The 70,859-nt window shown below is 43.6% G+C and overlaps 5 protein-coding genes across 11 annotated transcripts in view; 3 read left to right on the forward strand and 2 right to left on the reverse strand.

Moving 5' to 3' along the window:
* Window positions 1-2,905: 2,905 nt before the first annotated feature.
* LOC110527339 (ubiquitin carboxyl-terminal hydrolase 9X) lies at window positions 2,906-27,305 on the reverse strand. Of its 2 annotated transcripts, none has more exons than XM_021608551.3 (42): window positions 26,719-27,305; window positions 23,136-23,393; window positions 22,354-22,591; window positions 22,133-22,245; window positions 21,829-22,047; window positions 21,584-21,699; window positions 21,251-21,502; window positions 20,727-20,865; window positions 20,381-20,533; window positions 19,852-20,163; window positions 19,524-19,660; window positions 19,168-19,392; window positions 18,897-19,010; window positions 18,499-18,727; window positions 17,987-18,294; window positions 17,620-17,860; window positions 17,279-17,428; window positions 17,071-17,191; window positions 16,774-16,904; window positions 16,388-16,666; window positions 16,034-16,159; window positions 15,768-15,926; window positions 15,468-15,634; window positions 15,077-15,185; window positions 14,711-14,857; window positions 14,423-14,569; window positions 14,088-14,295; window positions 13,606-13,826; window positions 13,157-13,353; window positions 12,835-13,008; window positions 10,789-10,930; window positions 10,445-10,648; window positions 9,812-10,258; window positions 9,396-9,664; window positions 9,024-9,249; window positions 6,226-6,355; window positions 5,947-6,132; window positions 5,498-5,718; window positions 5,172-5,417; window positions 4,763-4,975; window positions 4,546-4,647; window positions 2,906-4,449 (listed from the first exon to the last, which is right to left on the reverse strand). In XM_021608551.3, exons 2-42 carry the CDS (start codon window positions 23,232-23,234, stop codon window positions 4,288-4,290), a joined length of 7,779 nt encoding a protein of 2,592 aa, XP_021464226.2. In that variant the 5' UTR covers window positions 23,235-23,393; window positions 26,719-27,305; the 3' UTR covers window positions 2,906-4,287. The 2 variants fall into 2 exon arrangements, with proteins under 2 accessions (XP_021464226.2, XP_021464225.2); XM_021608550.3 differs by having other exon boundaries at window positions 4,754-4,975.
* Window positions 27,306-36,680: 9,375 nt separating this feature from the next.
* Window positions 36,681-40,094, forward strand: LOC110528759 (guanylate cyclase soluble subunit beta-2-like). Its single transcript, XM_090242189.1, is given in 12 exon segments — window positions 36,681-36,747; window positions 37,170-37,330; window positions 37,448-37,533; window positions 37,995-38,089; window positions 38,187-38,383; window positions 38,466-38,589; window positions 38,761-38,909; window positions 39,054-39,200; window positions 39,308-39,462; window positions 39,556-39,599; window positions 39,602-39,742; window positions 39,922-40,094. Coding segments are annotated over 12 exon segments (1,539 nt in total).
* An 804-nt stretch (window positions 40,095-40,898) lies between these two features.
* On the forward strand, window positions 40,899-43,881 carry dleu7 (deleted in lymphocytic leukemia 7). Its single transcript, XM_021608257.3, has 3 exons — window positions 40,899-41,250; window positions 43,196-43,321; window positions 43,420-43,881. The coding sequence occupies exons 1-3, from the start codon at window positions 40,960-40,962 to the stop codon at window positions 43,624-43,626; spliced, it is 624 nt and encodes a 207-aa protein (XP_021463932.3). The 5' UTR covers window positions 40,899-40,959; the 3' UTR covers window positions 43,627-43,881.
* Window positions 43,882-64,273: 20,392 nt separating this feature from the next.
* Window positions 64,274-70,859, forward strand: part of LOC110527340 (importin subunit alpha-4) — a 19,042-nt gene continuing 12,456 nt past the window's right edge. For 4 of the 6 annotated variants that reach the window (XR_016497066.1, XR_016497067.1, XM_021608552.3 and 1 more), the window contains exon 1: window positions 69,249-69,685. Coding sequence is in view for 2 of the 6 variants with exons in the window: in XM_021608552.3 (XP_021464227.1) it covers window positions 69,617-69,685 (69 nt within the window). In the remaining 4 variants the exon portion in view is untranslated. Of the gene's footprint in view, window positions 64,493-69,248; window positions 69,686-70,859 lie in introns of those variants that run through there. The other 2 variants (XM_090240147.1, XM_090240146.1) reach the window with 2 other exon arrangements.
* On the reverse strand, window positions 66,673-69,255 carry LOC110527341 (putative potassium channel regulatory protein). Its single transcript, XM_021608554.3, has 2 exons — window positions 67,754-69,255; window positions 66,673-67,259 (listed from the first exon to the last, which is right to left on the reverse strand). Exons 1-2 carry the CDS (start codon window positions 68,329-68,331, stop codon window positions 67,004-67,006), a joined length of 834 nt encoding a protein of 277 aa, XP_021464229.3. The 5' UTR covers window positions 68,332-69,255; the 3' UTR covers window positions 66,673-67,003.

Raw genomic sequence — 70,859 nt, forward strand, 5'->3', positions numbered from 1 at the left:
TGTTGGCTGCTTTTCCTTCACTCTGCAGTCCAACTCATGCTAAACCATCTCAATTGGGTTGAGGTCAGGTGATTGTGGAGGCCAGGTCATCTGATGCAGCACTCCATCACTCTCCTTCTTGGTCAAATAGCTCTTACATAGCCTGGAGGTGTGTTGGGTCATTGTCCTGTTGAAAAACAAATGATAGTCCCACGAAGCGCAAACCAGATCAGATGGCATATCGCTGCAGAATGCTGTGGTAGCCATGCTGGTTAAGTGTGCCTTGAATTCTAAATCACTGACAGTGTCACCAGTAAAGCACCCCCACACCTCCTGCTCCATGCTTCATGGTGGGAACTACACACGCAGAACAAAGGACAGATTTCCACCGGTCTAATGTCCATTGCTCATGTTTCTTGAACCAAGCAAGTCTCTTCTTCTTATTGGTGTCCTTTAGTAGTAGTTTCTTGGCAGCAATCAGACCATGAAGGCCTGATCCACGCAGTCTCCTCTGAACAGTTGATGTTGAGATGTGTCTGTAACTTGAACTCTGTGAAGCATTTATTTGGGCTGTAATTTCTGAGGCTGGTAACTCTAATGAACTTATCCTCTGCAGCAGAGGTAACTCTGGGTCTTCCTTTCCTGTGGCGGTCCTCAGACTGCACTTGAAGAAACTTTAAAAGTTCTTGAAATGTTCCATATTGACTGACTTTCATGTCTTAAAGTAATGATGGACTGTCATTTCTCGTGGCTAATTTGAGCTGTTCTTGCCATAATATGGACTTGATAATTTACCAAATAGGGCTATCTTCTGTATACCCCCCTACCTTGTCACAACACAACTGATTGGCTCAAACGCATTAAGAAGGAAAGAAATTCCACAAATGAACTTTTAACAAAAGTTTATCTTCAGGCTGTATCACATCCGGCCGTGATTGGGAGTCCCATAAGGCGGCACACAATTGGTCCAGCGTCGTCCGGGTTTGGCCGGGGTAGGCCGTCTTTGTAACTAAGAATTTGTTCATAACTGACTTGCCTAGTTAAATAAAGGTTATATATAATTTTTTTTAACAAGGCACACCAGTTAATTGAAATGCATTCCAAGTGACTACCTCGTGAAGCTGGTTGAGAGAGTGTACAAAGCTGTCATCAAGGCAAAGGTTGGCTATTTAAAGAATCTCAAATATAAAATGTATTTTGATTTGTTTAACACTTTTACTACATGATTCTATGTGTTATTTCATAGTTTTGATGTCTTCACTATTATTCTAAAATGTAGAAAATAATCAAAATAAAAACCCTGAAATGAGTAGGTGTGTTATATTTGTTAATACATTTTTTTTTAAGGAAGCCTTTTAATCAATCACCAACCTACTCTTTTTGTAGTATTCCCCTGCTGTTTCAAATTGTGACATAACAGGTAGCCTAACAGGTAGCCTAGAGGCTACTGTACTGACACTCCTTGTTATGTGAATGCAGGGTCCCAAAATGTAGGTGTCCTGAAGTCTCTGCCAGGAGTTCTGGACTTCTATGGCACAGGAGGTAGAGTGCATGGTGGATGCATCAAAACATTAAGGTCACTGGCTCGATGTTTTCCTGGCTGCTTTGGTTTTAGTCAGATAGGCCTGGACACTGGTGCTGATAATTCTACATTCATGACTTTGACTGGGGAAGGAACCTTGACTTTGTCATATTAGGTAGAGATCGAGGAATGGATGACAGCTGTAAAGTCTCATTATGTCAACACCACATCCCCTTTGCCTTTCTAATAGTCCTTGGGAGAATCTCAATTGCAATTTCTCACCTCCTCAAAACCCATTGGAGGTCAGAGGGGAGGAACTTCTGGCTTTCTCGTCCAATGACATTTGAGGAGGCGGTGAGGAGAAAGGAAGCGAGGTGTACGCAATTGAGATTCTCCCCTTGACATTCCTCCTGCGGGTGAGAATGAGCTAGAATAAACAGTGCCTGCTGAGAGAATAGATGCCAGACATTGTTGCTTCAAAAGCAGATCTAGTGTCAGTTTTCACCTACTGAAGGAGGATAGGGATGGGGTAAAGTTGGCTGTCTGTGGATCAGTGGCTGGAAACCTGCTGTGGCAGACCGGCTCATCCCTTCAGAGCGTCTGCTCAAAGTTGGGTTTATAAACTGTGTTGTAAAGCTTGTCTGTTTGGTTCATTAGATTGACAAGCACAAGGTTATATGGGGGCAAAAGAAAGGTTACTCAATAATAACTCCCCTTTATCCATGCTAATCTAAAAACAAATGACAGGTGAAAGTTTTTTTTCTTTTTACAGTGTGGTGTGTTTGTCGAGTGCGCCAAGGCAGATGGGGGGGGGGGGGGGGGGGGGGAATAACCATCCATGCATGTTTCACAAAAAAAAAAAACTTGAATTATTCAAACAAAATAAGGCAGATCTGATCCTGAAATAACACTTTACACAAAGAAAATGCCTACATAAACAAAAAAAACAATCTGTTAGACCTTGCAGTCTAAAAAAATGATGGAATAAGTGAGAGGAGAGATGACCTGTAGTGCTTTAGGGCAGGGCCTGGAAGGATGACATCAGTCCATACAGCATTCTAACCACACCACCTCATTAGGTCCTAATCTAGAACCATCCATAGTCTTGTCCTCTCAGGAGGTTCCCGGGTTGCCCCTTTTTTCTCCCCAGTATGCTTTTTGTTTGGGGGATGGGGGGGACGGGGAGACTGTTTCCCTCCTCACCTTGCGCTTCCACAGCTTGTCTGTATAGGCCACAGTTTTAGCAGACATCTTGTGTCTAATCCCTTGGGGCAATGCCATTTACTGTTGGCAAATTCCCTCAACTAGATATTGTTGTCACTTGTATGTCAGTTGTATGTCCTTTTTTTGCGTGCATTAGGTATTTACAATGTATCATAGATGAAATATGAAACCACTACAATGTAAAGATTGCATTTTCCATGTATTCTTGGTAGTGGGCACACTGCTGTACAGACAAAAACAACAACTTCGAAGTGTGAACTGTAGCTCCAGAATTCACAATCACACCCTGGCCAAAACTATTGTTAGCAAAATCAGTTCAGGGCAGATGGAACTCAAAACAGTTATTAACAAAGTGTTTGTTTTTTTAAAGAAATGGACCAAAAAGTTCCTCTTCAATTACTTCCTACTTCCTTTCAAATCAGCAAAAACAACATCTAGGAAATTCAAATAAAATAGTCTACGATTCTTCATATCAAGGGCTTCTTTTTTTTGCAGGGATTTTGCTTGTTTCAGACAATTCTCCTAGTAAAACAAAAAACAATTTACAACAAACCACGCATTCATGTTACCAACTGAAACACAGCCATCTACTTTCGTTGCAGATAGAATCCTAGAAGAACAATCAGAAACGCTGGGCGAGTCAGTTAGCTTGTTTACCAGCAGTTACTGTAGATCATGACCCTGCTTTAGAATGCTTCATCTGTTATTCTCAACGGACAGACATTTGTAAGACTGTAGCTGTGTTCAAGTAGGACAAAATGTGGAAGGGAAAAAAGTAAGAAAACCAAGAAGCAGAGTTATTTTCACTTCAAGTGAGCAGAGATTAAACAAGCCTTCACCCACCCCTGCCATTGTCAACTGGTGCACACAGGGTGATACTGGTTTAAATTCTTTATTTCAACATGTCCTCACTGCGAGAGAGGCGTTTGAAACCTACTATAGTATAGTGTTGGAACAGATGACTGCATCAACCAAGACCCGGTCAGCCAGTCACATATTAGGGGCCAATCCAGGACAGCCTTGCCTCATCATTGCAGTTGGTTGGGAGGGAGGTCGAGGGAAGGAAGGTTTTAACGATTCCAAAACATTAACATGTACCCCTTCCCTTCACCATTTTGTTTCAGTTCCTGTACACACATTATTGTTTTCATCTCAAAAGTTTCTCAAAAACACTGTACACACAACCCTGCAGAGGTATGTTTTCTTCTCTGTCAGCAGTGACGTGTCTCCATGGGGCAGAGAGAAAGAGAAGGTCGAGACTCTTCCAACTCAAAGTTCTAGAAATCATAGAATTCCAATTCTACGATAGAAACAGAGACACTTGAAGAGCTTAATTGGCCCGATCCAGAGGGCAGGAGTCAAGGGTCAGAGGTGACAAAGAGGACGCTGTTCCTCCTGGAGAGAAGAGAGCGCTCCGGCCTGGGTCTAGTCTTAAATCGACTGTTCGATCAACCAATCAATAAACTGGGTGTCTTGAAGGTATTGAGTGATATTAGTGTTCAAAGAGATTTGGTGAGGTGAGTTGCAGGTTAAGGGGGTTTGGTTGCCCTCGTGTCGTGTTGTTACTCTTTTGTCGTCTGTACAGCGGGCGGGGGCGCCACGGGCCCCACCTCCTCTGTGGTGCTCTCCCAGCTCTCCTGTGCTCTCTGTGGGGGCCGCTGGGGCGTGTTCATGTGCTGGGCAGCCGGACCCGTATAGGGCTGGGCGTGGGGGTGGTTGTTCTGCTGCAGAGAGACATGGAAACAGGGAGAAAGAGGTGTCAGCATTCAATATGAGCATTCTGTAAATTCTGGAGCAGTGCCATAAAGTGTGTGTGTTACCTGCTGAAACTGCGTGGCAGGAGCAGGGTTATGGGGGTACAGCGCTGTGTCCTCGGGAGGGGAGGAGTCGTGATCTTCTGTTGCCTCCTGATCATCTGGCTCCTGAAAGAAAATACAGACAATGGAATCAGCCAAGGAGAGCTCTGTTACATTACCACACACACACACACCGACAAAACATGCAAACACCCATCCCACGCGCACACACCTTCCGTACCTCCTCGGGGCAAAGTTCACAGGCCTTGGCCAGGGTCATGCGTGCGGAATGTGAGCGCTCCAGGAAGTACCCGTTGGAGGTCTCGTTGCTCTGGACGGGGGGAGACCAGTTGTTGTAGGTGTACTGGGGGTTCCCTGTGTAGGGCCTCCTCTCCAGCTCGTCCCCCAGCCACTCCACCGCCCACGTCCACTTACGCTTCAGGTCCCCGTTACTCTGGGAGCACAACAGAGAGAGACGAATAGAACTGTGTTAACATTAGAACTATTCCTGATACACACCATTCAAGATATCCAGACACAAACATATTGCACATATCTGAAACACCATTCTAAAATGACTGATCTGGTAGGCAGAGAGGAGAGAGAGGTGACTACCATATCATATCTAGTCTACTACTGTCATGGTTTACCTGTAGTATCTGGTAGGCCACAGTACAGTTGCTGAACAGAGCCACCATGCACTTGATACACTGGTAGGCCCGTTTCTGGTAGTGGTTCTTAGAGCGCTGAATGGTGTCAAACAGGCCGTCCCTGTCGTCTGGTATACCCTTCAGCACGTTGTGGATCCTGTGGGTCTGCCAGGAGTCCTCTATCAGCAGTATCTGCAGCAGCAGGTCCAGGTAAGGCCTCAGCTCATACGTGTAGGAGTACGCCACCTAGGGGTTGAGACAGGTAGGTGGGTGAGGGAAACAAAAACGCCGTGTGTGAGTGAGAGTCATCCGTGTTAACCCCTTACCTGCCAGAGCAGCTCAGACAGCACGGTAGAGGAGAACTGGGGGTTTTCCCAGCAGCTGAAGCGCAGCAGCTTGACCGTCTCCTCAGAGTTGCTGCAGTCCTCGATGATCTTCTTCACATAGCTGGTCCTAACGAAGAGGATCTCTGACACCAGCTGTTGCAGGGGCATGATGGGGGTGGTCAGGTTGGCGTCTCCGTACGGGTTGGCCAGGGACGGGTTACCTAGAGGATAGTGAGATACATTTATATCTATTTGGACACTTCGCTTCATTCTAAGAACGCAAATAAGAGTAAAGAAACAGGAGAGAGAGAATGACAGACAGTGAACCCGAGAGAGAGAATGGAACCATTAGAGAATGAATGAAACAGAGATAGAGAGAATGAGAGAGAAAGAAAGGAGAGCAGAAGAGACAGCAACCACAAGGCGGTGACAGAGAGAGTGAAACATACCATTGATGGAGGACTGCATGCGTGTGGAGACGTCACAGCAGCGCAGTAGCTGGGAGACCACAGCGTAGAGCTTGGTCAGTTCTGCATACTGGTACTTTATGGGAGGGCCAGGCCCCTCGTCTAGAGCCACCAGCATGAAGGTAGCAGGGACACTCAGCTTCAACAACTGGGTCTTCTCTGCCAGACCTGGGGAGAGAGGGAGGGAGGAAGAGAAACCATGTTTTATTCCAGCAAGAAACAAACCAACAGTGTTTCTCCTGCACACGCACGTCGTCTTACCCAGGTTGGCGTACATGACGAAGAGGTTGAAGAACTGCTGCAGGTGTCGGCCGTGCTCTGACACCTCTCTCCTGAGCAGGTTCAACACAGCCCTCAACAGGTGATCACTCAGACTCAGGTTATCACAGCCCTGATGCAGGAGGTCAAAGGTTACAGGTCATTTTTTTAAATTTACCCATGCACCCCCCCCCCCAGTCGGCCAAATATATTTTTGTATTTTTTACAGCTTTTCTGCTACATGTATGTACATACATTTAGCATCAATGGGACTTTTATATAAAGCAGTCACCTAACAATAATATATTACCAACCATAAACTCTTTAATCCCGCCCCTCAGCCACTCTCAGCCCATCCCACCTATCACCATAGACCTCAGCTCTTTAATCCTGCCCCTCAGCTACTCTCAGCCCATCCCACCTATCACCATAGACCTCAGCTCTTTAATCCTGCCCCTCAGCTACTCTCAGCCCATTCCACCTATCACCATAGACCTCAGCTCTTTAATCCCGCCCCTCAGCCACTCTCAGCCCATTCCACCTATCACCATAGACCTCAGCTCTTTAATCCTGCCCCTCAGCTACTCTCAGCCCATTCCACCTATCACCATAGACCTCAGGTCTTTAATCCTGCCCCTCAGCCACTCTCAGCCCATCCCACCTACCACCATAGACCTCAGCTCTTTAATCCTGCCCCTCAGCCACTCTCAGCCCATCCCACCTATCACCATAGACCTCAGCTCTTTAATCCTGCCCCTCAGCTACTCTCAGCCCATCCCACCTATCACCATAGACCTCAGCTCTTTAATCCCGCCCCTCAGCCACTCTCAGCCCATCCCACCTATCACCATAGACCCCCCTCGTTTGGTTTCCATGTGCCATATATTTTTGAATTGTGCTCTTTTACATAATTTAACCTTTCTAAAAACGAATAGTATCTACAGATTGTGAGCTAAAGATGAAAACCTTTCCCACAAGTTTTATAATATTTAGTGACTACGGCTTTCCAAATCGCCAAACACTGCGATTTGTAAGGTTCATTTTAATTGCACGTTATGATTTTTTTAACCATTCCGTGAACCTGTGACCAGAAACAAGCTACATTGAGGCAATACCAGAATAAATTATCTATTGATTTTGTCTCTTTGCAGCAAAATCTACAGAGCTGGGATTGTTGTACACCCCTTATATATAGCATTCTGTTGGTGCAAAGAATTTTATATAATTTTAATTGAAAAACAATAAGTGTTGAATCAAGTGATGTTTTTTGTACCAGTTCATAAACCATGTGCCATGGAATCGGTACATCGAAAATCTCTTCCCATTTATTTACATCCTGTATGGCGCAACATTTTTGTCCTGAAATGAAACTGGTATATTTTTCTATTTATGCCAGTTCCTTTCAGACAATTTGTATCTTTAATATCTGGCAGGCAAACAAGTTCCCTACCTTCTCCCTTTTCTACTTGCCTCCTCCATTTTTGTGGTAGTGCTGCAATCAGTTGGTTGTAAATTTGGATTGAGCAGATACTCCCATATATTTTCGATAGCTGCATATGTGACATAACTCTTCCGTTTCTAATCGTAATATCATTAATAAATACGATTTTAAAAAAATGTTTCCGTAAAGAATGTATTGTTTTTTTAAATAATCAGCATATTTGTGTTTAACCGCAACATTTGTTCTATCATTTCTGGAGGATAAAACTGAAATTGTAACCAGCTTTGTATGGCTTGTTTAACAAAGGGAAATACTTTAAACAAAATGTAATTTTCAATTCATCAAAAATTAGAATTTGTAATCTGTATGAAGGCAAAAAGTACATTTTTTAACAACGGATGAACCTTAATCTACTGGAGAACCATTTTGGGTTTAAGTATAATTTATAGATAGTGCCTTGCGAAAGTATTCGGCCCCCTTGAACTTTGCGACCTTTTGCCACATTTCAGGCTTCAAACATAAAGATATAAAACTGTATTTTTTTGTGAAGAATCAACAACAAGTGGGACACAATCATGAAGTGGAACGACATTTATTGGATATTTCAAACTTTTTTAACAAATCAAAAACTGAAAAATTGGGCGTGCAAAATTACTGAAAACTGTTGTTCACAAATGCTCTCCATCCAACCTCACTGAGCTCGAGCTGTTTTGCAAGGAGGAATGGGAAAAAATGTCAGTCTCTCGATGTGCAAAACTGACAGAGACATACCCCAAGCGACTTACAGCTGTAATCGCAGCAAAAGGTGGTGCTACAAAGTATTAATTTAAGGGGGCGGAATAATTTTGCACGCCCAATTTTTCAGTTTTTGATTTGTTAAAAAAGTTTGAAATATCCAATAAATGTCGTTCCACTTCATGATTGTGTCCCACTTGTTGTTGATTCTTCACAAAAAAATACAGTTTTATATCTTTATGTTTGAAGCCTGAAATGTGGCAAAAGGTTGCAAAGTTCAAGGGGGCCGAATACTTTCGCAAGGCACTGTAAATGAAGCTGTATTATTTGCTCATATGATTTTTAAAAACGAGTCATCTGGAGTAGGCAGTGCCATTAGTAAGTAAGTAAATTGTGATAGGACCAAAGAGTAAATCAATATGATTTTTCCATAAATAGACAAGTATTTACTTCTCCATAGTTGCAGAATCTTATCTATTTTTGCTAACTTTCTATTGAAATTGATTGTGGTAAGTTCATTCATATTTTTTGAGATGTGAATACCAAGTATGGTCATTAGTATTACATCACACACTTTCTCTACTCTTTCCCTCCATCTCTCACTCCCCCTTTTCTCCCTCCGTACCTGTGTGGACCCCTCAGGGGAGCTGGTGGGGACGGGGCATGGCCCGTCCGCCAGGGAGAAGTGGGCGATGAAGACGATGAGTTTGGCGAAGGCCCCCCGGACCTCGGCACTGGGACACTCCAGCAGGTACTCAGAGAAGCGCGTGGGGTACGCAAACAGAACGTTGTGGGCAAACCAGCAGCGGACGTTCTTACTGTGGCGCAGCAGGATGCACAGGGCGTCATACCTGAGAGAGAGGGAGAGAAGGTGAGGGAGGGAGGAGAGTAGACAGAAAGAGGGAAAAGGAGAGAGGCGAGGGAAAGAGAGTTACAAGGCTGTCTTGCAATATAAAGAAAGCACACACTTTCTCCCTCTCACAGACAACCCACTCACCAGTCACCGGCGGGCCCCCGGACTATTTTCTTGGTGTGGAACCCGGTGCTGAAGAGGAACCTAGCTGCTAGCTGGATGCTGATCATGGCTATCTCCTCTGCCTCTGGCAGCAGGTGGTCCTGACCCGGGGGAGGGTTGAGGTAGACGCTGTTGCAGGTCAGCAGCTTCTTGACGAACTGGAAGTACTCCAAGCTGTACTGCATGCGGCTGTGCATGAACTGGACATTCTGCTTCCTCACACTGCATTCAATGGCCCCCGGCATCGTCACCTGGGAGGGGAGGGGGAATTCATTAGTACGGTTATGAGCATTACGTCATTATACATACAAACAGACTCATTCACACCCACAGGTTCTCGCCTCTGCACTTTATCACACACAAATACACACTATCACACACACAGTCCTGATCCCCACCTGTCGTGGTGTAGTGGGAGACACAGTCAGCTCTGAGATGCACCTGGCCAGCTCTCCGTCTGCCTCCACTGCGGCCCCTCCCCCTGCCGCGTCCATCCTCTCATAGAACAGGATGTAGGCATTCCACCATCTCTTCTGCCTCCTGTAGGACATCTTCTTCATCATGTGGTCAAACACCTCTCCCATGTACTCCCCCCCGAAGCACTGGCTCTTCATCTCCTCGTCGTCGTCCATCTTGCACTCCGTCACGTCACCGTCGTCAAACTTGTACCAGCGCTCCTTCTGCCCGCTGTCGGCGGAACCGCCGGTGACACCGTCTCGCTGGCTGATATAAGAGTAGTAGTGGCCGCCGCTGGCCTGGCCCGAATGCACCAGCACCCCCACCAGGCGGTACTTAGAACTGCAGCCTGGCGGGTCGGGTTCCGATGGTTCGTTCTGCATGATCATCTGAGAGGAAAAGGAGGAGGGAGGAGTGACTGACTAGAGACAATGTTTGGACTAATGATGAGTTTCCTTGCCAATGCTGCTTCTGTTTACTCTTTTGGGGTTCAGGCCATGGTTTCTGTTTAGAACTTTGTGAAACATTTATAGAGCTCTAATACACAAATCAAATTTGATATAAAAGTAATCTACCTGGCTCTCCGGGTTGCCGTCATCACCCTCCAGCTTTGCCACCCCGGCTACAGTGTAGGGCTCCATGTCCAGCTCCCTGGGGAACTCAAAGTAGTCGTTGAACTTGATGGCACACTCCCTCTCCCAGTCGTAGTCAAACCTTTTCAGCTGGATGGCCAGCACTGGAGGAAGCTTCTTTATCAGCAGACGCTTCACTGTATCCACCTGTAGTGGATAAAACAAAACAGTAAGAAATGTCATCCTAAAGTATCTATCCATATCAACACTGCTATTTTGCAATGGAATGAAAACAAAGGACTGAGTACTCAACAGGAATGATGAAGGACAGGAGAAGAGTGAGGTACCTTCTTGTTACACTTCTCACAGTGGTATGCGTTGGCTCCCTCCAGCAGGTCTCCTTTGACGTACTGCTCCATAGAGTCCAGCAGGTTCTGGTGGTTCCTGATGTCCACGTTCAACGTGGTGAAGGACTCCTCACATTCATACCTGGGAACAAGATGGTGGAACAGTTTCACTTATTAGATTTCATGCCTGTGATAACTGAGAACTATGTGGTGCCATTTTGTGTCACTAACCACGTTTCCATCCACATTTCTGAGAGTAGTCATACCGTATATATACACACACTTAAAAACATTTGTTTTGATCACGACAGCTAGTTTTAGTACAATTGTATAAATGGCACCATAGATAATTTGTTCGTTCAACATGGTGGGATCTTTGTTAAAAATGTATTTTGCGAGAAATGCGCAAACATTTATATAATAATCATCATATGGAAGTAAACTTGGAGTCATGCGATGACACGGTGTGGGTCCTCCCACTACGGTTCAGGAAACCATGCAGTTTATTAAGCTACAGATTAAAGGTGATGAGCTTGACGCTCCTTTCCAATAAATATCATGGGTCTTATTCTGGTGACAAGATGGTAAATACATGACTGCTGTTTAACAAATTTGTAAAAATTCTCTCTTCTCCAGAATAATGTCATCATGTAGACTAGCCGACCCACACTGACTCAGAGCTGTTAGCTGGAGCGCACATGTCAAGACCAGAGTAGGCATATTGTCTATTTACCACAACAGTTTGTGACAAAACTAATGGTCGAGTGGAAAATCCAATGGAAACATTGCACTTCAGATTTGTATTCGATACATGAGAAGTTCTCTTTAGGGATAGGGGGCAGCATTTTCACTTTTGGATAAATAGCACGCCCAGAGTGAACTGCCTCCTACTCTGTCCCAGATGCTAATATATGCATATTATTATTAGTATTGGATAGAAAACACTCTGAAGTTTCTAAAACTGTTTGAATGGTGTCTATGACTATAACAGAACTCATATGGCAGGCGAAAACCTGAGAAAAATCCAACCAGGAAGTGGGATATCTGAGGTTTGTAGTTTTTCAAAGCTTGGCCTACCGAATACACAGTATCGGTAGGCCAAGTTGCACTTCCTACAGCTTCCACTAGATGTCAACCGTCTTTATAAAGGAGGGGCTCATGAGACCTGTTTGAGTCAGTGGTCTGGCAGAGTGTCTCAGGCGCGTGACACGCGCTCCCGACAGAGTTAGCTCTCTTTCCATGGCTTTTCTTCAGACATAGGAATTCTCCGGTTGGAACATTATTGATGTTTTATGTTAAAAACATCCTAAAGATTGATTCCATACATCGTTTGACTTGTTTCTAACTTCTGTTGACTCCAAAATGGCGGATATTTCTCTGGCTGGACTGGGTTCTGAGCGTCATTCTCAGATTATGCTTTTTCCGTAAAGTTTTTTTGAAATCTGACACAGAGGTTGCATTAAGGAGAAGTCTCTTTAATTCTGTGAATAACACTTGTATCTTTCATCAATGTTTATTATGAGTATTTCTGCAAAATCACCAGATGTTTTGGAATCAAAACATTACTGCACGTAACGCACCAATGTAAACAGATTTTTGGATATAAATATGCACATTATCGAACAAAACATACATGTATTGTGTAACATGATGTCCTATGAGTGTCATCTGATGAAGATCATCAAAGGTTAGTGATTAATTGTATCTGTATTTCTGCTTTTTGTGACTCCTATCTTTGGCTGGAAAAATGGCTGTGTTTTTTTGACTTGGAGGTGATCTAACATATGTTGTGCTTTCGTTGTAAAGCATTTTTGAAATCGGATACGATGGGTAGATTAAGCGAAAAAGTACATTTTGTGTGCACTACGTCATCACGCACTGATTTTATATCTAAAACAAGTCCATTTGGTGGGAATACCACACTGGTGGGAAAATGCACATATTTTCTTTATGCAGGTTTTAGAATATTTGCATAATAAAATCTGGAGGATGAGTGGTCGTTCATTCGGTTCCACCAGTGTTAGTAAGTGGATGAAAATCACTCACCTGTGTGGGCAGTCACGGCAGATTTTCTGGTCGGCAAAGGAGCCTCCCAGCACCTTGCTCAGCATGGAGGAGTGGCCCATGGCCTTCAGAGCCTCATCCAGACTGTCCACTAAAGAGTTGAAGAACTCCAGGGCATCGTGCTGCTCTCGCAGATTCACCGGCTCACCCCATAACCTACAGGAAAGAGATCGATAGAGATAGCTCTTAGTCTTCCAAGACCATTTGTGTGAAATTGGTTTCAAAATAAACAGCTTGTAATCGGTACACCACTACATTCCTTGACATTTCCTTGTTTTACCTCAGCCTGCTATCGTTAGCTCACCTGAACTGTTTCCAGAAGCCTCGGGGTACGTAGTACTGCAGTCGGGAGGAGGCCAGGTGACCAAAGATGACCTGTAGGTGGCGTAGCACCCCAATGTTGTACTCCTTCCTGTCTTCCGACTTACTCAGCGAGGGCTTGTCGTCAAACTGGTGTTGGTAGGGGAACACCTCGTCCCGCACCGTTCCGTCGGCATTAGTCTGAGGAGGGAAAGTAACAATACACCGGATGGATTATTTAAGTTCAAAATGTACATCTTGGTTCCTCTACACAACATCCATAAACACTCGGTAATATGAACTTCAGAGGGATTTCATTTCCCTAGTCCCTTAGCTCTATACCAAGGGTTGGGGCTGCCATAAAAAGCATCTCAGATTGTAGCTTTAAGCAAGTCATTATGCAATTATTCAATCTGAAGAGTGAATACAGTTGATTGATTCCCAGTCAGTCACCTCGTTCTCCTGCTTCTCGTCCCCGGACAGTTCATCGTCCACGTCGGTGCCGGTGCCCTCCACGGCCAGGACACCGTTACGGATGGGCGGGATCATGTAGAGCTGCTGGATGACCGAGTTCATGTAGCAGGTGGCCCCCGCGTTCTTCAGCCCCACAAAGCCTTTGGTGGGCCGCGGCCCCACTGGGGGGAGATATTCCCACTCTGTCAGAGCCTCACAACCTGAGAGACAGGGAGAGAAGGAGAGAGAGCTGTTCAACGTTTATCCATTCCACATATATGATCAACACAACAATGAATATCAGAAAAACATTTATAATTCATTGAGGAGAGGTATAATTTACCAGTATAGATAGAGGAATATGTGAGAAAAATAATTAGGAATTAAGATCACAGATTAAGTGACTATGTAGTACATGTCTGTGAGTGTATAGTTGGTGTATCTAGGTAGTATATATCATTGAATGTGTATAGTTGGTGTACCTAGGTAGTACATATCTGTGAGTGTATCAACGATCTGCCTGAGATTCCGGACACAGCCGACCGGCAGAGCCACCAGCAACTCGAAGCCGGCGTTGATGGAGGCGGGGCTGCTACAGACAGGGATGGCCTGCTCTGTAGGGAACTCCCCACTCTTCACGTACTGCAGGTATACGATAGACGCCGGGAAGATGAAGTCATCTATCAACTCCTGGAGAAAGAGTGGGGTGAATTAACAGAATGGACAAAGCATCATCTTATGGTGGCTTGTCCTGTGACTATATTGAGTGAACTATTTGGCAACCATATTGGATTTCATAAACAACACAATGACCCACCTTTATGAGGTTGGCCCCACCCTTCTCACAGCCAATGTAGTACTTCTTCTCTGGTGTCTGGAAGGCCAGCAGCTCCTTGGTGACCCCCAGGTGACCTTCTAGAATGGTCTCCTCCACCCCCGTCTCTCCTGTCCGCTTCACCTCATCCTAGTGGAAAAAACACCAAACTGCCATTTAGCGGTAATATTTATGAGAGATATGAAAGCCCATCTTAGGTCTTCTCTAAACTACATCATATTAAACTGCATTTAATTTTCTAACAATGAAAAGACTTCTCTTGTCCAATACCCTGATCTTCTTGAGCCAGTCGATCTCGTTATTGAGCAGCGCCTCAGCGTTGGGCAGGTTGATGTTGCTGTTGTAGGCGTAGTTCAGCAGGTGCCTCAGCAGCGTAAAGTAGTCCCCTGCGTGCTTCGCCCTCTCCTTTGCCGTGCTCTGGAGGAGAGAGGAAGGATACGTGTTACAACAACAAGGGGTCCCAATGGAGTGGGGTGAAGAGTTTCAGTGTGTTACATTTCCTCCTCTAATGATGAAGGCTGGGATTGAGAGCTGGTAAACTGATCCGAGGTCTGTCCTTAAGGGCAACTTCTACCCAGAGCCAAAGAATGACTATTGTGTCAGTAGGGGAGAGTGAAGAGATGGAAGGATACTCACCCCTAAAACGGTGAAGAGGAGGGTGATGAAGAATAGGAGGGGTCTGTGTCCCATACAGCACCTAGTGGCCATGAGGAAGAACTGCTCCTGAGCCATCTGACGAACTGACCTGGGGACAGACAGGGAGATGACAACAGGTTCCTTTCACCGTCAAAAGGTGCTTTTGACATCGTCAGATGACAGTTTTATATGGGCTTGTTTTTGTGAGATTAAGTTTGAACACCAAGGGGCGGTTTCCCCGACACAGATTATGCCTACTCCTATTATAAACTCAATGGAGAATCCATCATTGAAAATGCTTTTCAGTCCAGGATTAGTCTGTGTCCAGGAAATGCCCCAAATGAACAGATCCACAACACAGACATAGATTAACAGCCAGATGCAGACATACTTGCTGTGGCAGTGCAGTAGCAGGTCTATGATGTAAGTCTGCCAGGCCTTCTCCTTACTGAGTGTGTCCAGAGCGGTGGGCAGCAGGGCAAAACACAGGGTCATGATCTCCAGTGCCTCACAGCACACCATCTCATCCTCCCCGTCCGGCTCATTACCCGCGTTCGTCTGTAGAGGTGATTAACACACACCGCTGTGAGTTTATAAAAGATACAGAAACTCTCCATACAAACCCCTAGAAGTATGCAATACACACCGTAAAAACCAAGCACACACCATCTCAGTTTAGAAAGGGTTTTACCTTCTCATAGATCTGACTGATCTCTTCATTAGAGCTGAAGACCAGCTGTACCGTGCCACAGCCTGAAGCCCACACGATCTTCTGCACCGCCCGGATCACACAGAGGTCTGGGATGTACTTGGATGCTTGGAAGAAGTTCTGGGAGTTCGGGGGCAGAGACTGCCAAAAAAAGTGAGCAGACGTTTAGTCTTACTCTTTTTGACTAGCTGTTGTTACCCGGTTGAACACATGTGTAAGCACTCGTCTCAATAGACGGGCCGTCTCACCTCGTCAGAGATCTGTTGGGCCAGTCGTATGGCCACGTTACGGAGCATGCACTCAGAGGCGGGGTTCGGGATATTCTGTAGAGCACTCTGGAGGACTAGGGCCTGGTCGTGGGTCACCTGGTTGATCTGGAGAGGAACAAAAACAGAAGACAGTGGATTAAGAACACCAGTCATATTCAAGCTCATTCAAATACACAGTGAAGTTATGTTTGAGGTGATCATGGTCTGTCCATTCGGGGTCTGGTAACAAGGGTCCTGCTACTCTCATTGTTCTGCACTCGTCTAAGCTGTAGTAACAAGGTTTTCCCCGTATTTACAGAGGTAATATAACGGCAATACAATAGCGTTATTTACTGGTGATGCGGGGCTGGTCCCCTCCACTACGGGCTGGCAGGCCTCGGCCACAGCTTTGACGTGTCCGAACCCCACGGCGGTCAGCAGCAGCTTGGCGATCTTCAGGGCATTGAGGTACGCCCCCCGCCGCGTCTCCATGTCGGCCGATGGCAGGAAGTTGTTCCTGGTGAGCATGCTCAATACGAGCGGGAGGCCGCCGCTCTTCAGGAAGTTGTACTGGAAGTCGCTGGCGTCCTCCCCGAGGGTGCCGCTGGCCGGCATCAGCAACGCATACACCACCTGGGGAATCAATCCAATCAATCAAACGTGGCAGGAGGATGTGAAGAGTGTAAGGGGTAATGAATCGATCACGTAAACCACCACACACAGTGGTGTGTGTTACCAACCTCAGTGAGGTAGAGGACTTGTGAGGGCGAGGGGCCAAAGAAGCGGGAGTCCAGTGTGGGGCTCAGGCTGTTCTCTCCCAGTTTGGCATGATCCAGACAGATAGCGCGCAGGTTCTCCACGGTACCGTTGTCTACACACAGCTCAAACAGAACATCAGTCAGTCAGGACAAATCATTTCAAACCACAGTAAGAGAGAGAGACGCAGAGGAAGGATGAGAGATGCTGTTTTGGGGCCACAGAAGGACAGCAAGCTATAATGAGAAAGAATGAGAGCGTGAGAAAGAAAGACAGTGTACCTGGAGGCATAAGCTTCATGAGAAGCCTGGCTCCATCTCGCAGCAGAGGCATGTTGAGGGTACAACCCAGGTCTGCTACCTGCCACAGGAACGAGATGTAGCGCAGGTGGAGAGACATGATCTAGAGAGGAAGACGATACTCAGGAGAAGACGACACATTTGACATTTCTCACGTGAGGAAAGGTGTGTGTGTGTGTGTGTGTCTTACCACTCCAGGCAGGCAGCCCTCCACCTCTGGGTTGGGTCCTTCGCTGAAGTGGTTGCCGTGGTTACTGGGCGAGGCAGTGGAGGAGTCTGAGGAGCTGTCAGGACTGGAGGGCACGGTGGCACTCACCTGGGTCAGCTTGGCTGTGATCAACTATATACACACACACACAAACACAATATACCAATTTGAACCAAACGCTAACAGATACACTGTGCTTTCATCATCTAATCCCAGTAGATTAGTGATTCCAGGAGGGAGTAAAATTGTATTTAAACACATCGGAACTAAGCCCTAATTCAAAACCAGTGCTTGGGCCATTGATTACGAAATGACTAGCTCACTGCTTTGTCCTTGAGGTTGAGCTGTCCAATCAGCTTCCTGTCATCCGCCGGGTCGACAACCTCCCCGCCAATGAAGAGCTCTATCTTGGTGTGCGTGGCGTTGGCCTTAATGCGTGTGAGGATGCCGCGGCGCACCGAGCCGATGGTGTCATTGGTGTGAGACCAGATGTCCAGGTCATCCACCTGACGACCCTGGTTAGGGAAACGCACGATCAACGTGATGTGCTTCCCCCGGAACGCCCTGAGAGAAAGAAAGAGGGATCGGTCTGTCAAAATGTTGGCACGGAGTCTCTGACAACCTAAGTTAGACCTCGCTTTCACAAGTGTGTGTTGTGTGAGTCTGTGTGTGTGTGAGTCTCTCTCCTACCTGGACATGGGCAGTATGGACCTCTCCTCGTGGTAGTCGCTGTCACACTCATTGATGTACTCTTTGAGCACGGTGAGCACGCGAACCATGCGGATGGCCTCCTGCCGGGCACAGTTGATGCTGTCCTTGTCCCCGTCCAGGACACACAGCGTGTCATACGACGCCTTCAGACGGTCAAAACACAACTGGATGAAGTCCTCGTGGATCTCCACCTGGTTGACCTGCAGCTTGGGCCCCAGGTTGGTGTAGATCTCCTTCAGCAGGTCGATGGCTCGGCTGGCGATGTCATCAGTACCCTGGATCACCACCTGGTAGAACAATGCAAAGCTGTTTTGTGCACGATCCTCCTCCAGGGTTAATCCAGGAACCAGACTGTTGTCTATAAAAGCTTATAACAGCGATAAGAGGAGTTTTAACTCAAATGCCTCCCAAGGTAGTCCAGTCCTATGAGCTCCAGGTTATACAGTGTGTTCAGAAAGCTTTCGAACACTGATAAGCTGTTTAACACTCACCCTCCAGAGGTAGTCCAGTCCTATGAGCTCCAGGTCATCCATCATGTAGGCCCTGCGTTTGGCCACCAGTTTGCCCTCGCGGCAGTTGACAGCCTTGAAGAACCTCTCGAAGCACTTCATGCCGTTCTCCGTGAGCAGGGACGGGTCCAGCTGCAGAACATTGTTCTCAAAGAAGTCCTTGTTGATGTCCGGGTCCAGGTCTGGCTCATCTCCCATTAACTTAGAGTACCTAGAGTTGGAAAAGACAGTATAAAGACATTATAAAGGCTCATACTTGCTTATAACAAATGAAGTGAAGTGCTACCAATAACATTTGAGTTGAACTAACCTGGAATAATTAAAAAGGGAAATCATATTTAATATACATCAAAGGCTGGTCTCAACAAATGTGTACGTACCATTTGAAGCACGCCTCCCGGTCACACAGGAAGACAGCGCTCTCAGCCAGACACCTCCAGATCTGCTTGGCCTGAGGAGCACATAGCCACAACTGTCCGTCCTTCAACAGGAACCTGGAGAACAAGATGGTTCAAAGCAGTTAGACACTAACAGACGACTCAGAACGGCCACTATCATTCCCACAGACTGAGAAATGCCTCGCCGCCCAGAAAAGCAGTCAAGGGTCATTGTTTTCATCCAGAGATGCCTGGAGGCAGCCGCCTGCCTTACCTCAGGAAGTTGAGCCTCTCCTGGACCTCCTGAACATGACTGTAGCGACTTCCCACTCTGACCGTCTGAGGGTCAAAGTCTGCGTGTTCAGCTTTGGAGAACGGTCTCATGGTCTCCATGTAGGCAGACAGGTTCTCAGCCACCAGAGTGACCAGGGCATGGTTGTGCTGCAGCTGGTTGATCAGGTCATGACGATAGAACACATGAGGACTCCTCTGGGTCTGACTGTATGGGGAAGAGGAAAGGGAAGGAGAGAAATGTAATATTTCATCACAAGCTATGACTCAATAGGAAAAAGAGATGAGAGAGCGAGAGAGAAAGGGAGAGAGACAGGGAGGTGGAGAGTCTTTCGTTACCTGAGGTTCTGAGGAGCTTCCCCAAACAGGCTGCAGATCTCTCTGATCTGCTTCAGGGCTGGTATGACCCACTTGTCGTTGGTGCGCAGCTCCTCGATGAAGCGGTCTATCCACTGGATCTTCTGGGTGTCTCTGTCCTGTTGGAACACAGAAGCACAGAGCAGGGTCCTAGTCATTAGGGACCATCGTAGCAAAACATTTTGCAACAGAAAACAAAAAACAAGAGATTCTCATTTGACAAGCTTAGGTAGAGTGTCCCAGTTTCAGTCTGTTTTCTTCCATTTGGTGCCTAATGAATACAACCCAGTAGCAGTAACAGTAGTTTTACCTGAGAGCAGCTGTAGTCCAGTATCTTGATGTGTGCGCTGAGGGCCTGGTCCATGATGTCCACGGGGACGTCGTCACTGTGAGCCAGGTTCCACAGCAGGTTGAGCACCTTGTGGGCCATCACTCCATCCTTATCGTCCTCCGCCAGACGACGGATCAGCTCCAGCAGCTTCTCACGCTGCTTCTTACTCGCATTCGTCCAACTCTCCTTGAAGCAATCAAAGAGATGGTCGAGCTGCTCTGGAGAGAAGTCCCAGGCCAGTTTGGCCAGAAGGTCATGGACATTCTTCACTATGGCTTCGTGCTTACCAGCCTGACATAGAAAACAGACACAGAAGACACTTAGGCATGGTTCTAAAAACAACCCCTTCTCTCCCATAAAGGAAAAGGTCTCTCTAGCAAAATATATATTTTTCACAAATGAGAATAACCTGTATAGGTTCAATGAATAGGAAGTACATTAAAATTCAAGATGGAGCCATCCCCATATTGCTGAGACCCATTTTCCCATGACACGTTTAACTCAGTACCTGCGCTGCCCAGATGTTGTCCAGGTCCTGCATGGTGAGGGCTTTCTCCTTGATGACGAAGCGGAGTATCTTCTCTAGTTTCTCTACGTACTGAGGCTGGTGGAGGCTGTCCCTCAGCACGATGGACAGGATGTGGTTCTGCTGGATCCACTCCTGAGAGAAAGGGAGAGAAAGACAAACGTCAGGCATAGATTTGCATTCCCGTGGAGAAATTCCATGTCCAATTTGACTGACGGGAATTGAACTGGAATTGACTATTAAACTCTGATGAGCAATTTAAAAGCGCTATACAAATCCAGTCCATTACCATTCATAAGGAGTAACTGTTAGGGGCTAGGTGACTCACCGCCATGCGTTCTGCCGTCAGCCACTCCTCCTCCTCCGGGTTGCCATGCCGATGCGTGTAGTAGGCCACACTGGCGATTACCTTGTTGACCTCGTTCAGGGCATTCATCTTGCCGTTGAATGAGGAAATCTGCAATAACCTGGGGACCAATCAACAAATTAAAAGCCTAACCATCTTATCGAAAAGGAAAATTCCACCCAAAAGCTATCTTTTGGTATTTGTTTCGTTAGTCCATTGTTGGCAGAGTCCCAAAATGTTTTGCATGTCAGAAAAATACCAGCTGTATTTTGAAAGTTCTGCATCTTGAAAAAAAAATTGCATGTTAGCAAACAAGTTTGGGACTATGTCAACAATGGACTAATGAAAGAAATACCAAAAGATAACTCCACCCAAAAGCTTTCCCTTAATAATAAAACAGCAGTTGACTGTCCAAAACACTCATCATACGAGGTGCTCAAACCCCAATGTGAATTTTAATTCTATACAATAACAACCTAAAAAGAAAACAACTGAAGGTTTCTCACCTAAGGATCATTTTCAACCTAAATATCTCCAAGTTCTTGACGGTCTCCTCCTGACCGGGCACCCTGGAGGCCAGGTTCTTCAGGGACTTGATGATCATGGACAGGGCATCGTTCTTGGCCTCGTTCTTGGCCTCCTTCTTCAGCTCCTCGTCCGTCAGGTTCTCCAGGAACTGAGGAACCATCTCGATCACTGGCAGGAAGTACTTCTTCACTGTGTGCAAGGTCAGGAACTCATAGCACTGGCCGAACGGCCTGGAGGGAAGACATACACGGGTTAGGACACACACATGTCCCTTACAAGTCCCTTACATTGGTCCATCTGCGCTAACATACTTGATGAGGGCGGCGATGATCTGCACGTTGAGTGCCTGTCCGCTCATGAAGCGGTCGTGTAGAGTCTGAAACCCGTTCAGCGTGCCAAACTTATTAATCAGGTCCACCAACCAGCCCTGAGAGGGAGAGGGAGAGAGAGAACAGTGAATGGCCAATCACTGGCGACAGCTTTATTCATGTTGAAAACTTGGACATACTGTATCAAGCGAGGAATCCTGAGTGAGTGAGGGTGAGTTGGGGCCTACCTTGGGTGAGCGAGGGTCAGGTGGGCGGGCGAAGAGCTCGTCGTCGGCCAGCGTTGCCCCGGCGGGGATGGTCTCAGAAGGCCGCGTGCCGTTGTAGATGTGGAACTTGCAGTGGGGGTTGGTGGCTGTGGCCAGTAGCTCCAGTAAGGGGAACCAGTCCTGAGGAAGCTTGGTCACACACAGCTCCACCAGCCGGTGTGTGTTGGTGATGATACACCTCTGGAGGGAAGGACAATCAGCTGTAGTTCAAACAGGAAGTGCTAGTGCGCGCACACACACACACACACACACACGAGGCCCTTACATGGATCTCAAACTTCCACCCACTGACAGCCTCGTCTGTGAGGATCTTAGTGAAGGAGATGGTCAGGCCGTCCCTGAAAAACCTCTGGCACGCCTCACACTTCACATCAAGCCCTGCAGAAAGAGGCAACGATTAAAGGCAGAAAACAAAGTGAAATCAATAGAAGACAAATGAAAAAGATGTCCTATATGGATGTATATTGTATACGATGATGGACACACCTTTTTTACATAAGTCTATAGCAGCTTCAAGTAGAACTTCTAATTCCCCCTTTGGCAGGACTGGGACTACCCATCGGGGCCTGTTGATCATGTCGTCCAGCTTGGCCAGGTCAGTGTGAGGGAAGGCAGGCTCCTCCTCCTCCAGAGCAGGGGCAGAGTCTCCTTGGCCCTGCTCCTCCTCCGCCGCCGGTGGGCTCACAGGAGACGGCTCCGTGGTCGACGGGTTGGGGGACACCGCCTGCAACGCGCACACACATTAATAGCAAGCATACTACAGACGCTGATTAAAAGAGATAAACGCTAGTTGGGAACACACACACACACAGTGAGGAAGGTAGGTAATTAAGCCTTGGAACATCACAGGAAGCACAAAGTCAAACAAACACAATTCATAGAGCATAAGGGACTAAATTAATTTAAAAAACATTAGATTATAAATAAAGCTTATTCAATTATGTGACATTAATTAGGCTTACATCAGTCATCCTGTCCACAGCTCAGAAACTCTTAAATTACAAAGAGCTTCTCTCATTGGAGAACATCCAGCTGTGGCCTCAACATGACTCATGCCGTTTCATACTAAAGATGAACGCCTACTACTGTCCTATGCTCCTCATGGGGCGATCGGCCTAAGTAAGTAAGTACTAAAGCATATGGCATTGCAGATCGCTCCATATTAGTCAGTCAACTTCACGCAGACATACAGTTGATATGCGGGTAACCTTGTTCACTGATAATTGGGGAACTATCCATAGATAGACACAAGTCACCCCGACACTCACCTGGGCCTGTGTGGGTGGGGGCTGGCTCTGAGAATCAGCGGGTGCCTGGCCCTGGCTATCATTTCCCCCCACGGGGGAGCCACGTGTGGTGACCGTCATGATCGACACAGGGCAGATCTTGGCAGTCTTGTCCGCTTTAGGTGGCCCTGGCCTGGGGGGGAATCACTGCCTGGGTAGGGAAGGAGAACCAGAGGCCGGCTGAGAGGGAACGCTCCGGCTGCTGAGGCTCAGGGAGGGTTGCAGAAACCATCGCAGAACCTGTGGGACAGAGACAGGGGAGAGAGATTTAGAATGGTTGATGCCCCATTTTTTCCCATGCATTTGGGACTGAGGCATGTGCATTTCAGCTAATCTGTGTACAATGTAGTGAACATCACATGGACAACTTCAGACCACTCTTGAGGTGTAAAAATAGCTGTGAAACAACACAGGTGCATCCAAAGGCCATGATTCCACAGTATGTTTGCAAGACAGGAGTTTTCAACTAAGCGAGACCAATTCAAATGACTCTCACTCTGCCACTATCTGGGTCTAGATATTAAAATGCTAATACGCATGCTTGACAACGGGGTGGAATTATTACATACAGACACACACACACACTAGCCCCAATACCAACAGACAGAAGCCCCCCCACTGCCATCAACTCTCCTATTTCCAGTTGCAGACAGCACAGGACTATCAACCATGCACCACACTGGCCTATTAATAGTCTCTGTCGAACTGGTTCAGAGATATCTAGACTGTGCAAGACAGTATACAGCTACTGGCAAACTGTTGATTGGTCACACAGAGCATGACCCTACCCTAACCCTACCCCAACTAACTGCAGCCCCTAGGTTACGCACGTCTCACTACAGCAAAACATGCATGGGATATTGAGGTTTCAAGATATCACCTGGCTATATTAGCCAAGCCTAATACAATAACTAAACAAGAACAATTGAACAAGGAGAACAAGCCATTGTGCACTTACGGACAAAAAATGTATTCTTAATAATTGCCCAAAATGATTAATAATAGCATATTGGATTGAATTCAGGCCATTTATGCTTGGCTGCCAGTGCCACTGACATAAAGTTGTGGTAGTCCAACAACGTGTCCCAGTACTGTAACAATGTTTCCCAACTCCAGTCCTCCAGTAGTCCCAACAGCACACATTTTTGTTGGAGCCCCAGACATGCACACCTGAATCAACTTGTCAACTAATCATCAAGCCCTCAATGAGTTGAATCAGGGTTTTTTGTCCAGGCCTATAAGACAAATGTGTGATGTTGGGGGGTACTGGAGGACTGGAGAAAGTCTGTGTAGAATATTGACCTTACACAACAGCAGAGTGACAAAGCAAAACATCCTAAATCACTATGAGTCAGGATGGAAGAGATAGGTTTAGGGCCTCAGGCTCCTTCAATCCACTCAAGTGCCTATGAGGGAACATTAAGATTATGGGATAGGGTTTCTGGGTAGGAAAGGTCTGTGTGTCTAGTTGTGAGACACTGGAAGTCTTGAGTCACATTAAGACAGTCTCCAGCTGAGTTACGATCCTCTGGGCTCAGTTTACAGGTTTATTATTGGCTGTCTTCAGTTTCCCGTCTTCAGATGTATCCGCTTCCATCTAATGGAAGAGGTTAGTATTAGGGAAGGGGAATCTGATCCTAGATCTGTGGTTTGGGCCGACTTCTACCTCAAGCATCATCAGGCAAGCCGGCAGGAGTAGGATACAGCTGACAGCTACAGTGTGAATGGAAGTTGACAAGCCAATCGGAATCAATGACCCAAGGAGCAAGAACGGTTGAGGAACCAATCAGATGAAAAGAAACCTTGAGTCTTGAGAAAGCACCTGACCGGGCCATAAACCAGGGTTTCCCCAACCCTCTCCTCAGCACCCCCAGACGTTCCACATTTGTGTTCTAACCATAAACCTAATTAAATTAGTCAAAGGCGTTATGATTAGTTGAATAACTGAATCAGTGGTGCAAGTTTAGGGTTAAAACTAAAATGAGAACTTCTGGGGGGGTTGAGAAACACTGGTTTTCAGCTTGCTGAAAATATAGTAATTCCAGCTGGCACAGCTGCCATGGCAGTGTGTATACACAGCTAGTATACGACAACTATTCAGGTCATCATGGTCAAGGCTTAGTTTTGCTGACTTGAGTAAAACTTGAAGACCAATAGACTAGCTAGGCATAGCTAGGTCATGACTGAGGAAACGCAGACCTTTCAAGTGAAATGAAGTCATTTGTGTCCGGAAATGCACAAATTAAGCATTTTACCAGGCCTCAAAATCGGCAACAATTACTTTTATTGACAATGCCTTGCTTGCAAATAACTCAAATCTAATATTTGTCAATAGATCCAATGCCAGCCCCCTCCTTGGCTAGCCTCAAAAACCGACACTAGGCAGAGGCAACTAGGGTCGGATTTTCAAGACTACCCTTGGCTCCACCTTCAGTTTCTGTTCTGGAGACAGTTTGATGCAGACAGACATGTCAAGACATTTGGACATTTCTTGTGACAGCCGTTGGTTTACAAGGAGCTTGGCACAAAGGAAAACATTATGTTACGACAAATGAGAAGGTTGCTTGCATGATGTGTGTGAATAAAAATGTACTTGGTCCTAGGCTTGCTAATCATTCTTATCACGATCCGCTTTCCTCACCAGAATCTCTTTCTGTGAGGACACGTCATTGAGTAACATTGTACAGCTAACTAATTAAATCAAGTTACTTGGGTAATGGAGTATAAGGAAAACTTGATTTAGTTACAGCAAACAACTCAATCTCAAAATAAGTGTCACTGTTACATTGTATGGTGTATTCTAGATATGAGAGACCGCTAACTAGCCAACAAATAACGTAGCTAACTACACTTGCTAGATTGCGTAGCATTAGCCAAATATTTCAAACAATGCGAAAATAACCAGCCTGCAAACACTGCCTGGAACACGGTTAATTGATGTGAAAAATAACAATGCAACAGGAGTCTGGACGATAACTAATGCATAACGTTAGACAAGGCCCATAACGTTAGCTAGCTAGCTACTGACAAACATTGCGAGGGCCTTATCCTTACTCAACATCGGTAGTAGCGCTAACATGCTAGTTAACGTTAGCTAATGGCGCTGCCGTCGCCACAACAATCAACAGTCTGTGTGCATTGGTAGGTTGTTGATCAACCACCAGCCCATATCTGTCAACACCACTAGTCCAAGAAGTTAGCCAACATCTTGTCTGGTTGAGACTGACCTTGAACTAGCTATGTGGAAACCGTTATATTTCAAAATCCAAACAATTAACAGGTTGGTATGGGAAACGTCAGCCATTTTGCCACAGCCAGAAATAACAGCTAACTTAACTAGCCAACGTTACATACAGAAACAAACCGGCATTTCAGCATTCATTCTGTCGATGTCAGACACCTTGCTTGTTATTACTCTTTCCTCTTTATCTAATGAAAAACATATGTGTAACGTTACACCTTGAAGCTAGACAGCTATAATGTTTCATTGTTAATTACTCAGAAATGTTATCTAGCTATACTAGCCAGTTAGCACCATTGTTGCTAGCTACCCAATGTTACTTACCCCAACATTTGATGCAACTTCCTTGAGTTGACTTGTCCTGTCTATGAATCGTTCTATTCTGGGTTTCGCTAAGTGTCAACGTGTGTTACATAATATTTTCATGCATGCATCCAGATCTGCTAATATGATCTCTCTTCCTTGCTTATTTTTTTGTCTGCACTTGGGTGTTTTTCCTGCGTCACCATCAACCCCCCTCTACTGTAGTCTAGCACAGTTTTCTCAGCCAGTCCGTGGTAAGCGCAGCTGACAGAGGCGGTGTTCGAGAGGATCCAAACCGTCATGTATCATGGGTGACTTGCTGACTGATCGACAAATAATAATGAGCAATTATTTACGATGTAAAGTTCCTTGTAGATCAGTCTGTCGGCAGTCGCCTGCACTGTCAGCGCCAATGTCGAACAAGCCCATTAAGGTAACGTTTTACAATTAAAGTGATAGTTCACCTCACATTTAGTTTGTCAAAAAGGTGCCTTCAGAAAGTATTCACACCACTTGACTTCTCCCAAATGTTGTTGTGTTACAGCCTGAATTTAAAATGTCTTAAATTTAGATTTTGTGTCACTGGCATACTGGCACACAATACCCAATAATGTCCACGTGGAATTAAGTTTTTAGAAATTTTTACAAATTAATACAATTTAAAAGCTGAAATGTCTTGAGTCAATAAGTATTCAACATCTTTGTTATGGCAAGTTTAAATAATTTCAGGAGTAAAAATGTGCTTAACAAGTCACTTAATAACTTGGATGGACTTACTCTGTGTGTAACAATATTGTTTAACATGATTTTTTAAGACACTGCATCTCAGTGCTAGAGGTGTCACTACAGACACCCTGGTTCGAATCCAGGCTGTATCACAACCGGCCGTGATTGGGAGTCCCATAGGGCGGTGCACAATTGGCCGCGCTGTCCGGGTTTGGCCGGTGTAGGCCATCATTGTAAATAAGAATTTGTTCTTAGCTGACTTGCCTAGTTAAATAAAACATACAATTATCTGTTTGGTCCCTCAGTCAAGCATTGCATTTTTAACACAGATTCAACCACAAAGACCAGGGAAGTTTTCCAATGCCTCGCAAAGAAGGGCACCTGGCCACCCTTCATCTATCAGAGAAGATCTGTGGACAGACTAAGTTCCACTGTCACCCAGGAGCCTGTGTCCATGGCATCAACTCCCTCCTGCCCACAGTTCTGGCCAACTACTCCAATATTGTCACCATCGTCACTCACGTAGGTTTTAACGACCTTTGTTTTAAGAGATCTGAGGAACTGAGTGAGGACTACAAACATTTTTAAACACCCTCGATAGCACAGGGAAGAGATTAATTATCTCTGGCCCCCTCCCGTGCTACTGAAGGGTTTCGGAATGATTCAGTTTACTCTTTGCCCTGAATGAGTACATGAAGAAACTTTGCCATGACAGGTATGTCTCTTTTTTTCCAGTAACATCGCAAACTGTTTTGGTAGTGCTCCAGTTCTCCCTGTCAGAATAAGCAACAGAGTACTTGGAAATCATATCAACTCCTGCAGAAAAGGCACTGTGGTTATTGTGAGTAACCTAATTGATGTTCCTTTAACTCCGCCTTCTAGTGAGTTGATACAAACTGTTATCTCCTACCATTCTGATAAATCGTGGTTGTGATATTAATCATTTGTTTTTTATTCCTTTGGTCACCTCAAGGCAGATGGCATTGAATATGGCGCTTTTAAATGTTAGAGCAATCACAAGTAAAACCTTTCTTGTGAAAGACCTAATTACTGACCGCAAAGTTTGTTGCATGTTACTCACTGAAACATGACCGTCATCAGACTGTAGTGCTGCTCTTATTGAAGTCTCCCCCCGGACTACAACTTTTCATGCTCTATCAGAAAAGGGAAAAGTGGAGGGAGACAGCCTCTATTTTCAGCAATGCTCTCAGCTGTAAGGACTTTTCGTTTGGCGACTTTGGGTTTTTAGAGCATCATGCTATACTGTTTAAATGTCAGCCACCAGTGCTGGCCATAAGACTCAATAGGCCACCAAAGCACTGCCCCACTTTCTTTACTGATTTATCTGAACTAGTGTCTATTGGTCTTGAGAACTATGATAAAATCATTGTGTTGGGCAATTTTAATATTCATGTTGACAAAGAGACTGACTCCAAGGCCATTCAATGTATAAATCTTTTAAGCTCTATGGACTTTATCTAACATGTTACTGGGCCCACCCATAACTGCGGCCATTCTCTGGACCTGTTTATTACCAAGGGGCTTTCTATTGACATATCCTCCATTGTTGGTGTTGCTTTACCTGATCACCACTTTCTATTTCTTGCTACCTTGTTGCCCATAGCACAGGGTAATACTGAACGCATTATTAAGAAATGCTACCTTGCTGCAGATTTTTTTGAGTGTATGAACAATACTCCACCACCTCTTGTGATTATTTCGTTTATAATAGCAAATTAAGGGAAACCATTGACACCATAGCTCCAGTGGCATCAATGAAACAGGAAACTAATCATTTAAAGAGAAATTGGAGAAAGCCAGAGCGGAAGTGGAGAAACTCAAAGTTGCAGGTCCATTATGATATTCTGAGAGAGCAACTTGGCATATATAACAAGGCAATTATAAATGCCAACCGGGGTCATTTGTTGAACTTCATCACTATTAATCCGAATAACTTGAGTCTCGACCAATAATGGCCTGATGAATCCTACCCCTGCAAACCTATTTGAACTTTCCTCCACATCTAAATGTAATGAGTTTGCAGCGTATCTCAGAGATACGATTAGATAACATTAGGCTCGGTATCAGTCAAGCAAGACCTGATTAGAAGTTTGTATTTAAAAAAAATTCTATTCTGTTTTTTATGCCCACCACAGCACAGAGACAGTCTTTAAAGTGTTACATGATCTTAGAGCCAACACAGATGCCAAACAACTTTCTGTCCTTGTACTCTTAGATTAAGGTGCTGCATTTGACACTGTTGACCATGATGTCCTTCTAGAAAGACTAGAGAGGTGGGTTGGCTTCTCCGGTCCAGTTCTAAATTCTTTTAGGACCTATTTAACCAGTCAAGTGTTTCTTGTAACATAACTCAAAGAAAATACATATCACATGTGCTTTCCACATGGTTCGGTTTTGGGCCAGGTTGTCACGACTCCCACCGAATGTGGCTCCCCTGCCTGTTCAGGCGGCGCTCGGCAGGAGTCGTCACTGGTCTACTAGCCGCCACCGATCCTTTTTTCCTTTTCTGTTCGTTTGGTCTTATTGGTTGCACCTGTCCCTTATTTTGTTTCTTCATTTATGTCTATTTAAGCCTGTTAGGGATTATTTTCTGTTAGTCGGGGTGTGCGATCCTGTCCGTTTGTGCCCTGTGTTGGGTCAGACTATTTTTCTGTATGTTTATCGACTATGGTTTTGGGCGTTAGTGTGGGAATCCCAATAAAGACGGTTTTCCCCAGTATCCTCTGCTCTCTGCAATTGACTCTGCACCCACCACTCCAGGCGATTGTGACACCGGTACTGTTCAATTTATATATGTTACCCCTTGGCCGCGTTATCAGAAAGCTCAGCATTGATTTCCACTGCTACGCAGACAATACACAACTTTGCATTTGTGTGTCACCAAAGGATTTTAGCTCCAAGGATAAATTATTAGACTGTATTAGTGATTTAAATACTTGGATGGCTCACAACTTCCTCCAGCTAAATCATCATAAGATCAAGGTACTTATTGTTGGAGTCAAAGCACAAAGAGAGAATCTAGCCGCACATTTGAATTCATGGGCAATAAAGATAAAACACCAAGTAAAAAACCTAGGTGTTATTTTAGATTCTGAACTAAATTTCTCAACACACATTTGGAATGTGATCAAAATTCATTTTTACCATCTGAGGAACATTGCCAAGGTGCGTCCATTTTTCTCTTAGACTGATCCAGAGAGATTCATCCATGCTTTTATTACAAGCAGGCTTGACTACTGTAATGCTCTCCTGTCTGGTCAACCCAAAAAAGCCATTGGTCAACTGCAAAACATACAGAATGCTACAGCATGGGTACTGACGAAGACCAGACAGAGAGAACACATTACACCGGTTTTAAGGTCTCTGCACTGGCTGCCTGTGAGTTTTAGAATACATTTTAAGATTCTTCCATTGGTTTTAAAATCAATCCACGGTTGTGCACCGCAATACATGTCAGACAGGCTTTTAAGTTATTTACCCAGTAAGTCTCTGGCACTGGCCTTTTAACTATCCCAAATCCTAGGACTAAGATGCATGGAGAGGCAGACTTTAGTTATTATTCCCCCAGCCTCTGGAATAGCCTGCCAGAGAACCTGAGGGAGGCAAAACTGTGGACATATTTAAAAATATATATTTTTAGCTTTGCTTTTCCTTAGGTTCTTTCTAGTTCTTTCTAGTTGTTCAGTTGGGTGTCGTTATTTTTTTTCCTGTTAAGCACATTGCATTGCATTCCATGTCTGAAATGTGCTGTATGAATAAAGCTTGATTGGATTTGATCTATTGGTAGATGGGTAAAAACAAAAAAAGCAGACATAGAATTTCCCTTTGAGTATGGTGAAGTTATTAATTACACTTTGGATGCTGTATCAATACACCCAGTCACTGCAAATATACTTTCTAACTCAGTTGCCAGAGAGGAAAGACATCTCTCAGGGATCTAACCATGAGGCTAATGGTGACATTAAAATAGTTACAGAGTTTAATGGCAGTGATAGGAGAAAACTGAGAATGGATCAACAACATTGTAGTTACTCTACACTACTAACCTAAATGACAGAATGAAAAGAAGCCTGTACAGAATAAAAATATTCCAAAACATGCATCCTGTTTGCAATAAGGCAAAAAAGTACAACTGCAAAAAATGTGGCAAATACATTAACTTTATGTCTTGAATACAAAGCGTTATGTTTGTAAATGGCTGTGTAACAATGATCAACAACCAACTTGACAGAGCTTGAAGAATTTAAAAAATAATAATGTGCTAATGCTGTACAATCCAGGTGTGCAAAGCTATTAGACACTTACCCAGAAAGACTCACAGCTGTAATCACTGCCAAAGGTGACTCAGGTGTGAAGACTTAAGTGAATTAGATATTTCTGTACTTAATTTTCAACACATTTGCAAGAATTTCTAAAAACATGTTTTCACTTTGTCATTATGGGGTTTTGTGTGTAGATGGGTGAGGATTTAAAAAAAAAAAATGTAATCAATTTGGAATTCAGGCAACAGACTTTGACAACAGACTTTCAGCATGCTCATATGGAAGGACACTCAACAAGCACAGCACTTACACAAATGACTGATGATTGGCTGAGAGAAATTGATGATAAAATGATTGTGGGGGCTGTCTTGTTAGACTTCAGTGCAGCTTTGAGTCTGCTGCTGGAAAAGCATATGTGTTATGGCTTTACAGCCCCTGCTATAATGTGGATAAAGAGTTACTTGTCTAACAGAACACAGAAGGTGTTCTTTAATGGAAGCCTCTCAAGCATAATCCAGGTAGAATCATGAATTCCCCGGGGTAGCTGTTTAGGCCCCTTGCTCTTTTCAATCTTTACTAACAACATGCCACTTGCTTTGAGTAAGGCGTGTGTCTATGTATGCGGATGACTCAACACTATACACGTCAGCTACTACAGCAACTGAAATGACTGCAACACTTAACAAAGAGCGGCAGTTAGTTTCGGAATGGGTAACAAGGAATAAGCTAGTCCTAAATATTTCTAAAACTAAAAGCATTGTATTTGGGACAAATCATTTTCTAAACCCTAAACCTCAACTATGTCTTGTAATGAATAATGTGGAAATTGAGCAAGTTGGTGACTAAACTGCTTGGAGTAACCCTGGATTGTAAACTGTCATTGTCAAAACAGTTTACAACAGTAGCTAAAATAGGGAGAAGTCTGTCCATAATAAAAGCACTGCTCTGCCTTCTTAACAACACTATCAACAGGGCAGGGCCCACATGCCCTGGTTTTGTCGCACCTAGACTACTGTTCAGTAGTGTGGCCAGGTGCCACAAAGAAGGACTTGGGAAAATGACAGTTGGCTCAGAACAGGGCAGCAGGGCTGGCCCTTTAAAGTACAGCAGCTAATGGGGATCCCTAATAAATAGAAATACAACAAAATGTGAAATAAGTCAAGGGCTATGAATAGTTTCTGAAGGCACTGTATGTTGTGCCCATATGAATGGTAGTAATCATTGAATAGTCGAGACTTGTTTTCTGGTGACAACAGCTACTTTCAAATGAAATAAAACAGAGAATATTTTAGCAAAATATGGTGTTCTGTTTCTAAGAAAAATGACTGAACATAAATGTACAACTAAATTTGACTCGTAAGTGCTTCCTTATAAACCTGGATCTGAGGTAATTTATGGTAACTAACATCTACAGTATTTGCATAGACCTAGATAGATATTTCATAGACCTAAATATCTATCTTCACTATCTGGAATGGACCTACATTGAATGGAAAGGAATAATGATAAGAAACAAGTGCAGGCCTATTCTATCCCTATTGGTTAATAACATCAACACAGAATAGAGTACAGGATTCATTCCATGCCATCCTGTTACAGTGTTCCAGTGATGGTGAATGTTAAGGCTGGCTTCAACTCCATCAATAATAAATAGTTGAAAGAACAATGTATAAACACTGCACATTTAGTCAATAAATGAACATCCTTCAATCAAACAAATGCAATAAGCAATAGGCCTATAGGGCAATTTAATTCACAGGAAGGGTTGAACAGGATGTCAAGCGCAGGTTATTGTAATTTTTGTTGGTACTTTTTACACTTTTTTCTCCACATTTTCGTGAGATCCAATTGGTAGTTACAGTCTTGTCGCATCGCTACAACTCCCGTACCGACTCCAGAGAGGCGAAGGTCGAAAGTCATGCGTCCTCCGAAACACGACCCTGACAAGCCACACTGCTACTTGACACACTGCTCGCCGAAAGCCAGCCCCACCATTGTGTCGGAAGAAACACCGTACAACTGGCGACCGTGTCAGCGAAAAAGCACAGGTTATGAAGGATAGTGAAATGACATACAAAATAAATAACATTGTTCCATAAGCCACTGTTAAATATGTCCATGGAGAATGAAGAGGCAAGCTTTACACTACATAGTTTTTAGTGCGACTCTGCGAGAGACTTGGAGATGAAATCTGACAGGGTACCAATATCCGTCCGGCTCCTGATGACTTCCCTCTCCCTGTTGGTCCAAACAGCTCTGTAGAATGGGGTGATGCCATATTCCTCACTAATTGGTCTCCTGGGACCAGTCCATTTTCTTGATGACCCGATCTCTGTTTCACCGCCTCTTTCACTGTATGGTTTTCCATATTTTCCCTGCCATCAACCTCGATGTTGGCGCATTCGGAGAGATGAGGGAAGAAACTACCCCGGTCTGATGTTGGCTCTGATAGGGACACGTGAGGAGGAGTGAGTTTTCTCGCCAAGTCTTCATGGTGATCCATGCCCCAGAGTGCGCTTTCACACAACATCCCTGTGTAGAACAAGACAGTAAATATAGTATGAGTTTATACTGTATGTTCGTTCTGCTGTAGTTGAAGTGTTACTCGAATTACAACTGAAAAGCCTCCATGCTCTAAACTGTATTTTCGCTGTTTTAGTATCTCTACCTTATCAGTTACACCATTGTCATTTCATTGTAAAATGACTCACGCTGATTACAAAACCCATATAACACAAAAAGCGTTGAGAATGGCTGTGATTTGTTGTCGATCGTAAAAACGCAGTATTTAAAGAAATAAACGTTCAAGGTCTTGCCTGTTTCTCCTTTGGCAATGCTGTACTTGATTCAGCTGTAGGCTATTGATTATTCTCTTCCTGGAGTTACACTAGAGATGGTCTGGGAATGATTTCTCTACTGTCTCTGGTTATACACCGCGCATAAGCACTTTACCGATGGAGGGGATTTCTTTTGGAAAAGTACATTCAATTAAAGATTAACAGAAAATACTGCCAACTGTTATGATCATTGCAAAATAACAATTGCTGTGATGTAATGTCAGAACAATTTTAAGTTCGTTAAAAAAAGTAGTTCACGTGTTGATTCACTCCAAATCAATGTGTGTTTGATTCCAAATCATCTTAACATTTGACCCTCCTTGAGGGGTCTGGAAATTTCCGACAAACTGAACATGAACGTTACTTTTTTACAACAATGATCAAAGTAACTTTGCGTCAGTTCACACTTTATTTTAGGGAGCCATTTGTTTTTTGAAAGCATACCAGGATGTATCAGTTTTTACGATTTAGTGTCTAGTTTTGGCTTGTCTTGTGTTACACGTAATATGTTGTGACACTGGTAAAACATTTATTGGGGGAACAACAGCATTTATGCTAGCATTTATTTATTTAGTGGGAAAGCATAGGCAGCGCAATCATAATTGTTTCTTTCTTTTTTCTGTCAGATAAGACAGACGTCTAAACTTTACAACTGTTTATGGTTTTTGCAGACTATGTTAAGTAATCATTTATTAGAAAAATAAAATAGCTTCCTTTTGCATCCAAAGACTGAAATGCGATATTTACTTAAATAGACCAAATTCCTATGAGGCTGTTAACCCTTAATCTCACATGCAGCCTGCAACATTGACCTGGACACTATTTCAGGACCGTGGACAAGAACTTCCAACCAATAAAAGTTCAGGCAGCTGTGTGTGTGTTCTATACTACTGATATACAGACCTACAAAACATTAGGAACACATTCCTACTATTGATTTGCACCCCCTTTTGCCTTTAGAACAGCCTCAATTTGTCGGGGTATGGACTCTACAAGGTGTCGAAAGCGTTCTACAGGGATGCTGGTCCATGTTGACTCCATACTTCCCACAGTAGTGTTAAATTGTCTGGATGTCTTTCTGGGAGTGTACCATTCTTGATACAGATGGTAAACAGTTGAGTGTGAAAAACCCAGCAGCGTTACAGTTCTTGACACAAACCGGTGTGCCTGGCACCTACTACCATCTCAAAGGCACTTAAATCTTTTGTCTTGCCCATTCAGCCTCTGAATGGCACACATGCACAATCCATGTCTCAATTATCTCAAGGCTTAAAAACCCTTCTTTAACCTGTCTCCTCCCCTTCATCTACACTGATTGAAGTGGATTTAACAGATGACATCAATAAAATAACATAGCTTTCACCTGGATTCACTTGATCATTTTATGTAATGTTTTGTACACTCAGTGTATATTGTATCCACAGGAGATTGGTGGCACCTTAATTGGGGATGACAGGCTCGTGGTAATTGCTGGAGCAGAATAGGCAGAATGGTATAAAATACATTAAACGTGTGGTTTCTATGTGTTTGATGCCATTCCATTGACTCCGTTCCAGACATTATTATGAGCCGTCCTCCCCTCAACAGCCTCCACTGATTTTATCAACTACCAAGAGAAAGAATACACATTGCGAAAAATAAAATTGGAAAAATTGAAGACAGGATTCATGCAACAAGAAGATGGGACTGGATGCCCTGCAATGTCTAATTCTCACCATATGGTGGCAGAATAATTCCATCGTGTGTGTGTGAGTGAGAGAGGAGTTAAGGGTTCTGTACATAGAGAGTACAAACCAGGAGGACGAGTACAAAGAGATACCAGAGAGATGGTGAGTACCAAGATGTCTGTTTGTTGATTTTAACGTCAAGTCATTCTAGTCATTCTAACCCATTCTTGCTTTTGACAACTATGATATCTCATATCGCTCTCTTCTTCTTCGCTGTTTGTGTTCGCAGTACGGATTCATAAATACCTGTCTGAAATTTCTGGTCATTGAGAAATTTGGTGAAGAAACATGGGAGAAACTGAGGTCTGGTGTTTTGTGTACAAAGTAAATGTTGATGTAAATTTGAAAGGATTCGAGTATGCCAATTCTCTCTATCTCTTCAGGACCCTGCAGAGGTCCAGGACACGTTCATGACTTATGAGATATACGATGATGTCATTACTCTGCGTCTTGTGCAGGAGGCATGCACTATGCTGGGTAAGTACCAGTCTCTACGTTCTTTACAATTCTATAACGGTGTTTCATCTTGAACCAGAAACACAGGTCAGTGTTTTGATACCCTTATATCAGTGGTTAGGAGTGTCTACCTCCTTGGGGGAGGGGGTGTGTAAGGCCAGGTGTTAACAACGTCCCTGATGAGGCCCTCCAAGTGAGGTCAGGTGTTAACAACGTCCCTGCTGAGGCCCTCGAGGTGTGGCACAGGTGACCCAAGTGTGTTCCAGGTGTCCTGTACCTGAGGGGTCACCCCAGAGCCTGTGGACATGACGCGGTGTCAGGGTTAGAATTACGTGACAGTCCACAATCCCAAACTAAGGGGAGAGATAGGCACCATTTAGTTTGACAGTTGGTGATGATATAGTGATGACAAGAATGATGATGTGGTGGTGTTGTGGCCCCAGACATGCCTTCTGAGGTGGTGCTGAAGCTTTTCAGGGAGTACTTCTTCAGCTTCTGTAAGATGGCGGGGTACGACACCATGCTGCGTACGCTAGGGGGGAACCTGGTGGAATTCATTGAGAACCTGGATGCCCTTCACAGCTACCTGGCTCTCTCCTACCAGGTGACCTTCTCTTTACGGCCTCTACAATGGATCAACTACTACGTATTTCAATCCATTAGAGCCCAGATATTTAACATTTTAAAAAGATTATGTATGCAATAAATATCATTCTTCCAGGAGATGAACGCTCCCTCGATCCGTGTGGAGAAGAACGATGATGGGAGGATGTTGCTTCATTACTACTCGGACAGGAAAGGTCTACAGTGCCTTGCAAAAGTATTTGGCCCCCTTGAACTTTGCGACCTTTTGCCACATTTCAGGCTTCAAACATAAAGATATAAAACTGTATTTTTTTGGGGAAGAATCAACAACAAGTGGGACACAATCATGAAGTGGAACGACATTTATTGGATATTTCAAACTTTTTTAACAAATCAAAAACTGAAAAATTGGGCATGCAAATTCCTCTGGTCTGGTAACAGCATCAGGCAGAGGCATTGGAGAGGATGAGAACCAGGTGTGCCAGTCTGCCCCACTGCCCTGCTGGGAAAAGATCACGCTGGGACATGGTTAGGAGCATTGTCATGTTTGGAAAAGGTTGGGCACTTTTTTCCCTTTAAGTGTTCACTCCAAAATCAAAGTTTGTTGAACGCTATCATGTTGATATGAGTACATCTAAGGAGAACGATTGAGAAGCTTCTGTCACCCCCCCCCCCCCCGAGAGCATCAGGAAGTTCATCAACAGCCAGTTTGTCCTGAAGACCAGACGGGAGATGGTGCCCCTGGCCTCTCAGCATCAGTCGATGCTCAAACTCAGAGGTTCAGTCAAACTCCCCTTCTCTGATCCGATGTCTGATTGTGCAGGTTGGCTCTGCATTGTGTCCATGGTATGACTGAATAACTCCCCTGTACCCAGGTCAGATGGTGTGGATGGAGTCTCTGGGCTGTATGGTGTACCTGTGCTCTCCGAAGCTGCGCAGCCTGCAGGAGTTGGAGGAGAGGGGTCTGCACATCTCCGACATCGCCCAGCACGACACCACCCGGGACCTCATCCTGCTTAACCAACAGCGTCTGGCCGAGATGGAGCTGTCCAATCAGCTGGAGCGCAAAAAGGCACATACATCTCTCCTTCTTTGTCCGTTTCTCATCTCACTGTTTTCTCATCCTCTTTGTCTATAATTTTGTAATTTCATAGGAGGAGCTGAGGATCCTCTCACGGCACCTCGAGGCGGAGAAGAAGAAGACGGAGACTCTGCTCTACGCCATGTTGCCTCGCCACGTAGCCAACCAGCTGAAGGAGGGCAAGAGGGTGGAAGCAGGTACAATGGCAATGTCTGCCTAATTCCATATCTACCTGGTCCTCCAGACAGGGCCAGCATTTCTGCTGCCTTTTTATTTTGTTCTACTCTTCAAATGAGCTAGAAGACCTGTGTAATGAAAAGTGTGGCCACTACAAACATCTCTGCTTCCCCTTTCTCCCTCTATTTCAGGTGAGTTCCAGGTGTGCACCATCCTGTTCAGTGATGTGGTCACCTTCACCAATATCTGTGCTGCCTGCGAGCCCATCCAGATCGTCAACATGCTCAACTCCATGTACTCCAAGTTCGACCGCCTTACCAGCGTCCATGACGTGTACAAGGTATACAGAGAGAAAGAGAGAGGTACATGAAGGGGTAAATGAAAGGTTGAATGAAGGAGAGGAGATAAGGGAAGGAAAATTCTTTCAACTATTGAGATGCAGCCAACCTTTCAATGAGTGCTATGAGCGCCTCGGCTCTTCCAGGTGGAGACTATTGGAGACGCCTACATGGTGGTGGGTGGGGTTCCCATTCCAGCTGACAGCCATGCAGAGGGGGTGGCCAACTTTGCCCTGGGTATGCGTATCGCTGCCCGGGAGGTGACCAACCCTATCACTGGGCAACCCATCCAGGTGACTTTATAGTCCAAAATTAGCTGTTCTTTAATGAAACTATGGAATTGTGATTTGAAGTGGCGGTGTGTGTGTGTGTGTGTCTATGTGGGGCGTGCGTGTACCAGATTAGGGTGGGTCTGCACACAGGTCCAGTGCTGGCTGGTGTGGTAGGGGACAAGATGCCTCGATACTGCCTGTTTGGAGATACGGTCAACACTGCCTCCCGCATGGAGAGTCACGGAGTGCCTGACCACATACACCTCAGCCCCTTCACATACAGGTAGTGCCAACATGGCTCCCATTCAGATTTGCCCATAAAGTTGTTAGTTATTAGTTATTGGTTCTGATTCTCTCTAACTATACCTATCTGCAGTGCGCTGGAAGATAAGGGCTTTGACATCCTGGAAAGAGGAGAGATCAGGTGAAGGGGAAAGGCCTGATGACCACCTACTTCCTGCTGCAGAACCTGTGTGTGTCTGAGGACACCATCATGGCCAGAGGGACAGGAGAGCCCTGCGTGTACAGAGACAACCAGCAGGGGGCGGGAGAGAGCGAGAGAGGTGCGGCAATTTGGGTTTGTTCGAATTGCTAGCTAGTAGGGAGGAAAAAAAGGTTATTAAACAACAAAATGTGTTTATTATTGGACAAGTTATACAGCCTTCATTACATATCAGAAGATATGAAAGATTAATTTTCATATGATACAGCCAGATAAAGGAGGTTTTCTTGTCCCATTTAGACACAGAAGAACCAGACAGTGTGAGAAAGGAAGAAACGAATGGCCAAACCATGGCATCTGCTTCTTCTTCCAGTGACCTCACCAACGAAGACACACCTTTTCTGGGAGACACTACACCTTTTCAAAAGGGCCACCTCAACGACGTGAACTCACGATTCTGCCGACTGCTCTAAGTATGTGGAGTTGGACTCCATTTGGAAGCACATCACATTTCCCTCATTAGCACTTTCCTGGGCTTTCAAATGAGTGTAAATTAAATAAGAGACGAGGAAAGGTAGCAGCCATTATAGAAAAGACACGCTTCACGTGCAGCTGCTGTCAACACCAGAACTCTGCCATAGCTAATACATGCCCCCCAGGCTTGTATTCGATAGCAGAAAGATAGCAGAGAGACGGATCTATTGAATAGAGATGCTGTAGTTTTGGGCTCCCGAGTCTCACAGCGGTCTAAGGCACTGCATCTCAGTGCAAAAGGTCCCTACAGTCCCTGGTTCAATTCCAAGCTGTATCACATCCGGCCGTGATTGGGAGTCCCATTGGGCCGTGCACAGTTGGCCCAGCGTTGTTCGGGTTTAGCCGGGGTAGGCGTCATTGTAAATAAAAGGTTACTTTTATTTATTTTAATAGTTTGAGGTCTGCTAGACAACAGCAAGGAATGTCTCCTTTCTCTCCTCTCAGCCTTTCCAGATGCTAATCATGAGTACACAGTACCTGTAATCTGCATAAGGAGGTGTTGATGTGTGATCTTATATAGCCTAAACCTTGTACAGTTGGGATGTTCTTAGACGTGTTTACTTTAGGTATTATGCCTAATTTTCCAACTCCCTGTGGCCCTTTTCGCTGACTAAAGTAAACAGTTAACAGTTGTGAAAAAAGGTTATTTGGTGTGTGTGTATGTTGGGAAAGTGGCTGTCATTAACATTTAATTACCACAAATACCAGCGATAGCACAACAATTGACGCGTGAGTGGGAGATGTGTAAACTCTTGTGACTTAAGCGCAATCGCGCTACAGGCAGCGACACAGAGAGGGGCCCAAATGGAGACAGCAACGTTGCAGTACTGTCCCATGGAGCACCAAACAGAAGCACTGAAGTTGCTACAGAATGTGGGCTCTCACCAAATAGCGATCAGTAGGCCCAGTAAACTTGGACTAGAAAAACAAGTGACAACCAACCAAGATTCGTCAGCAGCGGCCCGCACAATAGCAGAAAAGGCGCGTGAAAGTATCATTACGCAGCTAATCGATATTCTAACCCAAATACTCACATTCGACGAAGAAATCAGTCATAGTTCGTTTCAGGATCTGAGGATATTTCTGCGTCCTAAAGTGAGTGTTTTATCCCTTATATGAAGTTCTAATTTCTTGGTGAGTGATGGTGTGCATCTGCTGGTTTTCATAATTTGACAAAAATGTTTGATATCTTTTTATTTGGTTGATAGGCTAGAGATTAGAATGAACATGATTATGAATGAGAAAACAATATTGTATGGTATATGGACTTCAAAATATTTTGTATATGTTTTAAAAAAACCACTGCATTTGTTATGACTGACTCATGTTGGCTCGACCTAAAAGCTTACCATACGCTTCCCAGTCGAAACAGTTCACGGATATATTATGAAGACGTTTTTGTGACGTTTTGGTCTTTTTTTTCGTGAAGGGTATAATTGCAGACCGCAATTAGAGGCGTTTTTCTGATATAGGTTTGACGCTAGCCATTGGTCTGTGGCCGATTATTTTATGTCGGGACAACAGTTGTTGACAATTGTAGCTAAGCCTAACCCTTTTCCTAACTTTAACCGTTAATTATCCTAACCTGACACGTACGTTATCCTAACCTTTATTTGCTGTATTGTAAAGGAATTCAAAATGTAAAATATAGAAAGAACAAACAAAGAGTATACAAACAACATTCCTTGTCTGCTCTTGAGTTTCTAAACGGTCGTCATTAGTTACCACAGCCACAAAGTCCTAAGGCTTCCTATTACTACATTTTCTCTTCTTAAAATGGGATTTTGAACCTAACCATAACCACATTCCTAACCTTATGCCTAATCATAAATTAAGACCAGTTATAGATCATTTGTAGTCAGCAATGGATTGATTGCTTCCTACAAGAGCACAAAACGTGTACATTTCTAGACATATTTGAAAGAAAATCTAGAGCTTTTTTTGTCTTAAAGACAATAACGGTATGTCAACAATAATGCATTTTATTTTGTGAAGTGGTTTCTTGCATCAAATAACAAGAAAATTTTCAGTCACCTCCTTGTCTGAAGGACAAGTGGATAAACAGGTTAATGTCATACCCAGATTTCTTTTTTCAAAGGTCTCATGGAATGTTGGCCTACATTGAACACAACACATTGGCTGCTACCGTAGGCTGAATGATAGAACAGCCAAGTTAAACTGTTATGGAATGCATTTTCTCAGTTGTTTTTGATGGTAGGACACACTGGTAGGCCTATATTATGATCAAATAGCCACAGTAGCTTACTTGAACACTGTCTGAAACTGTAATTTAAAGCGGGTACAGCCTCAGTGTTGACAGTAAACTTGAGCTGGAAGTTGAAATTTGATCAGTGGCAAAAACATTTTGAGGAAACAATGCTTCTATTTATGTGGATTAGTCCACCTTAGTTATCCTAAACTGCGATGTAAGCAAATCATCTGTGGCAAGAGCCCATCAATCTAGTCTGACTAGTTTTCATGCACATTTTTTCACTTGAGAAATACTGCACCAAACATCTAGATGTAAATAGACATTAAAAAAATGTCAATTTTTTTACAGATTTCTTGATTTATCTTAATTAATTTAAGCTATTTTGAGGAACTGTACTTTCTATGTTGTTGCTATGATGACACGAGCGACAAACAAAAGTTATATTGACGCTTTTTCAAACAAAGGTCTTCGGGAGTATGCGAGCAGAGATGTTCTGCTAGGAGCAAACCGAACCTATGTATGCGGACGCCTCTACCAAATATGTTTTATAACTAACCCAAGATAGACCAGAGCCTGTCGTTTCCAAAGAGAGCAAATAAATCATAGTGGGCAAAACAAGCAAGGCGGTGAACAGAGCCAAGCACGACCTAGTGAGAACCTATTGGCTCAATCTAGCATTTATTTGCATATTTCCGTTAGGGAACACCTACTCTGTCAAATGCGCATGTGCAAGAACTCAAGTTTCCCTTGCACTCCTAAAAAACACCATTTTTAAAACTTTGGCAAAGAGTAAAGTCTACAAAACTCAGTCCACTCTGTTTTTTACAGATTTTAGTTTTGGAAACTGTATGGAGATTTGGTTTCATCAATGAGAAAATTTGCAGAACGTCGGCCAAAATCCATCTCGCTCCATCTTCTCCCACTGCCACTGGGTTTCCGCTCATCACCATATTGGTGAGTGAGTGGAAACGCCAACTTGATACTTCACATTTATACATCCGGTGAAATATCTGTTTCATTGTTCTATCTGTGCCTCTACTCTCTCCACCTAGGTAAGCATAGAGCTGAGGAACATCTGTGTGCGCATGGCAGTGAGGGACTCTGACTGTCAGAAGACCTGGGACCTTAGAGATCTGCAGGACTGTTTAAAAGCCATGGTGGACAGTCAGGTGTCTTCTCTCATCAACATGAACCATTCTGTGGCCATTCAGACATCATGCAAGCTTGAAGAGATATGTCTGAGCTTCCCTAAAATCTGAATAGCTAATATCTCACTTTACCTAATCTCAGGGTTGATAGCATATTGTTTACTTGAATGTAGTTTTTAAATTTGGGGCGGCAGAGTAGCCTGTTGGACTAGTAACCGGAAGGTTGCAAGTTCAAACCCCCAAGGTACAAATATGTCGTTCTGCCCCTGAACAGGCAGTTAACCCACTGTTCCTAGGCTGTCATTGAAAATAAGAATTTGTTCTTAACTGACTTGCCTAGTTAAATAAAGGTAAAATAAACAAAAATCATTTATTTTATTTTAAATAGTTGCACCTCCAATGACTTGCCTAGTTAAATAAAGGTAAAATACATTTTATTTTAAATTATTGGAGGTGCAACTATGTAGGCCTACATTGTAAAAAGGAATGTTAAAAGAAATGATACTGGGACAAAAATGTGTGTTATGCAAAGTGTTTTATACAAATCCTTAAAGGCCTGAAGTTTCTGTCAGTTTGAAAAACCTACCAGGAATTCCAGTTCCCAACAACTTGCAGACTTGTTTTCGAGTTGCTGTGCGTTTTGTTGCCAACCTGTTTTGCTACCTGACAAATTTACGGTTTTTACTTTTTAATTACCGTTTATATTTTTGTTTTTTCCTCCTCAACTTTTTCACTCCGGACGCTTTATCTGGACACGATTCGTCAGGACCTCCAACAGCCGAAGCTAAGTAGTAACATTAACATGATGCCTTCAAATTGCAGACGCTGTACTCGCCTTACGGCGAGGATAGCTGTGCTACAAGCCCAGCTTCAGACGCAATCGCTAGGCAAGGGTAATTTCAGTGTAGGAAAGGATGAAACAGCGTCTGTGCCACCAGTAAGTACATATAGTAGTATAAATCCCCTGGCACAGTCCCCGCAGCCGGACAACTTTCTCACGGTTTCTGGAAGGAAATGCTGTAGGAACGCTCAACCGGTGTCGCTCATTCAGCCGACAGAAACTTTCAACCGGTTTTCCCCATTAAGCAGCGGGTCGGAGTCAGAGGCCGAGTCTTCTCTGGTCTCTACTCCCCCCGTTACGGGGTCTGAGACGCCGAAGCTTCCCACCATTAGCTCTGACAAATTGAAAACTCTAGTCATTGGCGACTCCATTACCCGCAGTATTAGACTTAAAACGAATCATCCAGCGATCATACACCGTTTACCGGGGGGCAGGGCTACCGACGTTAAGGCTAATCTGAAGATGGTGCTGGCTAAAGCTAAAACTGGCGAGTATAGAGATATTGTTATCCACGTCGGCACCAACGATGTTAGGATGAAACAGTCAGAGATCATCAAGCGCAACATAGCTTCTGCGTGTAAATCAGCTAGAAAGATGTGTCGGCATCGAGTAATTGTCTCTGGCCCCCTCCCAGTTAGGGGGAGTGATGAGCTCTACAGCAGAGTCTCACAACTCAATCACTGGTTGAAAACTGTTTTCTGCCCCTCCCAAAAGATAGAATTTGTAGATAATTGGCCCTCTTTCTGGGACTCACCCACAAACAGGACCAAGCCTGACCTGCTGAGGAGTGACGGACTCCATCCTAGCTGGAGGGGTGCTCTCATTTTATCTACCAACATAGACAGGGCTCTAACTCCTCTAGCTCCACAATGAAATAGGGTGCAGGCCAGGCAGCAGGCTGTTAGCCAGCCTGCCAGCATAGTGGAGTCTGCCAGTGTAGTCAGCTCAGCTATCACCATTGAGACCGTGTCTGTGCCTCGACCTAAATTGGGCAAAACTAAACATGGCGGTGTTCGCCTTAGCAATCTCACTAGGATAAAGACCACCTCCATTCCTGTCATTATTGAAAGAGATCATGATACCTCACATCTCAAAATAGGGCTACTTAATGTTAGATCCCTTACTTCAAAGGCAATTATAGTCAATGAACTAATCACTGATCATAATCTTGATGTGATTGGCCTGACTGAAACATGGCTTAAGCCTGATGAATTTACTGTGTTAAATGAGGCCTCACCTCCTGGCTACACTAGTGACCATATCCCCCGTGCATCCCGCAAAGGCGGAGGTGTTGCTAACATTTACGATAGCAAATTTCAATTTACAAAAAAAAAATGACGTTTTCATCTTTTGAGCTTCTAGTCATGAAATCTATGCAGCCTACTCAATCACTTTTTATAGCTACTGTTTACATGCCTCCTGGGCCATATACAGCGTTCCTCACTGAGTACCCTGAATTCCTATCGGACCTTGTAGTCATAGCGGATAATATTCTAATCTTTGGTGACTTTAATATTCACATGGAAAAGTCCACAGACCCACTCCAAAAGGCTTTCGGAGCCATCATCGACTCAGTGGGTTTTGTCCAACATGTCTCTGGACCCACTCACTGTCACAGTCATACGCTGGACCTAGTTTTGTCCCATGGAATAAATGTTGTGGATCTTAATGTTTTTCCTCATAATCCTGGACTATCGTACCACCATTTTATTACGTTTGCAATTGCAACAAATAATCTGCTCAGACCCCAACCAAGGATCATCAAAAGTCGTGCTATAAATTCACAGACAACACAAAGATTCCTTGATGTCCTTCCAGATTTCCTCTGTCTACCCAAGGACGCCAGAGGACAAAAATCAGTTAACCACCTAACTGAGGAACTCAATTTAACCTTGCGCAATACCCTAGATGCAGTTGCACCCCTAAAAACTAAAAACATTTCTCATAAGAAACTAGCTCCCTGGTACACAGAAAATACCCGAGCTCTGAAGCAAGCTTCCAGAAAATTGGAACGGAAATGGCGCCACACCAAACTGGAAGTCTTCCGACTAGCTTGGAAAGACAGTACAGTGCAGTACCGAAGAGCCCTTACTGCTGCTCGATCATCCTATTTTTCTAACTTAATTGAGGAAAATAAGAACAATCCGAAATTCCTTTTTGATAATGTCGCAAAGCTAACTAAAAAGCAGCATTCCCCAAGAGAGGATGACTTTCACTTTAGCAGTGATAAATTCATTAACTTCTTTGAGGAAAAGATTATGATTATTAGAAAGCAAATTTCGGACTCCTTAAAGCTGCATATTCCTTTAAAGCTCAGTTGTCCTGAGTCTGCACAACTCTGCCAGGACCTAGGATCAAGAGAGACGCTCAAGTGTTTTAGTACTATATCTCTTGACACAATGATGAAAATAATCATGGCCTCTAAACCTTCAAGCTGCATACTGGACCCTATTCCAACTAAACTACTGAAAGAGCTGCTTCCTGTGCTTGGCCCTCCTATGTTGAACATAATAAACGGCTCTCTATCCACCGGATGTGTACCAAACTCACTAAAAGTGGCAGTAATAAAGCCTCTCTTGAAAAAGCCAAACCTTGACCCAGAAAATATAAAAAACTATCGGCCTATATCGAATCTTCCATTCCTCTCAAAGATTTTAGAAAAGGCTGTTGCGCAACAACTCACTGCCTTCCTGAAGACAAACAATGTATACGAAATGCTTCAGTCTGGTTTTAGACCCCATCATAGCACTGAGACGGCACTTGTGAAGGTGGTAAATTACATTTTAATGGCATCGGACCGAGGCTCTGCATCTGTCCTCGTGCTCCTAGACCTTAGTGCTGCTTTTGATACCATCAATCACCACATTCTTTTGGAGAGATTGGAAACCCAAATTGGTCTACACGGACAAGTTCTGGCCTGGTTTAGATCTTATCTGTCGGAAAGATATCAGTTTGTCTCTGTGAATGGTTTGTCCTCTGACAAATCAACTGTAAATTTCGGTGTTCCTCAAGGTTCCGTTTTAGGACCACTATTGTTTTCACTATATATTTTACCTCTTGGGGATGTTATTCGAAAACATAATGTTAACTTTCACTGCTATGCGGATGACACACAGCTGTACATTTCAATGAAACATGGTGAAGCCCCAAAATTGCCCTTGCTAGAAGAATGTGTTTCAGACATAAGGAAGTGGATGGCTGCAAACGTTCTACTTTTAAACTCGGACAAAACAGAGATGCTTGTTCTAGGTCCCAAGAAACAAAGAGATCTTCTGTTGAATCTGACAATTAATCTTAATGGTTGTACAGTCGTCTCAAATAAAACTGTGAAGGACCTCGGCGTTACTCTGGACCCTGATCTCTTTTGAAGAACATATCAAGACCATTTCAAGGACAGCTTTTTTCCATCTACGTAACATTGCAAAAATCAGAAACTTTCTGTCCAAAAATGATGCAGAAAAATTAATCCATGCTTTTGTCACTTCTAGGTTAGACTACTGCAATGCTCTACTTTCCGGCTACCCGGATAAAGCACTAAATAAACTTCAGTTAGTGCTAAATACGGCTGCTAGAATCCTGACTAGAACCAAAAAATGTGATCAAATTACTCCAGTGCTAGCCTCTCTACACTGGCTTCCTGTCAAAGCAAGGGCTGATTTCAAGGTTTTACTGCTAACCTACAAAGCATTACATGGGCTTGCTCCTATCTATCTCTCTGATTTGGTCCTGCCGTACATACCTACACGTACGCTACGGTCACAAGACGCAGGCCTCCTAATTGTCCCTAGAATTTCTAAGCAAACAGCTGGAGGCAGGGCTTTCTCCTATAGAGCTCCATTTTTATGGAACGGTCTGCCTACCCATGTCAGAGACGCAAACTCGGTCTCAACCTTTAAGTCTCTACTGAAGACTCATCTCTTCAGTGGGTCATATGATTGAGTGTAGTCTGGCCCAGGAGTGGGAGGGTGAACGGAAAGGCTCTGGAGCAACGAACCGCCCTTGCTGTCTCTGCCTGGCCGGTTCCCCTCTTTCCACTGGGATTCTCTGCCTCTAACCCTATTACAGGGGCTGAGTCACTGGCTTACTGGGGCTCTCTCATGCCGTCCCTGGAGGGGGTGCGTCACCTGAGTGGGTTGATTCACTGATGTGGTCATCCTGTCTGGGTTGGCCCCCCCCCTTGGGTTATGCCGTGGCGGAGGTCTTTGTGGGCTATACTCAGCCTTGTCTCAGGATGGTAAGTTGGTGGTTGAAGATATCCCTCTAGTGGTGTGGTGGGGGCTGTGCTTTGGCAAAGTGGGTGGGGTTATATCCTTCCTGTTTGGCCCTGTCCGGGGGTGTCCTCGGATGGGGCCACAGTGTCTCCTGACCCCTCCTGTCTCAGCCTCCAGTATTTATGCTGCAGTAGTTTATGTGTCGGGGGGCTAGGGTCAGTTTGTTATATCTGGAGTACTTCTCCTGTCCTATTCGGTGTCCTGTGTGAATCTAAGTGTGCGTTCTCTAATTCTCTCCTTCTCTCTTTCTCTCTCTCGGAGGACCTGAGCCCTAGAACCATGCCCCAGGACTACCTGACATGATGACTCCTTGCTGTCCCCAGTCCACCTGGCCGTGCTGCTGCTCCAGTTTCAACTGTTCTGCCTTATTATTATTGGACCATGCTGGTCATTTATGAACATTTGAACATCTTGGCCATGTTCTGTTATAATCTCCACCCGGCACAGCCAGAAGAGGACTGGCCATCCCACATATGCTCTCTCTAATTCTCTCTTTCTTTCTCTCTCTCTGAGGACCTGAGCCCTAGGACCATGCCCCAGGAATACCTGACATGATGACTCCTTGCTGTCCCCAGTCCACCTGACTGTGCTGCTGCTCCAGTTTCAATTGTTCTGCCTTATTATTATTCGACCATGCTGGTAATTTATGAACATTTGAACATCTTGACCATGTTCTGTTATAATCTCCACCCGGCACAGCCAGAAGAGGACTGGCCACCCCACATAGCTTGGTTCCTCTCTAGGTTTCTTCCTAGGTTTTGGCCTTTCTAGGGAGTTTTTCCTAGCCACCGTGCTTCTACACCTGCATTGCTTGCTGTTTGGGGTTTTAGGCTGGGTTTCTGTACAGCACTTTGTGATATCAGCTGATGTACGAAGGGCTATATAAATAAATTTGATTTGATTTGTACTGTAGACCTGCCCATGGTGGGTTGGCCTTTCCAAAGTATAATTATGTTTCATTGGGTAATAAACATTGATTGAATCGTTGTATGAAGTTGTTACTTCACAATTTTGTGAATATATGTTTAGATCTGACCTTATACAAGGCGTGACTAAAACGGCTATGTGGATGGATGAGAGGCATGGGCATGCCAGCACACTACAGGGTGGATCCAAGCTGCTGTCACCAGATGGCGCTATTTATCAAGGAAGTAGTTCAAATCCATTATCTCAGTATTTTGTGCTTGCCCAGCACTGAAGTACCTGATTCAACTAATTTACTATACATCAAGCCCTATAGCCCTTGTTTAGACTTTGTGGATCCCAGGACCAGGATTGAAGATCACTGCTCTTAAGAAATAGTGGTTCTTAAAAGGCTACAAGTTGTGAAAATGTTTTATAGTTAGACATGTTTTTTTTTATAGTACTACATACTCCTACTGTAGCTAGATACTGCATTAAAGTAAGTTAGTCGACAGCCCTATCAAATATAGTTGTGAATGCGAGTTCTAATACCTGGTCAGCCGTTCATGGGTGGATTCCATTACACAGGCACATACAGAACTCTAAGCTTGTGACACATCCTGTTCTCAGGGTCTCAGACGGTCCTAGACGGCTGAGTCAGGACTCGGGTCAGGGCCGACCATGTGGTGCGTGGGTGTCTAGAGCAGTCTGCAGTCTGGCTTTAGTGGTTGTCCCAGGATGTATGGACCCCCATCCCACTCGTTCCACTCTAGCATGTCTCCATTGTTTCCTAGGAGTTCTAGATAAAGTGCAAGATGATTAATTCAATAATGAATTAGTCCATTGAGTCATTGTCTGTAATCTGAATTTCATTTATTACCAGTTGTGGCTAATTGAAGACAATGTAGCCTGGCAGGTAGCCTAGTGGTTAAGAGTGTTGGGCCAGTAACCAAAATATTGCTGGTTTGAATCCCTGAGCCATCAACAGGGTGAACAATGTGCCCTTGAGCAAGGCACTTAACCCTAATTGCTCCTGTAAATCTCTCTGCTTATTAAGAGCGTCTGCTAAATGACGTTAATGTTCTGTGTACGTGTGTTGTCTTTATGTACACTATCTAATAGGTTATGACAACCCTCTGAACTCTGATCCAGTCTTTACTGCAACTCTGGAGTATTACAAAAAGGATCCTTTCTTTTCAAATGATATTCTCTAAACCCTGCACCTGTATGGAGTGATGTGATGTGTGAATACTGTGTCTATGTCCATTTGAATGGTTCCAGACAGCACCTGTGTGATAGCGGGAGAGCCATGCAGTGACTCACCATTGTGGGAAAACTGTAGGCTCAAGTATCTGTCCCACAGCAGCATAGGACTGTGGAGGTGCTAGACAGTGGGCGGTAGGTAGGTGGTGGTCAGGGGGAATTTCCCCCCTTGGTCTGATATGGGTCTAGGTAGGCCCTGACAGCTGATTGGACCTGTAACATGGTCTGGTTTGGTAGTTTAGTGTTAGCACTGTAAACCACATAGAGTGTTGTTGAAACGTCCTTGCAGTATCGGTACCGTTCTCGAGTCTAGCTGAGTGAAATCCCCGGGAAGAGAGTCACCGACTGACAGACAAGTCACCTATCACCTCCTCCTCTCCTGGGGTGGGAAGGGTGATGTCATGGCTTAGATGTTGGTAGTCATGGTTGCTGCACACAGAGCGCGCGCGCGTGTGTGTGTGTGTGTATAAATGAATGCGTGGGTGGGGAATTGACTAGTGGGTTTTCGTCCATGATGTCATTCTTGCAGGGTGACTTTGGCATGTGTGAATATGTGACTGATTGGGATCTGCTCTTTACCCCACAGAAGCAGTCCAAGAAATGACGTGCCTGCTTCTTGTGTACCCTCCAGAGAGACTTAATAATGATTTGATTTATAACCCAGAGATGGTCATTTGATCAGCCGCACACCCCAACCCCTCAGGTCTCTCTCCTCTTCCTCCATCACTCCTCTAAGGCGCCGTTCACAAAGGTACCCAATTCAGATTTGTTTTTCTCACTAATTGGTCTTTTGACTAATCAGAGCAGCTCTGAAAAAGAGCTGATGTGAAAATATCTGGTTTGATTGGTCAAAAGACCAATTAGTGCAAAAAATACCATAATTGGGTTGACTCTCAATTCAATTCAAAGGGCTCCATCTCTTCATCTCTCTCTCTCTCCCTCCATATCTCTTCCCATCTCTCTCTCTTCTCATCTCTCTCACTCGCTCTCTCCATCTCTCTCTCTTCCTCCATCTCTCTCGCGCCATCTCTCTCTTTCCACCTCTCTTTCATCTAGCTCTCTCTTTCCATCTCTCTCTCTCTCATCTCTCCCTGTCTCTAGCTGGAGGGTAGTAAGGCTAGTACAGAGTCAGTGTACACTTTTAGGAAGGAATCACATTCATTCTCATTAGATCTGGATTATTACAGATTTGAAGGAATAACATTCATTCTCATTAGATCTAGATTATGTCAAATGGAAGGAATCACATTCATTCTCATTAGGTCTTGATCATGTCAGATGGAAGGAGTCCCATTCATTCTCATTAAGTCTTGATCATGTCAGATGGAAGGAGTCACATTCATTCTCATTAGATCTTGATCATGTCAGATGGAAGGAATCACATTCATTCTCATTAGGTCTTGATCATGTCAGATGGAAGGAATCACATTCATTCTCATTAGGTCTTGATCATGTCAGATGGAAGGAGTCCCATTCATTCTCATTAAGTCTTGATCATGTCAGATGGAAGGAATCATATTCATTCTCATTAGGTCTTGATCATGTCAGATGGAAGGAATCACATTCATTCTCATTAGGTCTTGATCATGTCAGATGGAAGTGGACGGAGCATGACAGGGCAGAAATCCATAAAACCCAAACCGCCTCCAGGCTTCATGATGACCTCATACAGATACAGAACACCCCGATGCCATCAGTCTGTCAGTCTCACCTTCAGTTATTGAGGGGCAGGGCCGGCTCTAGCCTTTTGCGGGCCCGGCCCTAAGCAAGATTTGGTAAGTTTTAGATTTAATTTCTTGCAATTCTACACATTTTGCCATGGGTGTAGAGGTAGAGAAAATGTTGCAGTTTTATAACAGATTACCTGCAATTCTACCCATTTGCCATGGGGCAGAGAGAAATCATAGCATTTGTATGACACATTTCATGCAATTCTACCCATTTCCCATGGAGTGGAAGGAAATGGTTGCAGTTTTAAAGCAAATTTCCTCCAATTCCACAATTATCACGCTAACATGATTTCTGAGTGAGAATGACTAACAAAATGAATGGGGCCTCCTGGAGGTCAGGGCCCATGGGCTCGTGCCCTGTGTCCCCGGTCGGTATTCGGCCATGACTTACTACAAGTTCAGATACCATTCAAATCATTGTTAGCTGACATGACTATTGGAGTGACTGACATACAGTAGCAAGAGAAAAACTGCTGATGCACAACTACATTTTGAAATTGCACCTGCTGTATTCTAGTATTCTTAGAATAAGAATTCTTAGTATATTCAATAGTAAGTGGAGACCCCGGGGGCCCTAAGCAACCGCTTATGTTGCTGATGCTTATATCGCTTAGGACTTTGGCCCTGTTGAGGGGAAACATCTAATGGACATGAAACAGCTAGAGACGGTTCATTTAGATGAGGATTTAGAATAGACTACAAGGGAATCAGTCAAGTTTCACTGAGGGGGTTTTCCGTTTGTTGTAACAGTAGTAGTTCCTTATTTTTAGTCGAGTACACTACCATTGCTAGCCAAGCAAAACTTTAGAACTCTTATAGCACTTTGTTTTCCCAAAGCAACTGCAAGAACAGATCCCTGCCTTGAACGAACTCCCACCCCATGTCTCTAGGGACTCGCTGGTCTCAGTCTTTGTTTAGTCTACTACTGCACAACAGACAAAACACACCACTGGGGACGAGATGATGAGTCGATCACTCGTCACTTCACTTCTGACCTCTCAGCTCTCTCAACACTGTCTTTACCAACCGATACTGAGCCTAGTATCTGTGTTGTCATGACAACGGTATACGCTTACAAGAGATTTCCATGTCAACGGATGAATACGTGACAAGAAGCCTCAATGTGTATCTCTGTGTTTAAGAATCCAGCAACGGTCGCTTAAGGTCGCTGCAATCGTGAACCTTTGCTGCAATCCTGATTTTTGTGTGACCTTACAACATATAATGGTTTCTATGCTGACCCCAAAGACGTCTGTGACACAGGAGACCACCAGTTGGAAAACTCACTCACTGCACTACAATGCCTGTCACACGATCCAATTTTCCAATCAGAGTGATTGATAACCTTGTCTATACCAATCACCCTGAGGGGCTCATTGTCTCATTCAGCAGATTAAAAGTCAGTGAGATGATACATTTTCTTATCACTCAGTCAGTCTGCAAAGCGATGATATCATCCTATAGAATGAGTGGAATAAATGCTATGACAATATAGGTCCAGTATTCATCACATTAGTTCTATAATATACACTCATGGCTCATCTTCTGTTTTGATAAGCATTGAATTGCTTCAGAACACCCATATCGATTTGAAAACCATGTTGAACTGTTGTAAAAGGAACCAATGAAATGTATGACTGGGGAATAAAAGAGCAGCCATCCAGGGAGATAATCAATGTCAGTTCTCTCAGTCTGAGACGTGATGATGTCACCCTGTTCTGTAGAGTGCAGTGGGAAGGATAAACTGAGGCAGGCTGATAGACGGTATTCATCTCATTAGCTGTTTTTAGACTCATGAATCATTTCAGACTCTGGGGATCAGGGTGAATTACAGGGGCATTCCCATTAAAACCTCAGACCTCAAAAGAACCTTCAAATGCATACACACACACACACACACATGTTTTTTTAGGTCAAACTGAGTACATGTGTATGAAGCCCAGCTTGGGACATCATACCAACACTACTACCCTATATTAGCAGATAAACATTATTCCTTCTCTTTGTCTGCCACAGACTGAATGTAATTTCTCTCCCAGTGCGTTTGTCACAAAGGATGCTCATTCAGACATTCACAGTATATACACCAGGGAGGGGTGAGTTAAACTAATTTAGATAACAGTGCTAACTAAACACGCTTAATTGCACCATATATATACTGAACAAAAATATAAACGCAACATGAAAAATATTGGTCCCATGTTTCATGAGCTGAAATAAAAGATCCCAGAAATGTTCCATACGCACAAAAGCTTATTCCTCTCAAACTTTGCCAAGAGAATCCATCCACCTGACAGGTGTGACATATCAAGAAGCTGATTAAACAGCATGATCATTACACAGGTGCCTCTTGTGACCAGATCCTGAGGACCATTTGTTTAAGGTATCTGTGACCAACAGATGCCTATCTGTATTCCCAGTCAAGTGAAATCCATAGATTAGGGCCCTCCCCAATTTTTTCTCAATTGACTGATTTCCTCGTATGAACAGTAACTCAGTAAAATCTTTGAAATGGTTACATGTTGCGTTTACATTTTAGTTCAGTATATTTGGGCGAGGACATTCCTGGGATGCTTTGTGGCTCTGTGTCATCACACCAGGAGCAGTTAATTGTTGGGAATGACCTCATCAGAATGCTGAGGTGATTGTGTTCCTGTTTGACTGTCTTACGTTCTCGCGGTCAGGAACGTAAGACAGTCAGTAATGAATTCCGAGGTTGAGGAATGAATGGAGAAATACAGGCTTAAAGGCCCCAGACTGCGACGCAAACGGAGACAGTCGGAATGAACGGCAGGATGTGTGGGTCATGTTTCATTAGACATTGCAGGTTAGTGTGACTCACTGAGACCCCAATAACCACTCATACACACATGGGCACACACACACACACACCACTGATATACAGACAGGGTGTTGTGACCTGTTGCTCTTAGGTGACGTGAGACTTAACCGGTAACATGTCTTCCAAGAGGCCCAGACGACTGACTGATTTTATTTTATATGTGGCTGTTTGCTAACAGTGTCTTATTCTAGGTTTCTAATTTCTCCCTGCCGCTCTCCTCAGAGGCTTTTGGATAGGTTTGCTGCAAGTCGTAATTGCGGTTGAGAACAGTTTATGTAAGAAGAGACATGGAAGAGTTTGTGGAAAACAATAATTACCGAGGCAGTTTGTAAAATGTAGCGTGAGATAGTTCATCTAACAAGGCCCATCTTTGATGATGTTCTCTCCTTAAAGTAACTGTTCAGTGTTTCCAGATTTCTATGCAATATGACCTAAAATGAACTACAATGTGAGTGAAATCGTTTTCCTTTCAAACAATTGTAATGAAGTGTGTTAAAAGATTTTATGTGTTTAAGTGGTGTGGGATTTACCCCAACAACAGAAATGTGTGGGCGAATACCGGTCATTAAAAATATTTACGTGAGTAAACCACTGATTGGCCGGCTCAGCCAATGAGCCAACATGACATCATGTTCTATGAGGAAATAGCAAGCATTTTTAAATGTTCTGTTTGAGATGCAAGTTTGAGGTGGAGTTTTTGAAGTGTTTTTTACTCCAATTTATGCTTTGGCCACAAATACGAGTAAAGGAAAAGTCAACAACATTATTTGGGTATGAGTTAACAGAATATGAACTTTTATAAGTTTGATTTTCCCTCCACAGTTACTTTAAATGCTAAGGAAACATGGAAACCTTAACGTACTGTAACTCACCAAGCCTTTTGGAAACGTGCTGAGGGCTTATGTCAGCATTCATTTCGTTTTTTGGTTGTAAGTCACAAATTGACGCTGGCCTGTTTTTCCAAAGGAAATATCAAAGGAAATGTGTTCTGTTCTTTCAAAATAAGGATGTTGTTCAGTACTGCAAGTCACAGGTCACATACCTTTGATCCATCATGAAACAAAATAAAAAAGAATGGAAATAGTTCCACAAATGACTGCCAGTTCTACAAAACATTTACTGTAAAGGTTGGGGGTCAGAAAAACATACCAGTCTTTAGGTATGAGAGAGAAAATACCTCTGCGATGATTTAGAGAATACCAGACATTCCATTGACGCTTTCCATTCATTCCTTGGCAGAATGTTGAGGCGACATTAGACACGGGCCCATCGTTATGACTGCACACACACACACACACACTGGATCACCCTGCATTCTTTCCTAAAACTACAGTAGGCCATTCTTCCTGCCTATATTTGGTAGAGTGAAGAAGGGAATACCCTGTGATGACATCATGACTTTCTCCTGCCAAAGGGGAGCTTACAATCCAGAGGAGGACTTCGAAAAGTAAACTACATCTGTGTGTTTTTCCACCTGACATTCATTTGAATGGTTATCAATTCAAAGTTGCTTTTCCACTTAAATAAACCATGTTGATCTGTTAGTCAGAATGAAGCATGAAACAGTTTATACTGCAGTATTATAGATTCACCATGCATCTCAAGAAGACAGGTCATCAACCGTGCAGGGATGTTTTGGTGGGTTATTCTTTTAGCTCTGTCTTGGTCTTGGCAGGCATTTTCCACACTTCAGAGCTCCTAATGTAAACCTTGGTGGGTTTGAAAACAAACAAACAGCAAAACCAGAGATTATAATCAGGGTGAATGTGGAGTTTAACAGCGCTCAGATTCAACTGTTGTTTTTCCCTTCTCTGGACACGCCCAATCCCAGAGGAATATGGTGATGCTGGCTCTTTTGTTGCGGGGTGGTTGGTGGGGAGGGTTGGAAAGCGAGGTTGTCTAGGGAAGTTTGTGGCCTGTCTGCCACTTTTTTGGGCACCGGCCAATGGAGCCGACCAAGGGCTGTCTGCCTTTCAATGCCAAAGAGTTTCCCCTACACTCTGCTACCTTCCCTTGCTCACTTCTTGTCACAGATCTGGCTAAAACAAATAGGTGAATTGCAATATAGCCTCAGCTAGGTGGACCTATCGCTAACTTACTTGACGGAGAATAGAGGGCATAGGAGGAAAGGGAGCGACTTTCGGGATTGAGATGAGGCCCTGGGCTCTGAAAGCAGGGAAGAGAGAGAGAGAGAGGCCTGTTATTTCCCTGGCGCCCACGGGACTGAGCGGTGTGAGGGAAGGAGGGAGGAAATGACGCCTGTCCTTTAATTAACTTCTACTACTACTACTTCATCCACTAGAAAGCAGCAGCAGCAGGCTGGCTGGCTGGGTACACAGATCAACAGACTGTTGTATTGTGGAAATGGTTAGTTTTCTAGTTGAGCTGTAGGCTATATGGCTATAATAATATTGCTATGAATTTGGTTTATTTGCTATTTTAAAAAGTACTTTAAACACTTAAATTAACAATCATGTGGATTTTAGAACTGTGTACACTTCTAGTGGTTCTATTTCTATATTTGGAGTTCCCAGCCTATCTAACCGGCTCTCAGGATAAAGACTCCCTTTGTTCTCTCGCAGACATAAAGAGAGAGCGAGAAACAATATGCAATTTTTTTGGGATAATATAAAAAGGAAGGCCTCCTGTAATTCCTCTCAGACAGCTACTGTCACGGCGCGTTACTAGCTTTCCCTGAAGATGAAGACATCGGGCCAGCGTCAGAGAGAGAGAGAGAGAGAGGTGGAGAGAGAGCGTCCACCTACGCCTCCATGTACAGTGAAGGATCCACTCATCCGTGGTGTGAGTAGCAGTTCAGAGATATTGTAATAGAATGACTTCAAAGCTGCCTTGATCACATGGTTGCCTTTCCCTTTCTTTGGGGTAAACAAGCTAATTAGCTAACACCAAGTTAATAGGCCATGCCATTGAAGCCATTAAGATTAGTGGGCTTTACACACTGTGTTGGGCAATGGAGAAATGTGGTAGTACAGTAATGTCGGTGGTTAAGAGACAGACACTTTGGGCTGTGGTGCACCTAAAGTGGTGCACAAGGTGGGTGATGATGACACTGCATGGTGAAGTCATTAAACATGACATCATTATCTGGACAGCAGCCAGGAGAGATGGTAGGCTTTCATCTCTCTCTCTCTCTCTTTCTCTCTCTCTCTCTCCTCTCTCTCTCTCTCTCTCTCTCTCTCTTTCTTTCTCTCTCTCTCTCTCTCTCTCTCCTCTCTCTGTGCCCATTTCTCTTAAGACAACACAGACTACCTCTGTCAATCAGTCTCTATTTTCTGTCTTTCTTTCTATCTCTTTGTTTTCTCTCTCTTTCTTTCTTTTTAAGTGTGTATATTCGGTGTAGCCATTTACCTAGCCAGGCTGCCTGACTGCTTCTACATTCAACGAGTTGGCCCAAACAGAAATGGAAAATACTCTCAGGAAACCAGGCAAGCCACTATTCATACTTCTTCTCAATTCATACAAATTGGGGTTCACCCCTGAGGGCAGATTGTGACTGTTGGGCCTCTCTGGACTGAGTTCAGAGTCACGCGATGGTGGCAATGGTCCCCTCCAGAGGCCAGTGCCCCCCTCTATTTATACAGAGCCCTGTTCTGGTGTGACGGCTGCTGTTGTCTGTGGCCTGGCTCTCTGAATAACCAGCTTTCTCCTCTGTAGGACCACCATGCTAATAGGGAGCATGGGTTATAGGGGGACAGAGGGGCACTGTGGACTGGGTGCAAATGGAACACGCTAACAGAACGTTAGACTGACTCTCTGTCTCTTTCTGTCTCTTACACTCTCAATAAAGCTTTTTCTTTCTCTTATTATTCTCAACCACACTCTCTCCCTGTCTTTCTTTCGCTTTCTGTCTCTGTCTCTTTCTCCCTCTCTCTCTCACTCACATTCTCTCTCTCTTTCTCTCTCTCTCGCTCTCTCTCTCGCTCTCTCTCTCTCACACATACTCTCTCTCTCTTTCTCTCTCTCTGTCTCTCTCTCTCTCTCCCTCTCTCTCTCACTCACATTCTCTCTCTCTTTCTCTCTCTGTCTCTGTCTCTCTCTCTCTCTCTCTCTCTCACATACTCTCTCTCTCTCTGGCATGTTATCCTCCTTGGATGTCTGTCGACATACAGTATGGTTGCATAGGTTTTGATGTACCAACACACACACATACACACACACACGACTAATGCCACTAACGCGTGCCCAAACTTGCGCCATGCTTCAGATTACTTCGACAGGGTGGAGCGTTGGCTGAACGAGGAAATATTCCAAAAGTCAGAATTTCAGGCATTTGCTGTCGTTTGCTCCGGCACCATGGTTATGCAGGCAGGGAGCAGCTGCTGTCATTACAGATACTGTAGTTCGTGTGTGTGTGTGTGTGTGTGTGTGTGTGTGTGTGTGTGTGTGTGTGTGTGTGTGTGTGTGTGTGTGTGTGTGTGTGTGTGTGTCTTTCCCTACCAACGGCTTGGGAGAAACACGCTTGCTGCATCAACCAGCCACTCCCACACAGGGAGGAATGGGAATAGGACGATGTTGACCCCAAGCCACTGATATTTGTGTTTTATAGAGTTTTTATTTACGCACATTTCCACATGAAGTAACAGAAAACTAGTACTGGAAAAACTCACCTAATTGGTCCATAAAAATGTGCTCATAACAGAGTACCTGCAGAATAACTACAGGTTTATAACCATAATTAAAACTAAGGTTTGGTTTGGACTACATAGATATGAGACTACTTTTAAAACCTGACGATGTTCTTATTATCAACACACAGATAGACATTATTCCCCATATCGCCTCTCACAGCCCCACACTGCACTTGTTGGCCATTCCCCAGAGTTAAGACCTGGTGACAACTTGTTCTGGCTTTATTTCTGTACATCGCGTTTGTCGGCCATATTTGTTTATGCTGCGGTGTCTGGTGATCACAACCCTGGATCTGGATTCTGTGTCCTGTCTTGTGTTGCATTGACGGGTTGGGCTACTGCTACTGCACAGATACTGTTAAGCCCAGTCCTAAAAGAATCTCCAGAACCTTCTCTCCCTACAGATGTAAGATCTTAAATGGATCAGCCTGTTGCAAGAGAACTTTCCTGCAATGCAGGGGGGACTTTAAAACTTGTATTTGTATTTGAGGTTTAAAAAGTCTTCTGAAGTTTGTAATTTCCACTGTTAAATTTCAGTCTTGATTTTCCCTTCTAAAAAATGTATCAACCCCTACAAAAATGTATATTAATTACAATCCACATAATAATTAAAATGTCCTGATGCTGCAGGATTATTTTCTGGCTCAAATCAAGTTCCTACATCTGTAGTTCCACCCTATGGTGTTTGTAGATCTGAGGGAAGTGGATAGTTGTAAGCAACATGGTAGAAGTTACCAAAGTCCATTTGGAAGACTGTAATAAAATCCTTACTTTATTGCTTAAACCTATCCAGCCCCTTCATATCTGAAATCACTAAATGGGAAGGGGCCTATGGCTAGAGGATAGGTCTCAGTATGGAAAGGGATGGGGACTAGTGTAATTGAAGAGGGTAGCAACTAGTCCTTTATAAATAGTCAGGAAGCAAGCACACATGGAATGATTGCTCAGAAATGCAGACAAACATTTAACCTGATGGGACATGAAGAAAGATAAAGATAGACAGAGAGAGATAAAGATAGACAGAGAGAGGGGTTGAGAGGTGCACAGGGGATATAGGACACCTTTTGCTCCTGTGTTGTCTTGTCTCCATAGACTTTAGTCCACCATTTTTACCTCATCAGTTGCCATGTAGATATTGCTTATACAGAAATGAGCTTCATTATCTTCTTTAGTTTTCATGAACTAATCTATACTGAACAAAAATATAAACAAAACATGTAAAGTGTTGGTCCCATTTTTCATGAGCTGAAATAAAAGATCCCTGGATACCTCGTAATTGGGGAGAAAAAGAGAGAGAAAAAATACATTTTACATCCCTGTTAGTGAGCATTTTTCCTTTACTAAAGATAATCCATTAACCTGACAGATGCGGCATATCAATAAGATGATTAAACAGCATGATCATTACAAAGGTGCACCTTGTGCGGGGGACAATAAAAGACAACTCTAAAATGTGCGGTTTTGTCACACAACACAATGCCACAGATGTCTCGAGATTTGAGGGTGCGTGCAATTGGCATGCTGACTGCAGGAATGTCCACTAGAGCTGTAGCCAGAGAATGTAATGTTAATTTCTCTACCAACATTGTTTTAGAGAATTTGGCAGTACAATCAACCAGCCTCACAACCGTTGACCACGTGTAACCACACCAGTCCAGGACCTCCACATCCGGCTTCTTCGCTTGCGGGATTGTCTGAGGAGAGGGATGGGGGTGCTGAGTAGTATTTCTGTCTGTTTGTGGGGAAAAACTCATTCTGATTGGCTGGGCCTGGCTCCCCAGTGGGTGGACCTGGCTCCCAAGTCGGGAGGGCCTATGCCCTCCCAGGCCCACCCATGACTGCGCCCCTGCCCAGTCATGTGAAATCCATAGATTAGGGCCAAATGAATTTACTTCAATTGACTGTTTTCCTTCAATGAACTGTAACTCAGTAAAATCTTTGAAATTGTTGCATGTTGCGTTTATATTTTTGTTAAGTATATACTTTATTCATACAGGGGATCCCCACTCTACCAATTCCACTGAAACATGGGCTTTCAGTTGTCCCTGTAAACTGGGTAAATTTGAACACCATTGAATGTAGGCTATGTTTGTTGATAGGATCCACTGTCATGTTTTCTTTCACTTATGGGACATCAACTGTTTCTGAGGTTGGCCTTTTGCAGATACTGTGGGTCTTCTGTTGCAATAGCAGACATGTCTGTCATCTCTGATGCCTTTTGTCGATACAGACACGTCAAAGAAAGTGATGCAACAGTTTGTCTTTATGCCATGTTGTTACTGTACTTTGGTAACAATGTAGACCAATTACTCAGCTGTAGTTGCAAGTGAGGTATAAGACAATGACTGAATTGTAAGAAAACTGGACGAATTTATGTTTCAAATTCGTTCCATGTAAGAGTAAATACTATTAAACATGTATACAATCTTCGGGTCGCACGAAGACGTCAGGTGTCACAGATTAATGCGCGATTTAGTATTAGGCATGATATTTTACAGTATTTTATCCATAGACCTATAATGAAGATTTGGATAAATGAAAAACACCTTTGTAAGACCAATGTTCCATTACATAGGCCTACATTACATACATTATTTCAAGGATTAAAAGGGTTCATAGACTATAACCTATATAATGCATTCCAAATATTAGCTCATTGCTATTCAAATGAAGACGACAAATTCAGAGTTCTGTTTTCCAACACATTTTTCTTTTCGATAATCCGACTGGGTTAATTTATTTCAGTGAGCACGCGAAAATACTATTCCAAGCAGAGTTGATGATCGTTTGTTGAGTCGCCTTACCATGTCTGACTGCAAATATTTTCGGAAACCAATTGTTTCTATTTGGTGTATATTCCTTTCAGATAGACTTTCAGCCTATAGCTATAGCGTGTACATTAATTGAAAATTGAACTGTAATGAAACAAATTATGTTTTAATTGAACAACTAGCTAGAAATGTACTACATGTTATGTAGCCTAAGTAGTGTGACATCAAAATGTAACATTAAAATAAATTATTTCAAATACCACATTAAGCCTGAAACTAAGCGTGAAAATGTATATAATTTACGACTAAACACATGCACCTTCAAAATACAAAATTTTGCTCTTACAATTTTGATCACAGAAAACGAGAAACAAAGTGATGATATTGAAAATGTGTGCTACATGAAACGAGAAGGATGTGGACAACAATGTAAAAATGTAAACGATTAAGGCAATTCCACCAACAACACTTTCAACTGCTAATTCATTGTATGAAGCAACTTTAAAACGACATTATCAACGAATGGAATATTTTCATCATCATTGTAACGCAGTGCAGCCAGTGTTAGTTGGCGTTGACGCGCGAGATACAATTCCCCACTGTCGGGCCTCGGTTTATCCAACCACGCAAAAATTACGCCCCAAATAGTTCATAATACAGAGTTAAAGAAAAGGCCTGACAGCTCCTGACGACCAGCGGTGGAAAAAGTACTCAATTAGATACCTTAATAGAAAATGACTCAAGTAAAAGTGAATGTCACCCAGTAAAATACTACTTGAGTAAAAGTCTAAAAGTATTTGGTGTTGAATATACTTAAGTATCAAAAGTAAATGGAATTGCTCAAATGTTCTTAAGTATCAAAAGTAAAAGTACAAGTATAAATAATTTCGACTTCCTTATATTAAGCAAACCAGACGGCACAATCTTCCTTTTTTATTGGATAGCCAGGGGCACACTCCAACACTCAGACATAATTTACGCATTTGTGTTTAGTGAGTCCGCCAGATCAGAGGCAGTAGGGATGACCAGGGATGTTCTCTTGGTAATTATGTGAATTTGACCATTCTTGTCAAAATGTAACGAATACTTTTGGCTGTCAGGGAAATGTATGGAGTTAAAAGTACATTATTATCTTAAAGAATGTAGTGAAGTAAAAGTAACGTTTCCATAAATATAAATAGTGCAGTACAGATACTGAAAAAAACGGCTTAAGAAGTACTTTCAAGTATTTTTACTTAAGTACTTTTAACCACTGCTGAAGACTATAGTCATCACTTAACCGAACTTCGAAAGGCGACTTCTTCTCTCCCCGAGGCGCACGTCTTTGGAAGAGGGCTCGCCGATTATGGTTTTATAGAGATGGGGGGTGGTGGTCGCGCTCTGTCTATATATAAAGTCGATTGAGGATGCGTTGATCTATTGGTTCGTGTGTATTAGCTCTTGTGTCGGCTGAGGTCAAGTGATCTCCCTTTTTTCTTCAAATGCCTTCGCCCCGCCTCCCTCGCAAAACTAGCGCTATGGGGTAGCCTATAAATAGGCTACTACAGTAGTAACAAAAGAATAGAACTTCCTTGAAGCGTGATGACCGGCTGGTTAAACTCACTGGAATATTATGTTGTTTCAATCCGCAGCTTCCTGTGCACATTGGGAAGAGTCTAAACGGGATCATTGGCTATAGGCTACCGTCTCCAGGTGTCATACGCGCAGGTATGTAGCACGATGTCTACTCATTTATTCTCACTCAGTCGGTCTGTAACATTCTTTTCGTCAAGTCGTTGTGTGACAGTTGTTGTGACCGTTATTCTCACTCAGTCGGTCTGTAACGTTTTTTTTTGTCAAATCGATGTGTGCAGTTGTTGTTATGATCGCCGTGTGTTCCTCAATAAATACATAGCTCGAAATAGCCTACCTTAAAATATTAATACATTTCATAAATGACAATTATACTATAGCCTGTACACTTCCTTATTTGTATTTGATTAACAGGTACATACTAATGATTGATGTGGAGGGTCGACTGTTTACAATAACAATGACCTCGTGTAACAGTAGACTCAGCCACTGGAGAAAAAGTACTTTTGAGGCATCAACAACTAGATCAATTTAAAAACGGGTTACATCATCAACTGTAACCAATAAAAGGCGGGACTTCCGTTTCAATTGCGGCGGAGTTCTCCACATCAACTGCTGTTTTATCACTGCCAGAGCCTAAGAAAATATGTTATAAGTGATTTAAATAAATATAAATGATTTAAAAAAATGATGTATTATATAATACAACAATGCATGGGCTTTGTTAAATGTGCTAAATTAACACTTTGCCTTTTACTTATTTCTGAAAGGATTGTTTGAGTTAGATTAATAATATTTTTATACAAACAACACACATGTCTCAGCTACCATTACACACTGTAACTAAGTTTCTATGACATACAGACGTTTATAGTTCAACGAGAGTGGCGGAAGTGAAATACCCCGTCAGCAGGGTTAAATGTAACAGGCTGCAGGATTCAATGTAACACTCTTCAATTTTAAAAATAAGTGGTACTTGAAAAATGTTATGATTTGAAACTGATATTTAGATGGAAATACACTAAGTTGACAAAACATGTTTTGATTACATTTTTTGTGCATGTCATATTGGCCAAAAACGAATTATCCAAAATGAATATAAGCATTCAAAAAGGTATTATCTGAGTTGTACTGGGAAACTTGATGTAAAGAAGTGAAATGTTATATCATTATGTGAATGTGTCTAAATACCATATAAAATACCAAATTATAAAATGTGTTTCATTTGACCCCCAATTACTCATTTCAATCTAATCTGAGTCTTTTGAAAAAAATACTAGAATAATTATTGTCATCAACTAATCAAAAGATATATTCTTACGGATACATTATATGTGATTAGATACATGGTCATTAAAAAACATGGAGGCATCAAGACTATTCATGTTAGGCCTCAAAACACTTTTTGGCCAATAAAATAAAAAATGATTGACTGGTACTCCTAAAACGTCTCAGGTATGTAGAGACATTAACCAAGTATTAGCACATTGAATAACGGCTTTCTAAGTGGTTTCTAATTTGTAGGTGTTACAACTGACCCTGTGCATACCTCATGGCAGAGGATACAGCATGCTGTCATTGTTCCATGACCATACTATCCCAACCTCATTGGCTTTTCTTGTCTTGTTTCAGATAGAGGAGAACTCTAGCCATCCTTCATACCCAGTTGATGGGTATGTGTGAATGTGTTAGTGTAGATGTGTCAGACCTTGCAGTGCTGAAGCAGCACAGAATGGTTTGTGGGTAATACAGGGATACAGGCTGTACTGTGCTGTTGCAGTAACGCCTGGAGAAACATGGAAAAAAGGATTGGAAGAGTGAAAGCAAAACACACATAGTTCCACCTGCTAGGCTATGTCCTGGAGGGCCACGGTGTATGCAGGCTTTTGTTACAACCCAGCTCTAACACACCTGATTCAACTAATTGTGGTTTAAGACCACAATCAATTAAATCAGGTGTGCCGGAGCACAAGCCTGCATACACCATGGCCCTCCAGGACCAGAGTTGCCCAACCTGTGCTTACACCTATCCTATCCTCTCAGACCTATGATAAGTGTCTAAGGCAAGGGCTTGAGAGTTCAGCCTGGGTACAAGAGAGGATGGCTGTGGTGTTATGTGCATGTCTGTGACAACGTGAGCGAAGCCTGGACATCCGAGGCTTGTGACCGCCATTCTGTGACTGGCTGCCTTGCTGTAGCAGCACGTAAATATTGGAGTTCACCACTGCTGAAGCCTCCAGTATTGACGGTGCTGTTGAAGCAAAGCATTGCCGTTCGACATCAGTCTATGGGCTACCTGGTTGAATAAAACAAAGTTTGTTTTTTCATTGTTTTATTTGTGTTCTTGATCAAATACATTCTCAATTCTATTTCAATTTAGAGAATTGTACTTTTGGAAATATACTTTAGGACACAGGAAATTGATGTCAAATAAAATATACTGTATAAATTGAGACTAATGGTGAGGTGAAGCATATTGACATTATGGCCCTCAACATTATTATCCTTTGTCGCCATCTGCTGGTCAATCCAGTCTGACTCGCAGAGAATGGATCCATCTCAATAGTCTGAAGTCCACTGATATTACAGAACTGGACATGGAAAGGGAACCACTTCAGACTTTTGAGATGCACCCTGACACTGAGTTCACTTTTTCTTTCCTTCACCAAGCTGGCTCTGTGTGTCCTGTCTTCTGAGATGTTCTGCCCTGGGGGTTTCACTCAGTACAACGATCTGGGTATTTCTGCTCCTTTCAAACATGTAGCATTCAGTCTTCTCCTCTTGGGAAACTGTCCTTGTGTCGATCAGGCGAAACCCATCCTTCAGAAGGGTGTCTACCAGCAGGCCCAGGACGTTGGTGCTGTTGAGAAGCTTTCTGTCATCCGGCTCAATAGTTACAAACCTGTAAGAGTAAAACAATGCAAGTTTGGTCTTTAAAAATTGTGCATAATATAGTTATTTGAATAAACATACAAGAGTTATTAAGGATCCAGTGTTTCCCCTAACATTACACAGGCGAGTGCCTATACACTAGGCACATAACCTGCTCTCCATGACCCCCGGACTTCTCACTTCCCCCCTGCTGCTCCCCCAATGGACAATCCCTCAGGGACATTCTACCTGCCCCAATGGACCTTTACCCTGCCCCCACCCCCCAATGGACATGTATTAGTGTTACAGTTGTAAATATGTATATATTTTAATTATTATTTGTATTTTTTCATTCACTTCTCTTTTTGACCTGCACTGTCGGAGCTTAAGAATTTCACTGTACCCTGCAATTACATCTGCAACTCTGTGCATGTGACTAATAAACTCATCATACAGTATGGAGCCCTTGAGGAATTGGCCAATGGGAGACACTGAGATGGGTATAATAGTGTAACTTCCCCTCACCTGGCAGAGAAGTCATCCCTGGCTAGTTGGTCAGTCCCACAGTGGAACACCATGTCGTGGTGAGAGGGTCTCTGGACCGGTACAGGATGAGGTGTGCTGGGGTTCTGAGGCAGGTGTGGGAAATTCCCATTCAGATTTGGATCTTCCACAAAAATGGATATCCTTCTCGCCAAAGCCTCCAGAGTTTTGTTGTTGGAGCAGAATATTTGGAAGAATCCGTGAGTTTCCTGGACAGAGAAGCGCAACTCTAGAACCTCAACTCTGGATCGATGGCTGTTCCTCTCAACCCAAAGTGCCAAAGGATGCAAACCATAGAACTGTGCTTCTTGAGCCAAGCCATTGTAGTCAGAGAAGTCTGCTGGCAAGGTGATTTGACCTGTCCTCATATAATCCAGGATGTATTTAAAGAAAGTCCCATCTCTATCTACAAAAACTTGTCCACTGATAACTTTAAAATCTGCGTCTTTGCCATCCAGGATCCTAGCTATTCTTGAGTCTTGGTGTCTTCTGAGAGTTGACAGAGTAGTGGTGAATGTTTGACCTCCAATATTGAATGTTATTAAGTCCTGGGCACTCATGTTTAGATGACTGACAGTTTAAATCATTGCAGACAAGAATGGGTCTGAGGAGAGGAGTGGTATTCAGTGAACATATCCTGGCAACACCAACCGTAAACAAAACAAATTTCATGCTAGGTGAGTGCAGTCACATAACTTCAGTTGGAGAGGCTGGTGACAGTGCAGAATGTTACCACTAGGGGCTAATATGAGCCACAAATTGAAATTGATCATTGAGCCCCAATGGAGTAAATCGAGTAATAAAACACAGGAGGTTGGAGGCACCTTAATTGGGGAGGACGGGCTCGTGGTTATGGCTGGAGCAGAAAAGTATCAAATACATGGTTACCATGTGTTTGATGCCATTCAATTCATTCCATTCCAGCCATAATTATGAGCTGTGCTCCCCCCAGCAACCTCAAGGGGTACTAAAGTTACTAAATGGAGTACAGAGAGGTTGGCCCCCCGGATGGTTGATTTGGCTCCTGACAGTAGACATTGGTCTAAAGTTACATCTACATTCAACATGGGATTAGCATTATCCTTTTTTTGTTGCATTGTTTTTTATGCTTTAGCTTTGTGTCTCTTTTATTCAGTTTACCCTCCTGTCAGTTTAGTTCAATAAATGACAGTGAGTGGCACTTAATCTGCACTAATCTGAAAAAAAAATAGGATGGGTAATATGTGAGCATATGTTTATGTAGTTTCCTCAAATTCAATGTGATAATGTTTATTTAGTTGTAGGTAATACATTAAAGCAATAATAAACAACAAACTGTAGTAGTGATTTGATTGTTTTTCTGTTCAAATATTAGTGTAACTACATTTGTGTGGATTAACAGTAAAGTCAATTAATTTCTTGTTTAATTTGTGAAGCATTGATCTTCAGTGATTCTTCATAATGAAGTCCTCCCTTTGGGCTCAAATCCAACCTATCTGTCAACAACAGCAAGCAATCCGTGTAAAGTAGCCAGCCATAGCATAGTTGATTAGCAAGTCGTTTGGTAATAATGTACAGTATCTTCATTGGAGACAAAAAAAACGATATATTGCAGCAATTTAAGGGTATCAACTAGTTACATTGCGCAACAATTTTGCAAGGAAGTGGGTTCACCAGGGTTCACACATACTAGCCATAGGCTTCCTCCCCCAATTGACAGGATTCCGTGGCTCCTCCTTGACGAGATTATCCCATCGCGGTGTATCACGTCTGGACAGCCACCCTCGGCAAAACAGCAGTACGTTTTCTCTTTTCCCACCGGAGCTTCAAGCGCAGGATAGCCAAACATCCCGAACACAGACAGCCATGGCAGAAAACGCCGATTTGGATAACCACCGAATTAAGAGCTTCAAAAATAAGGGGCGCGATGTCGAGGTGAGAATCTAGCTAGGCTAACGTTAGCTGGCTGGCTGGCTGGCTGGCTAACTAGCCGTTAGCAACGAGTGCTTGCGAACACTCGGGGTTACCTAGTTCTCAATTCGGTTTGGTTGCTGCAGTATTCATTGTCCGTCCGTGTTGAAGTTATCTTTTTCTATAATGTGTCGCCGATTATGATATCATCCACATTCACTAACTAACTAAAGTGTATCATGCGGAGCGGGCGCGGCTTTCGCAAGGCCTGCTAGTTAGCCAGGAAAGTTGCTAACTCCGTGCTTGCTAGCAGCTAGCTAGGTTGTGAGGAACATATTTTTGGAAATGAACTATTCTGGCATCAACTAAACTAAATGAAAGTAATAGTTATAATTGGTAAAAGGCACCAGACAACTAACTAGCTTGATGTTGGTCATGGGCATGACATTTGATATTTCGAGTTGGCAAGTCAGTCACTGTAACTTAACTGAGCTAGCTAGATACGCTTACCAGCTAACCAAACCAGCTAATTATAGCTAGTTGTATGTGTCAAAATGGGCGGATGATGCACATTAACTGTTACAAAACAACTAGCACAACTCAACTTCCACGGCTGCAACAGTTGAGATTCGGGGTTATTAATCAGTTTATAATAATATACCCAGCTAACTAACTCATACGTGAATGAACAGCTTGCAATTCAATGTCCCAGTGACCGCAGGGTGGGTGTTTAACAAACAGTGAGTTAGAGCAGTTGCACCATAAACACCATAGCACATCTGGAACTAAAGCTAATGATGCTACTGTCACCATGCTGATTCAATACAACTCCAGAGTGGCGCAGCGGTCTAAGGCACTGCCTCTCAGTGCAAAGGTACAATTAAAACCTCACACTCGATGATTAGGGACACACATTTAATTCAAAGGGACATGCCATTTCCCTTGTATCTGTATTGATCACACATCCTTAACATAAATATTCCACTTTTGGGACGACATAACATGTTGACTATCCCATATTCTTATGTATTAGAAACACAGTAATCTCGGATGGAGGTCATGATGGATTACTGTCCATCTGGTATGTGCTATATTGAGCGAAGAGGAAACAGAAGTGCGGCATGGTTGTTTTGGGGCCAAGTGCCAGTGTGACTTGCACATGTCTAACGACCCACCAGCCCTGCTGATAAGCTTGCAG

This window comes from Oncorhynchus mykiss, chromosome 7, assembly GCF_057628025.1.
Source record: "Oncorhynchus mykiss isolate SJ-2025 chromosome 7, ASM5762802v1, whole genome shotgun sequence".
Classification (NCBI taxonomy): domain Eukaryota; kingdom Metazoa; phylum Chordata; class Actinopteri; order Salmoniformes; family Salmonidae; genus Oncorhynchus; species Oncorhynchus mykiss.

Bases quoted from the DNA above. Each gene is read 5' to 3' on its own strand.
- LOC110527339 (XM_021608550.3), bottom strand. From the start codon at position 23,234: ATGACGGTCACCACACGTGGCTCCCCCGTGGGGGGAAATGATAGCCAG. The intron at 21,503-21,583 runs GTATGTTAGCGC...TCTTCCCTCCAG, and splicing joins ATCATCGCCGCCCTCATCAA to GCCGTTCGGCCAGTGCTATG. The intron at 13,354-13,605 runs GTGACTGACTGG...TTCCCTCCTCAG, and splicing joins ACGAGAAGCAGGAGAACGAG to ACTAATGCCGACGGAACGGT.
- dleu7 (XM_021608257.3), top strand. From the start codon at position 40,960: ATGGAGACAGCAACGTTGCAGTACTGTCCCATGGAGCACCAAACAGAA. The intron at 41,251-43,195 runs GTGAGTGTTTTA...TGTTTTTTACAG, and splicing joins GGATATTTCTGCGTCCTAAA to ATTTTAGTTTTGGAAACTGT. The intron at 43,322-43,419 runs GTGAGTGAGTGG...CTCTCCACCTAG, and splicing joins TTCCGCTCATCACCATATTG to GTAAGCATAGAGCTGAGGAA.
- LOC110527341 (XM_021608554.3), bottom strand. From the start codon at position 68,331: ATGAGTGCCCAGGACTTAATAACATTCAATATTGGAGGTCAAACATTC. The intron at 67,260-67,753 runs GTGAGGGGAAGT...TTACTCTTACAG, and splicing joins AGGGATGACTTCTCTGCCAG to GTTTGTAACTATTGAGCCGG.